At 31.3% G+C, this 65351-nt stretch overlaps 6 protein-coding genes across 7 annotated transcripts; 3 read left to right on the top strand and 3 right to left on the bottom strand.

Moving 5' to 3' along the window:
- Positions 1–861: 861 nt before the first annotated feature.
- Positions 862–3775, bottom strand: LOC105133181 (heat shock protein 83-like). 2 transcript variants are annotated; one of them, XM_011037044.1, is made up of 4 exons: positions 3533–3775; positions 3303–3444; positions 2783–3063; positions 862–2656 (listed from the first exon to the last, which is right to left on the bottom strand). In XM_011037044.1, the coding sequence occupies exons 1-4, from the start codon at positions 3668–3670 to the stop codon at positions 1106–1108; spliced, it is 2112 nt and encodes a 703-aa protein (XP_011035346.1). In that variant the 5' UTR covers positions 3671–3775; the 3' UTR covers positions 862–1105. The 2 variants fall into 2 exon arrangements, with proteins under 2 accessions (XP_011035346.1, XP_011035347.1); XM_011037045.1 differs by lacking the exon at positions 3533–3775 and having other exon boundaries at positions 2783–3080; positions 3303–3377.
- A 7627-nt stretch (positions 3776–11402) lies between these two features.
- Positions 11403–17983, top strand: LOC105133179 (glutaminyl-peptide cyclotransferase-like). Its single transcript, XM_011037041.1, has 10 exons — positions 11403–12360; positions 12449–12534; positions 13374–13474; positions 14984–15040; positions 15562–15626; positions 15722–15785; positions 16651–16748; positions 16894–17063; positions 17202–17245; positions 17929–17983. Exons 2-7 carry the CDS (start codon positions 12486–12488, stop codon positions 16708–16710), a joined length of 396 nt encoding a protein of 131 aa, XP_011035343.1. The 5' UTR covers positions 11403–12360; positions 12449–12485; the 3' UTR covers positions 16711–16748; positions 16894–17063; positions 17202–17245; positions 17929–17983.
- Positions 17984–22217: 4234 nt separating this feature from the next.
- LOC105133180 (glutaminyl-peptide cyclotransferase-like) lies at positions 22218–26936 on the top strand. Its single transcript, XM_011037042.1, has 11 exons — positions 22218–22588; positions 23672–23728; positions 23835–23870; positions 24194–24258; positions 24470–24533; positions 24975–25092; positions 25399–25496; positions 25853–25923; positions 26059–26086; positions 26290–26344; positions 26618–26936. The coding sequence occupies exons 1-11, from the start codon at positions 22346–22348 to the stop codon at positions 26722–26724; spliced, it is 942 nt and encodes a 313-aa protein (XP_011035344.1). The 5' UTR covers positions 22218–22345; the 3' UTR covers positions 26725–26936.
- A 2754-nt stretch (positions 26937–29690) lies between these two features.
- LOC105133178 (probable polygalacturonase) lies at positions 29691–32961 on the bottom strand. The gene is made up of 6 exons (XM_011037040.1): positions 32849–32961; positions 32327–32656; positions 31835–31958; positions 31547–31724; positions 31364–31434; positions 29691–31268 (listed from the first exon to the last, which is right to left on the bottom strand). The coding sequence occupies exons 1-6, from the start codon at positions 32879–32881 to the stop codon at positions 30577–30579; spliced, it is 1428 nt and encodes a 475-aa protein (XP_011035342.1). The 5' UTR covers positions 32882–32961; the 3' UTR covers positions 29691–30576.
- Positions 32962–42009: 9048 nt separating this feature from the next.
- Positions 42010–44142, top strand: LOC105133177 (beta-carotene hydroxylase 2, chloroplastic-like). The gene is made up of 7 exons (XM_011037039.1): positions 42010–42500; positions 42608–42667; positions 42754–42825; positions 42961–43095; positions 43277–43402; positions 43531–43587; positions 43691–44142. The coding sequence occupies exons 1-7, from the start codon at positions 42099–42101 to the stop codon at positions 43766–43768; spliced, it is 930 nt and encodes a 309-aa protein (XP_011035341.1). The 5' UTR covers positions 42010–42098; the 3' UTR covers positions 43769–44142.
- Positions 44143–60134: 15992 nt separating this feature from the next.
- LOC105133176 (proteinaceous RNase P 1, chloroplastic/mitochondrial-like) lies at positions 60135–64705 on the bottom strand. The gene is made up of 6 exons (XM_011037038.1): positions 63062–64705; positions 62596–62685; positions 62314–62495; positions 61185–61305; positions 60578–60646; positions 60135–60478 (listed from the first exon to the last, which is right to left on the bottom strand). The coding sequence occupies exons 1-6, from the start codon at positions 64244–64246 to the stop codon at positions 60380–60382; spliced, it is 1746 nt and encodes a 581-aa protein (XP_011035340.1). The 5' UTR covers positions 64247–64705; the 3' UTR covers positions 60135–60379.
- Positions 64706–65351: the final 646 nt, after the last annotated feature.

Here is a 65351-nt window from a genome sequence, read left to right as displayed (position 1 = left end):
TTTTCTCTTACCGTGGGTATGAGTTACTAGTTTTATTTGCCAAAGGTACACAGAACAGAATAACTTAGGGGGTTATGTTACTGCATTTTTGGATGCAAAAACTCTGCTATCGCGTTTTTGTAAAACCAGTCGACCTGTTCCTCTGCTCTGGTGGTGTATTAAAAAACTCTGCTGTTCTCTTACCGTGGGTATGAGTTACTAGTTTTATTTGACATTGTAGGTTTTTTTTTTTTTTTTCCTGTTCTGAGATGGACCGTGGGTATGAGTTACTAGTTTTATTTGACATTGATTTCCTTGCTTACTATATGGTGGCTGTTCTCTTACCGTGGGTATGAGTTACTAGTTTTATTTGCCAAAGGTACACAGAACAGAATAACTTAGGGGGCCTTGTTTTGAACTTTCCCCCAAAAAACTCAACTTGACGGGTAGGTCTCTAATCAGATCCTTTGTTATATCTGCAGCATCATACAAGCATCTTCACTAGAATACTCATGCCAGCTGTATGCTAGTTGTATGCAAGGGCTTAATTACATTTGTATCTTTCGCCTAATCTGTGATGCTAATAACAGACCTATCAGGTGACCTGCTACCACCTGCATGCCAGTTGCGTACAAGGGCTTGATTGCATTTGTATCTTTCGCCTAATCTGTGATGCTAATGACCGACCCATCAGGTAGCCTTGACTCAAGAAAGGATTGTGCTATACGGGTTCCAGGCTAACCTCGTAACATGAAATTATGCTATACGAGTTCCAGGCTATCCTCGTAACATGAAATTGGTGGAACATATGCATGTCAATGGAGTACAACAGACTCGTACAATAATAAGACCTGCTGGGGTAGGCGTAGACAATTTAATAGATAAGAAGAATTTAAATAATAATATTTTTGGAAATCTATTCATGCTGTAACAACAGTACAGATTGGTAGAAACTACTTGCAGACATCCCATATGACCTCAAAACAGACACGATACTCTTAAGACGCTTACAAAGACACTAGAGGACCCTTTCTCTCAGTAAGGACACAGATGCATGCCTCGCATCTTCAACCAGACCCATCTAAAGGTATTGTCAACAGCGAGAATAAACCGCTGATTTAGGAGCTCAGTCCACTTCCTCCATCTTGCTCTCCTCAGCACCATCTTCCTCCAAAGCAGGCATGTCCGTATCCTCACCAGCAGCCTCATCCTCATCAATGCTAAGACCCAGTTTCAACATCCTGTGAATCCTAGCAGCGAAAGTGTTTGGATCATCCAGGCTGAAGCCAGAGGTTAACAAAGCAGTCTCAAACAGCAGCAGCACAAGATCCTTGACAGATTTGTCATTCTTGTCAGCTTCAGCTCGCTTTCTCAACTCCTCCATGATGCCATTGTCAGGATTGATTTCCATAGTCTTCTTGCTTGACATGTAAGAGCTCATGCTGTTGTCCCTTAATGCTTGAGCCTTCATGATCCTCTCCATGTTGGCTGTCCAGCCATACTCTCCAGTCACTAAACAGCATGGGGAGTCAACAATCCTGTCAGAGACAACCACCTTCTCTACTCTGTCTCCCAAAATGTCCTTGATAGTCTTGCAGAGGTTCTCGAAGGACTTCTTTTTCTCTTCCTTTTTCTTTTTCTCTTCTTCTGTCTCTTCGTCAAGTTTCAACCCTTCCTTTGTTGCAGAAACCAGCTTCTTTCCGTCATATTCCTTCAATTGGCCAACAGCATACTCATCAATGGCATCAACCATGAATAGCACTTCATAGCCCCTCTTCTTGAGCTTCTCGAGGAATGGAGAGTTCTCTACTGCCTTCTTGCTTTCACCAGTAATATAGTAAATGTCCTTCTGCCCCTCTTTCATTCTCGTGACATAGTCCTTCAAGCTTGTCATCTCATCACCACTCTTAGTTGAATGGTAGCGGAGCAAATCAGCCAATTTCGCTCTGTTCTGGCTGTCCTCATGGATACCCAATTTCAAGTTCTTTGAAAAAGCATCATAAAACTTCTGGTAATCCTCCTTGTTTTCTGCAATCTCGCTGAACATCTCAATGCACTTCTTCACAAGGTTCTTCCGGATAACCTTGAGAATCTTATTCTGTTGAAGCATCTCACGAGAGATGTTAAGTGGCAAATCATCAGAATCAACAACACCCTTGATAAATCCAAGGTATTCAGGGATAAGCTCCTCACAATTGTCCATAATGAAGACCCTCCTGACATAAAGCTTGATGTTGTTCATCTTCTTGCGAGTATCAAACAAATCGAATGGAGCTCTCTTCGGCACAAAGAGGATAGCCTTAAATTCAAGCTGACCCTCAACAGAGAAGTGCTTGACGGCCAAATGATCCTCCCAATCATTGGTCAAGCTCTTGTAGAAAGAGGCATACTCCTCCTTGGTGATCTCCTCTGGCTTGCGCAGCCAGATAGGTTTCTGCTTGTTAATGAGCTGCCACTCATGGGAAACCTCCTTAATCTTCTTCTTCTTCGATTTACTCTCCTTCTCCTCATCAACTTCCTCAATATCTCCCTCCTCTTCCTTCTTTGGTTCATCATCCTCATCATCACTAATCTCCTTCTCAGTCGTTTTCTCGGTCCACAAATAGATAGGATAGCTGATGAACTCAGAATGCTTCTTCACAAGATCCTTGATCCTCCTCTCCTCCAAGTACTCAAGCTACGAAAAACGTCATCACAAAAACAAAAAAGTCAGAACCCCACATCAAATCAAACACAAACAAGCCAACAACAGCATCAATCCACAAAAAAAATTTGATCAATTAAATTAGGATGCTTTGTTTACCTGATCCTCTTTAAGGAAGAGGATAATCTTAGTACCCCTACCAAGTTGCTCTCCATTAACATCCCTTGTAACAGTGAAAGAACCACCAGCTTGTGACTCCCAAACATATTGCTCATCATCATTATGTTTAGTAGTCACCACAACCCTCTCTGCAACAAGGTAAGCAGAATAGAACCCCACACCAAATTGTCCAATCATACTCACATCAGCCCCTGCCTGCAATGCCTCCATAAATTCTTTCGTCCCCGATCTTGCAATTGTTCCCAAATTATTCACCAAATCTACAGTATTTCACAAACTCAAAAAATAAGTCTCCCCAGTTCATATCAATCAAAATCAAATATCTCTAATACTACCACTAACCATACCAAGAAACCACATTTCACTCTTAATTCTAAATTTTAATCAACTTCAGAATCAAGTCCCAAAAATCATAATCAAAATCAAGAAACGGAATTTTCATTTGCCCAGATCATACTTTTCAAAGAAAGAACTTGGGTTAGAAGGATTTTATAGCTACCTGCTTTGGTCATGCCAACACCACTATCAATGATGGACAAAGTTTTGTTAACTTTATCAGGAACTAGCCTTATGAACAGCTCAGGTTGTGCATCAAGCTTGCTCTTGTCCGTCAAGCTCGCAAATCTAATCTTATCCAACGCCTACACAAACCCCGAATCACCACCATTAGTACCATCAAAATCAAGAAACCAAACCAAGAACTCCAAAAATGAAACAGAAAGAACGCACATCAGAGGCATTGCTGATAAGTTCACGAAGAAAGATTTCCTTGTTGGAATAGAACGTGTTGATAATCAAGCTCAAGAGCTGGTTGATCTCTGCTTGGAATGCAAAGGTCTCTGCTTCTCCCATTTTCACGTCTGCCATTATCTTCACACGCACACAAACAAGGCTAACAAGAAAGCAGTAAAGCCGGAAACGAAGCTAGACAAATATTTTTGATGATGGTATTTTCTCGACATTAGAGTGGCTCTTGGTTAGAGTTTTTATACTGGTTCATGGGGTTCTTCTAGGTTATTCTTCTTCTAACGTGGAAGCTGAAAGGGTCTAGATAGTTCTAGGAAACGACGGCGTAAAAGGAAGGATTAGATGGTTTTGGAGGGAATTGAGAAGGTTCTGGTTAGTTAAGTCTGGACCGGAAGGTTCTTTTTTCTTTTATTCACGCTTGTTAATCAGGCAAGGTTCGCAGGCGGTAACTTGTGATTTGAGGCTTGATAGCTGCAAAAGCGATTTTAGGGAAAAAAAAGAAGAAGAATATTTTTTTTTCTATTTTTTTTTGTTAATTTAGATTCTTTTTAGGAGTTAATATAAAAAATATTTTTAAAAAATATTATTTTAATAAATATTAAAATAAAAATATATTAAAAAACAACACTGTCACAACTGTGACACAATTTTTTTATGCTTTTCGGTATTTTAAAAAGTTTCTTTGATTTAAATAAAAATATTAAAGTGTAATCATTTTAATGTATTAATATAAAAAATAAAAAAAATATTTTTTAATATATTTTTAAATAAAAAATATTTTGTACTACAATTCCAAATATGTTTAGAACCTTACCTAAATTGAGTTCTAAATTAAAAAATTAACTTGATTAATTTTAATTTATTTTTACTACATTAATTTAGCTAAACATGATTAAAAAAAAGAAAAAAATTAATAAATAATTGAAGAAACATGGACTGCGAAACGTGAACCTATTCTTTTACTTAGGTATTTTTGGTACTCAATGTTTTGAGATGGCTTCTTTTTAGTTCTAGAATTTCTAAAATTTCAATAAATTGCTGATTTCATTAAAAAAAAATTAACTGAAAAAAAGAAAAACAAGATAATAATTTTGTTCCTAAAATATTTAATTTTTAATTTGAACCGACACTAGATTCTATAAACCAGATAGAAACTTGAAATTAGAACATTAAATAAAAATTTTAAAAGCATTGCTCTTGATAAAAAGTTTGTTTAAAAATATGGTTGTAATTGTTTTAAAATATATTAAAAAAATATTTTTATTTATTTTTAAATAATTATTTTTGAAATCAGCATATTAAAACAATCTAAAACATAAAAAAAAAAATTAATAAAAAAAATTAATTTTTTATAAAACACAATTTGCACCGTATTCCCAAATAATTAAGTGTATTTACCATTGCTGTTAAATTATTATTTCATGGGAAAAAATCTATTAAATTAAATTTTCATATATTTTTAAAAATTATTTTAATATATTAAAATTAAATATAAATTTTATATCATAAAAAATATTATTATAATATATTTTCAAATTAAAAACATTTTAACTTTCAAATATGCCCTAAAACTTTATAAATATACGTGGTCATTTGGGACCAGATGTCACTACAAATCTGGCCATACCATTTTAGTGCTAGCTGATGTCAAACTAACAAGAGTTTGTATTGTTTGCTACGTCTATTAGAAAATTTAAGGGAGCTTGGAAAACTTGATCAAGCCCATGCTTTTATTCTGTCCAGTCAAATCTGGTCATGTCTGTCTTGTTTAAGTAGACATTCTCTTGTTAGTATATATGTTGTATAGCTGATCGGTTGTAGGTATGCAATATTGACTTTATTTATATAAATATATTTAATTTATTAATAAAAATTTATTAAATTTATTAATTTAGATTAAATATAAAGTTTTTTTAAAAAAATATTTTACAAAAAAAATTATAAAATTATTATAATTATGAGATTCTTAATGCATCAAAACTTTTAAATGTTTTTGGGTAATGCTCTATTACTACAAGACTTTAATTAGAGTTACGAAGACTGATATATGTTATGTTATTTTTTTTATAAAAGGAAGTATTTGTTTTTATAAGCTAATATATGAGAGTTACCTAAAACTAATATATGGATGCTTATTAAAAAATATGTGTATTGAACTGATCCATATGAGAATTTCATATCGAGAGATTATATGTGTGTATGAAAATGCTCACGTGATAGTTATGTAAGTGATTCTTAGACTTGAAACCAATAAGTTATCTTATATAGAATTTTATGCATTGATTCTTCTAAATGTTGTCCTAATCAAGGAAAAGAAACAAACATATATTGAGTATAACAGAAATTATATGAAAGTATTTGAGTAATCAAGAGAAGATTCATCACTCAATTGAATTAGAAAAAATATTTTATCTACTCTAAAATATTATTGATTATAAATCTTTGCATAAAATAAAATGAGATTTAAAAAGAGTTTCAAATCTGATTGAAATAATCAATGATTATAATATTGAGAACAAATATAATTTGTAAAGTAAACACACTTCGTGCTATAATGTTTAAATCAAAATATTTTTTATGAAGGAATAATAATTACATTGAAAAATTAGTCACTGAAAGGTTAAGCCAAACGACTTATGACTTTTCTAATATTTAGATAATCATGAGAAGTTATTAGACATGGTATTGTATCTTCAAATATAAATTAATTAATTGTTAAGTTGATAACAAATTAATTTATTTAATCTTATTTTATTTAAGATTTGAACCAACTTATTAAGGAATCTAATGGCCATATACATAAAAGCAATTAGTCAAAAATTAAACTGTAATGATTTATTAAATATAACTTAATTGTAAATAACTTTTACAAATTAAGGACTAAAATGTAATTTATATATGAAATTACTATTCCGGATCTTAAAAAATCAAGTAGGAACTTAATTAAATAAATTTCTAAAATTATTCTGAAATAATATATGTTATATTTTTCAAAGGGCAAATTGATATTTTACCATTTGTAGTACAAAAACACAAAAACTATAAATAAAATATGATACCTTTTTTTTTTCCTTTTAAGTAGTACAAAAGCACAAAAACTATGTAAATTACAAAAAATCCCAGAAAATACACACAAAGAACATCTGATCTTCAAGTAATATTCGTATAAGATTTAAGATATTCATTACTAGTGGTTCATGTGAATTATTATTAGAGATCGAACACTTAAACATTTTATGATTTGTAATAACCCAGCCTTAAAATAATTATTCAAAACAAAAAAGAACATATGATCTTCAGGTAATATTTGCATAAACCCTAAATAATCTTAAATTTGTATAATAAGTTCTTAGAACTCTTAATTTTAATTTTTAAATTTATTGTTTTCTCTGCATATATGTGTTTTAGAAAACTTAACATTTCCATCAAGGTTGCCATTATATTATTATTTTTTATTCACTCAGGCTGTATGTATGTACTTGAATGAAGTCTATCAAAATTGAATTTGATAATGTTTGAGGCGAGGTTTGAAGCCTAATACATAAAATAACCCCAAGTCATGCAAGATTTAGAATCTAGTAAGGATCCAATAAGAAATTAGAGTTATTATTAGATAGTATACTGGTTACCATTACTATATATAATGCATGATATTTTGACTTTCTAATTTTAATATGACAATCACCACCACTATGAATTTTGATAAGATATCGTAATTACTTGATCACATTATACACCACATCCTCTCATTTCTTCCAACACAAGACGCGGTTCATCTTATGTCATCCAGGTTAGAATTTATAAAGTAGAGTTTGACAATAGGCTATTGAAGAAAATATACAAAGATAAGAGGCTACTATAATGCTACCATTCTCTAATTGCTTCTGCCAATGAAAATAGCTATTTTCTACTGTTAATAAAGGCAACTCTTTCTACTACGTGATTAGCTTGTTAGTTGTCCCCTTTTCTCTCTTTAAACCTCTTTATTTATAGCTGAAAATATAAGACACATTAGGCATAATTTCTACTAAGAATCTATCATAATTTCTATCATTGACATGTTGATTCCATGCTTTGTCAAAGGGCTTTTATATTATGGGTTTATTAGATAATAATATAACAATTATGATTTCAAATTTCACTATCTCTGTTATCTTTTTTAATTAAAATTAATTAACAATACAAGGTAATATGAGCTCATGCAAATTTCAAGCTTAAAGAATTTTTATTTAAGAGAGTATATTAGAAAATAATATAAACCAAATATTGGGGTCTTGCTTAATATCTTAAATTTTTAGATTGAGATAATTTTTTAATAAAATATATCCAAGACATAATATCATGTTTTCATTTCTTTTCTCGTATTTGGTTTCTATAAACCCTTCTTTGACACAAGAGCTTCTAACCAGAGATTTGGATTCGCTAACTTTGTTTCAACAATCTATGTAGAGAAGAAATATAATTGATTCAAGAGCTTTTGACTAGAGATTTAGATTCACTAACTTTTTCTACTCTTCTTTGCTTAGACAATCCTTACAAAGCAAAAGTATAACAAAGTTTAAGTTATCTCTTGTTGTAGAAAATTCTATCAATCCCCCTAGTTGCATCATGTGTATGTTAAGAATTGAGCAAGTTTGCTAGTTTAACAAAAGAAAGGCATGCCAAACAAAAATATATTGAAAGAAAACCTAAATTTCATACAAGTTTATATATAAACATAGAAAATAAAAGCATATGACAAATATGTTTTCAACACAAATATAATAATATAATTCTATCATGTATACTATGTATATATATTCAAACTTGCAATTGATATTAATTAACATTTTTAGCATGTAGACTAATAATAAAAATATTTATAGTTAAATCAAAACAAACGAGGGTACTTATTAAAGTACTTTAAATAAAAATATTAGTCAACCTTTAAACTAAGAATTGAACTTAAACATAGCATCCATAAATCTAAATTTTTTTCCTTGAAAACACTATTCAGGTTTTGCAAAAAAAGCACATAAAAGAGATAGTTAACATTCATAGATTGGAGTGAGCAAAACAATGGGCTAAAAATTCAAGGACCAAGCCAAAATCCAAGTCTTAGTTGATAAAAAATAATATGTTAGAGTCTTAAATATTTTTTTACAATAAATCCAAGCCTATGTCCAACTTGAAGCCCAAGCCGATACATGCATGTGTATCTATGTTTAAAGCCAAAGCTATAACAACCCGAAATTGTAGTGGTTTTTTTTTTGAATTATGATGTATAAGAAATTTAGAGGTAAATATTATTTTTTTATCATGAAGATGGTCTCCAGTTTACCATCCAATAGATTCATCCACAATTACATTGATATACATGTTAAAATACAAATATCATAAGGTTACAACACTTTTTGATGATATACATAAAAATTTATTTATAAACTTTTATCTGACATTACAAGTTCCTATTCATTATAAAAGGCTAGATATCTTGGTAACATTTTATTTCAGATTGAGTCATTTGAGAAAATATACTTGTAAAACAAATAGGTCACACAATTATTATACACAATTGTACCATCACAATTATTAATACTTTCCAAAACCAAAAAAGAGATCCTCACATCTTTAACATCTTATAAACATAATAGATATTTGATAACTTCTTAGTTTAATACATTTATTTTCTAATAAAAACATATAAACTCATTTTTTTTATTTTATATAATTATTGAACTATTATTGTACTACTTACAATACCACTTATTTAAAAATCCAATTCTTCACCCCTTTCAAACATTCATCGCTTATACTTAAAATTAATTGCATTTATTTTATCCTTACAATCATTCCCATTTATAATTTGATTTAACCTCCTTTATATAACTATGTCAATTATTCTTGGTTCAGAGTACAAACTAGTTTAGGCTTTATCAAATTATTCAACAATCAAATTTTGTTATGGATATCCATCATATTTAGTGTTTACAAATCCTACTTTAACTTATTTATAGGCTCATTAACTTAATTTCATACCTTAATTATACTTTATCTTAACTCTGGTTTACTAACTACATTTATATCTTTGAACACTTTTTACATTATTTTTAACCAACTAAACTTTAATTAATCTATTTTGACTCCTGGGGTCTCATTTACAACTCATCACTAGAAATATTCAACCTCAAACGTTAATCTTACCAAATATGACTCAATTGTTTTATTTTAAAATATCAAATATTTCTTAAGCCCATTATCGATCATATAAAATATCCATAATTTCCATTCCTTTTTAATTATACATAACTCATACTTCAAAATATAATACCACTCATTGAAATGGTCATATTAGCATTTAGTGTATTGGATCCACCATTACAAGCATTTTTTATTATTATTAAATCTTAGCATTGCAGACAACTCAATTTTTTCTTATTAAACTCTGTTATTGTAGACAAATTCAAGCTCATTTGATAAATTATGTTGTTATGGTCAATTTAATTTTATTTACTTTATTGATTTTTGACAACTCAATTTTAACACCCACACGCCCAACTATCCTTGGTTTGGTTCTCAAATGTCCAAATAAATTATAACAATAAATAATATATTTATTATAATCTAAACAATTGACTTAGACATTTATTTAGTTCAAGTCTCTATCCAACATAACCATCATATCTTATTATCTTTCATTTCATAAAATCATATCCTATTTTTCCATCTAAATCAAGTAATTCTTTTTTCCAAACATAATTTTACAATTAAATAAAACATCAATAGAAACATATTTTAAATTAAAAGAGTAAGGTATCATACACCTACTCGATTCCCTTGCTAACCAAGCTCCCTTCGTCTCAAAATACCCATGAGTTCATATTCATACTTTTATATATGAAATCTCATTTTTTTTCACAATTTGCTTCTTGCTTATTTATGTCCTTATTATATAAACAAATACAATTTCAACAACTTCCATATTAATAAACAACATGACAAAAATATATATTAAAACTTTCCTCTTTCAATGCAACCCAAAATAACTAATGACTTGGTCCCCAACAATTTAACATGCCACGCCAATTTTTCTCCAACGTATATACTTAATTTTCAACTTAATTATTCCTTTCATGTCATTATATTACCAGACATTTAGTTATTAACCTATGCACACATATATGGGCTGCTGTAATAACCCATTTTCCCGTGCATTTGGGCTGTCCTAACAATCAACTTATCCTTGCCATAGCTATCCCATTTGCTCAACTATCCTATATTATAAATCTTCATTTAAAGGCAAGTTCTCTCGTTCATATACCTCATTATTTAAACAATTTCACACTTGACATACACAATTTTGTAATATATTCCACACATGATTTCTTAACGGTGGACGCTAAACATATTCGAATCACACAATTTCACAATCGCATAATCAAAAACCAATTATAAAATTAATTCCTCGTAGAATTCCAATTTCAAAATGCATATAGAAATCAAATTACGCTAATTGAAACTAATTAAATCAATTCCAAATCATCATTAACACATCAACACATACCAAATACACATGATTGAACAAACATTAACTTTAATTCCCATGTCTCCAATTTTCCCAAAATGTCCGGCCACTAGCGATGGAAGATCACCCAATTTTCTTCTTTAATTGTTCATCCATTAAAGCTATTTTCATCGTATTACATCCCAATTGCAACAACTTAACACAATTTTACATTTCCTCAATTTTTATTCAAGAACTCTAATTCAAAATGTAAGAATTCATGCATAAGACTCATAAATCTTTGCTTAACTTGTATAATTGAGTTTATAACCTCATACCCGACATTTTAATGAGTTTTGAATACAGCCACTAAAAATTTTCTCCCCTCCTCTTCTTCCTTGTTGTTTTGTGTGAGTTTCTCTCTCCAATTCCCTTTCTCCCACTTGATTTTTCTCTCATATTTTTTGTTCGTTTTGCTTAATCACTCATCCTTTCAATTTCCATGTTTTTGCCTCTTGATTTTGGTGGAGAAAGCATAAAGAACCATGGCCTCATCTTCTTCTCCCTTGCTGTTTGCCTCCAACAATTGTTACATGGAGAAGAAGCTGGAATTCCAGCTATATTTTTTTCTTCAAAAATACCCTTAATGAGCCCATGAAAATTCCTCGGTATTTCAGTCCGACTGTTTGTCCATATTTGGAAGTGCTGTCATGATGCGAGTGCTCCCTTCCCTTTCTGAATCTAGAACTGCAGGAATTGGGTCATTTCCTTTAGTGGTTTTATCCTCTAAATGACAATCACTGGTGATCTCTGGTTGCTAATCGACTCTTTAGTGGATGTAAGCAATGGGATTCGTGAAGACTCTCTTCTCTTTCGAGCTTTTCTTCCAATCCATGCCAGAAGTGGGCCTTTCTACCTTAGCTTTGGCCGGGAGAAAGGTGTCAATGGGAGATAAGGCAAGATTGGCCTATGATTTCTATCAAGATACAGATAGAGAAATATCGGTTCCTCATTGAGGTTTATGCTACTAATGATAGGCGTCTTTTCTATTCATCAATGTCAATCTCAGGGCGAGATTTTTCATATTATTTTGTTAATTCTTGAAAGAAGTTCGGTGATTATTATCCGGAGGAGTAGGAGGATATCGTGGGTGGTGGTGGTGGTGGTGATTAATGGCAGAACAGCAGTGATATTGACATAAGAAGCACTCTATCTTCACTCCAGGCAAAGATCCTTCCCCAATCCTTATGCTAACGGTGTTGCATGCTACTAAATTATTCTAATTGTCTATTATTCTGATTAGCAAATGCCAAAGCTAATTGTCCAGGTGATTTTCTGCCTTGTTTAAGTGAACATGTTCGTCACGGTTGCCTATTATTCTTGGTAGTCATCAAATTCCATAGCTAATTCTACAGGTGATCATCTGTCTCGTTTAAGGGGTGCATTTCCATTATGTTTGCTCATAACTGTCCTACTCAGCACCCAGGCTGTGCTCTTGCAGGTAAATGGGTATGCATATTTCTCTTGAAGCAAGTAGTATATTTGTTAAACTCAGTTCAGTCTGATAGGTTGAGCTAACAAACCTGTGACTCGAGCTTAATCCCATTGGGGTTTCAATTTGAACAGGTTTTAATTTTACCGGGCCAAACTTGGCTGGGTCAAAACCAATGAATTTCTTTTAAAAGAATGAAATGATGTAATTTTAATAAACAAAAAAAAATTACTCCAGATTGATCTTACGCTCAATAATCCAGGCCCTTTATCGAGTCGGATTCCAGGCTACATTCAATAACTGTGCGCTTCAGGTGACTGTTATTACTTCATCCTGAAAAGTGAATACAAAAACCATTACCGGCAATATTTACAACATTTCTTTGCAAAACTCCAAAGGACAATTGTTAATGTTCAAAATGTTAATCATCAATTATGAGAAACAAAACATCGAAGTGTACAAAATATCCACCAGGAGAAAGTAAAACCAATGCAAAAACAAAACGGAAAGCATTAACACTTCAAAACGTCGGACAATTATCAAACACAAACAGAAAGCATCTGCCGTTTGAGAAACAGTTATGTAGCTGGCCTAACTACGAAACTTCAAAATTATTACAGTAGCCAAACCGGTTACTGTTAAAGCTTAGACTCATCAACCATAACCAAACAAACAAACAAACAGTCGGTCCCAATGAATTCACATTTCCATGGCTTCAAAATCAGAAATAGAACCTATATAAACCAACCAATTTCTATGCTCTCTCAATCTTTTTACTCGTTTTAGCTAGAAGAAAGTTTCAGTCTTTGTTTCTTCAGTCATGATTTTTGGAGTTACTTTTCTATTAGGCATTTCATCGAACATTATGAGTGGCGTTGCTTCTCTTCCAAAGTTACATGCAGTTCAAGTTATCAATGAGTTCACTCATGACCCCAGTGCCTTCACTGAGGTAAATCCTTTCCTGGGGTTTCTTTGTTTTTGCTTGATTTGGCTTCATTGTCTTTGATTTGATTGTTTGGTTTTTTTGTAAGTTTTGTAGCTTTCATTTTTTATTTTCTAGTTTAGTTCAGTTTTATAACGAGAGTTATGTGAAATTAACTGGATCAAACCCTGATAAATGAAGACAGAATTCTAGCATGCACGAGTTCATATTGAGCCTCCTCAAAATTAGATAGCCAATCGTAAGCATAACAAGACTCAACTCAACTCATTTGCAGTCCCACTGGCTCAGAAGAGCGATCACAAAAACTATGAAGAATGATGTTTTTTTTTGGTGCATATGAAGAATGATGTTAGAGATAACAAGATTTTTTTATACTTACTATTTTACTATTTGATGTGTCAAGATAGGTGCTATATAGCTAGTATTTGGAATAGAAGAGATAAGAGAAGTAAAGACAGAAATTATCTGTAAAGACATAAGAACCGGCTTATTTTTATGTTTATGTTTTTGTTTTTGTTTTTCCAGCTAAATACGTTTTCTGTTTTCACCATATTTTATCCTTTTCTTTTTCAAAAAATGCAACCAATTACTACATAATGTTGAACCTGGCAAAGAGAATCGTGGAAATAACTATATAGATTCTTTCTACCATATTTGGAGGTAGGTGGACTGCTTATTCCCTGTAAAAGAAATTATCATCGATCTTTGAGGATTCAACGTTTTATTGCTTAAAGAAATCAAAGATTTCATTTTTTTGGCCATCAATGTTTTTGGATTGAAAAGGGACCTAACAGCCTACTCAATATTTCATTCGTCTCTTCTTTGATCAAACTTTTAATTTTATCACCAAAAGTCTGTGCTTGTTAAGGCAGTCAGGGGTATAACTGTTATTTTAATCTTGGGAATTTCCTTGAAAAGATGGATCAGTTTTGCATCTGTTAGTCAATCTCCAGAAATCTATTCAGTTCAAGTACTCAATGAGTTCCTTCATGATCCTAAAGTTTTCTTGGGCCATTTCCTTGTTTCATAAAAGAGCAACGCTGTCCCTGATTTGATCATCTTGGTCTTTGTTGGAAATGTTTTGTTCTAGTTTAATTTAACCTTATGCTGGAGCGACCCCAAGCAAAACTGGAGACCAGTCATTCATTTTGAGTAAGGTCAAAACGATTTGTTCTAGTCATTGTTAGGCTAAACTCAGGTGGATTGCAGAGTCCAACACATGTTGGGATTCCAGTTATGATGGCACTACCAGAAGTTTTTGTTGACTGTTAACTTGTGAAATTTTCTGTGAATGGGTCGTCATTTCTTTTTAACTGGCATGAAAGAGTCGAAGCCATTCATATAGCTCTTGTTCGTTTGTTTCATTTCAGTTTCTGTTTTTGTTGTTCCCTTAAATCTAATTGAGATCCGTAAGTACACATCTCAGAAAGCCATTCCAATTTATCGAGACTTTTCTTCTTTGAGTATGAATTGCCAATGCTTTATTACTTTTGACTGCAACAATCTTTGTTTCAGGGTCTTCTTTATGCTGGAAATGGTACACTATATGAATCAACTGGCCTATATGGAAATGTAAATTTGCTCACTCTCATGTTTGCAATTGTGTATAATATTATTTTGTATATTAATCGAGATTTTTTATTCTCTGGCTTTCCTTCTCCATTTATGTTTTGTTCTGTCACTCCATGCCTTGCTTATGAGATTTACCCTGGTAGTTGTATGTCTTCGTGTTTCAGCATGATGTCTATACTCTTGTTGGTTCAGAAAACTGCATTTTTTTAAAAAATAGGCTGCATACTTTGCAGCGTCTTTGCTTTTCTTGTCAATTACACTTACGTTGCATGCAATTCACTAATCAATCTATTTAACTTTATCATATCAGTCATCCATTCGCAGAGTAGCTCTTCATACCAGGAAGGTGTGAGCTCTAATATAACTAGTGTTTTTTTTTTGTTTTTTTTTTATTTATTCTTTCTTTGAATGGTTGATCTAGAGGTAACCATGACATTTAATTCAACAAATGAGCGACATCTAAGTTACATAACAAGCCAGATATTTTAATTTAGGCCTTAAGCTGTATTTTTTATGTACAGGTTGAGGTTCTCCAGAAGATGGATGATTCTTATTTTGGTGAAGGCTTAACCCTGTTTGAGCAAAGGTTTGTGATTCAGTATGTATATGCATATGTATATTGTCAAATTTGAAAATATTATGCTAAATTGCTAATGTGCTTGTTTTTATTTTCTTCTGTAGGCTATTCCAACTAGTTTATCTGACGAAAACTGGTTTCATATATGGCAGAAACACTTCATGCAAAGTTTGTGCTTCACCATTTACTTTTGACATGTAAAGATTTCATTATTTATTAAGGTTACACATTTTAGTATAGGAATCTTTGAGATTTTTCTCTAGCTTTTCATTCGGGGATCACCAAACCACATCTTTGTGGTAATATGCTATAAAAATCTCCTGCTCTAAATCGGATTCTTAAAATTATTTGATTGTCAAAATGCCTGCAATCTTGGATATCTGTTGCTTTTAGAATTGTGATTAGTTACTGCACGTAAAACTGCTCTGCAGACCAAACTTTACCATGTAGTAAGACGATCACGCTACGTTTTCCTTGCTTGATTGCTTGATTGCTTGATTGCTTGTGCATTGCTTTTTTATTACAATTTTCTTTCCTGCTCATGTACTTTTATGGGGCGACCTAAAGGTTCTAGTTTAGGATATTTCGTAATTTTAGTTTTGGTTTATATTTATTGCGGATTGGGGAATTCACTCATGGGATGGAAGATGGTTGGGGACTGGCTACCACTGGAAAAGTTTCGTTCGGCAGTGATGGGACTTCATCATTATATCAGCTTGACCCTCAAACATTGAAAGGTTCTTGCATGAAACAGCTAGTGTCAGTTTCTGAAAATTATATGCTTTTTTGTTGTTCATCTTTTTTCCTTCTTCTTTTGAACAATTTTCAAGGGTTTTTCCCCCAAGATTATCAATGTTCATGTACACTTCAATTTTGCAGTTGCTCATAATAGCATCCTGTTTCTTTTCCCATCTTAGTTTTGCAATTTTTCCATAGTGTGGCTGGTGCTAACTCCTATTTCAAAGCACGAACACAATTTTTTTCCCTTTTAGACTTTGCATTGTTGATGATTTTTTTTACTTTTCTATTGCAGTCATTGGAAAACAAACTGTCAGAAATAATGGACATGAAGTACACAATCTCAATGAACTAGAATTCGTGAATGAAGAAGTTTGGGCTAATGTCTGGCAGGTGTGTTCGTGGATCTTCATTATATTCATTTGGTTACAGATTGGATAATTTCCCATTAATAGTTTTTGGGCATAAGTTTAGTGATTGAGCTACAGGATAGCAAATAACTTTTCTCCTTCCCTTATATCCCTTTAAACTAGTGCAGGGCATTTGTATCTTAAACAAATGTTAAAGAATTCACCAAGCAAGCTAGGGAAGACTCTCCTTCCAAATGCTGCCAATACCTTTTATTCTCAATGTGCAGACAGATTGCATTGCAAGAATCTCATAGAAAGATGGTTCTGTGCTTGGATGGATTCTCCTTCCAAACTTAAGGTTTTGTTTTTCATTTCCTTTCCTTATGTATAGTTTATTAGTTTCTGATATGTGTTCTAATCTGATCACGAGATAATCAATTCCCTGTGATGTTGCTAAAAGGTTTCAGAATCATTCATTTTCTTTTCTGTTTTTCAGGGAAGGCTTGATAGCAGCTGGACATCATGTAAGCATTATAACAAGTAATTTATGAAAGCAGATTGTGATATATTTCACTCTCTGTTTGTTTCCTATTATTGCCCCTTCCTCTCTCATTTTTCTTGTTCAGACTGAGGGTTTGCAGAATTATCACGAGTGATGTTGTCCTGTCCTGCTGGAATTTCCCATCTTGCTTGCTTCTTCTATTAAAAATCTCTCTTTCTGCTCTGGGACTTCTGAATATCACACACAATGTTCTAGTCTAGAACATTCGTCCTACTCTACCCCTAAGCTGAAGAATCTATACAAACTCTAAGGCTCATTTGGTCGCGGGATAGGGTAGGCCCGCTTTCATGCACAAGCACAAGCACAAAGCAGGGCGGGCCATGAACTCCGGAGCTCAGGCTTGGCAGCCCATCTCCTTGTCATGAGGGTCGAGACCAGACCCTGCATGACTTGAACCTGTCACAGGACCACACAGGCTGCATTCCTTAGTTTTAGAATGGTTTGCAGTTCCCATAGTAATCCCACTCCAAGTGGGAGGCATGCACACCCTGAGTCGGTGTGCTCAGCGGTCCCTTCCAGATTTGAGGCACCAAACCCCCTTTTGGGGTGTGCATTTTCAATTACTTTCTCATCCTCTCTCGTTTTTCTTGTATAGATTGTGTGTTCACAGAAGTCTTTTCTTTTCCTAATTCATGTGACTGGATTTTTCACTGCATTATAGGGCATTGATGTTTTAAATGGCATAGCATGGGATGGCAATCACAACCGCCTTTTTGGTAAGCTGCTGCAGATGGTTTCTCTCTTCTGATTTCCACAAGAAATCATATTGTAGCAGATTTCTTGTTTTATGACACAACTTTTATTTTCTATCTTCAATTTTCTTTGCAGTCACTGGAAAATTTTGGCCATTGCTCTACGAAATCAAGATGTATCCAGCGAAGAAACCTTTTGATATTGGAGTGCCTGAGAAGCTTTGCATCCCACCAAGATCATGACATGTCACGCTGGGAGCCCAGCTTGCTAATTTTTGGCGAGAGATTTAACACGTCCAAACCCTTGTTATTAAATTTTATTTCGTTTTATTATTGTATTTTAATTTATGTTTTTTCATTGAAATTTTATTATTTAGTGGGTTATAAGTTTAAATTAATTTTAAAAAATAAAAAAATGACATCATCAACAAGCCAGCCAAATACAACACCAGGTCACATGTATTAAATCAATAATATTTTGTGTGATCCAAGTGGTTTATTGCCATCACTAAGTATCTTGATTGATAAATCACTCAACTCTTCAGTTTATTGAATTTTAATTCTTCAGTATTGCATTTGTTATTGAAATTATCATTCATAATATCTTATTTGCTAAAAAAAAATCATATTGCATTACATTCTTATATTTTTACCATTCAGATTTAATTATTAGTCATTTTTATTATTTGTGAAGCTTATTGAAAATGATAGAATATTGTGATTTTTATTTGATTAATTGTTTACACTTAAAAGATCTACATTACAAGCTTGAAATTTTCTTAGTACATTCTAATTAACTTTCACATAAAAATAGCTTTATTTTTTTTATTATATTTTTACTTGCAAGAATTGTGATCTCAATTATATCTCTTTACACTCATTTGCTTCATTTGCATGGTGATCCTATAATAACCAATTCTAAGTTTACAATTACCATAAACCCTATTATTAAATACTTTTAAAGTCATTCAAAGAAAAATACACCCTATTATTAAATACTTTTAGAGTCATTTAAAGAAAAATACAGCTTATATGAACCTAGACGATTAATTTATCTAAAAGAGTTGAATTATTAGAGATTTTTCAAACAAGATATCTTAATACAAGTAAATATTATAACAATAATCATTATATGTAAGTTCATCATGAGCACCATCAATATAATTAATATTTGAGTTAGTTTAACTATGATTACTCTGATGACTGAATTATGAGTCCTAATAAAATAAAGATTTCTACTTTTAATGGTCACATGAGCTTTGGATTTGTACTATGTTTTATATGTGATATTAATCACTTTTTTTTTTAATTTGTACAACTTATCATAAAATAAAAAGGTAAGATTTGTGAAAATAAAACTTAGTGGTGCCCTCTTACTACTAACTAGATTGAGATGATGCAAGAGTTACAAGAGAAGTACTTACCCCAATATTATAGAACAAATCTTTTAGATCAATAGAATAATCTTGGACAAGAGAACAAGTCTATTCGTGAATATATAGTTTGATTTAATGAGAACAAAATGAAATGTTTTGTTAAAGAGGAAGAGACCACGACTCTAATAGGTTTTGTAAATGTTTGAATAGACAAAACATCAAGACCTTATAGTACCCTGTGTAGATCTTAGTTTGGAAATATTAGTTCTTTGTTAAGTGTTTCACTTGATAGACTCAATTCTAATAGTGCCCAACTTCATAAAGAAGATAGTAATAAACGAGTGATTGATGAAGTGTCTAGGCTGAGTCAAAAGATTTAGTGTGCTAAATGTCAAGGTTTTAATTATATTGCACCTAATTGTACCACTAAAACCATTGTCATCAAGGAACATAAATATATAGGTGGAGAGAAAGATTATAGTGACCAAATATATGAATCCAATCCTGATGATTTTAATAACATAGATAAAGATGACGTGAAAAAAGATAGACTTGGAACAATAAGTTCAAATGAGTTTGTAAAGGAGATTAATGAATGGTATATTATGTATGTTTTAGTTGTAGAGAAAGTTTTAGAAAATTCTCTAGTAGAATTGCTTGAAAAGGTAAGTGTAGTGTTAGAAATTTTTTTAGATATTTTTATCTTATATGCTTGACATATATAACCTAATAGATTATATGCAACATATTGAGTTCATTAATCCATTACTCTTTACACATTACGAGAAAGATGAATATAATTATAATTTTCAAAGTTATATCCAATTATTATCAAATTAGGTTTTTGATAGTATTTGTTTCATTCCACCTTCTTAATCATTTAATGTTCATATTTACAAATCTAGGAAGCATGTAGATCTCTTTCCCATATCTTTTCACAATAGAATGTTTGATTCATATGAGCTTTTTTGTATGTTGAGTTCATAATTTACATGTTTAAATCATAAAATAAAGTCAAGCAAGTAAATAATAATATAAGTTTCAAATTGATTTACATAAGTGTCCTGACATGTTTAATATTGAAAATTATTTTATGATATATATTAGACTTGAATGATATTGTAAAATCGAGATAACTTTATACAAAAGAAATTGAATAAAACAATGAAAGGAAAATTTTAAAAAAATTAATTAAAAAAATATAAAAAAATTCAGGTCAATCTAGGTAAACTCGACTAACTCACAACCTGAAATATGAGTTTGGGATAATGTCATAGAAATAAAAGTGACAAGAATCACATAATTGAAAGCTTAATAACCTAATATCGAAGGATGAAAATGAAAAAAAATCAATTTTTTTAAATCTAAAAAAACTAATGTCAAATTGAGTTAATTTTCAAAACTCATAACTCCCATCACGAGATTAGGTTACCCTATAGGATTTAAAAAATATATGAAAACAATGAGAGATGAGATTAAAAAATAAATAAAAATAAAAAATGATCAAAATAAATAATAATTAAAAGAATGAGGACCAAATCTAGTAAAAATTAAATGAAATAAACAAATGAGGAATAAAACTAATAAAATAAAATAAATCAAGATAAATATTAAAAAATATAGTAATTGAAAAAATAAGGACCAAATATGATAAATAAATAAAATTGAAAAATGATAAAATTGAAAAACATTTTGAATTTGATAAATTATTTTAAATAAAATAAATAATAATAAACAGATTAAGGATGAAATTTGAAGGGTAAAAACATTAAAGGATTACTTTGAAAAATTATAGAGGAGAGTGTGAAAATTGATGAGGAAGAGAAAATAAAACAAAATAAAATAATAATTCATCTTAATCTGATCGTCCGTTAATCACACATCATCTTGTGATGAGGGGATAGTAAGATGGTTTAAAAGCTGTTAACGAGACAACTTTTTAGCTTCAAAAACAATCTTTGTACATTATCTTAACCTAGATGTTGACTCGTATAATACATGTATTAATTATTTTTTTAAAATAATATTTATTTTTATTTAATTACTAAAATATTTCTAATCAACTTGTTTATTACTAAAACAAACTAGAAAGAAAAGACACAAAAGCTCATGAATGTCAGTTAAAAACAATGTTTTTAAAGGTAATTGAATAGTTAAAGATGTTTTTAAAACAAAAATATTAAAAAAACCCCTAAAGCGAAGTAAAAATAAAAAATAAAAATAATCGAGTGATTTTACTTTTATGAAAATAAATATGGAAAGGTCTCCATGCACATTCAATTCAAAAACGACGTTTAGGCTATAAGAAAAAGATTGCCATACCCTTAATAGAAGGCTTAATAATTTTTTTGGAACAAAGTAATCATTTCATTGTTTTAGTCCACCATTATTTTAGTGAGGGTATAATTTACATGTTTTTGTCAATAGTGGATGGACATTAAGGAAATTTTTTATTTTATTTATTTCATTTTATTTTTATAACTGAATAATAAGTCTGTCGTCTTCAGCAGCACATTCGATGAAAATGGATGGCTTCGGGGAACGAAGATAACGGGCTCTATGTCCATGTCCTTCTGAAGAAATCAAAAGCAGAAACAGCCAAAACCATCAGTAAATGAGGCAATGAGCTTTCGAATCAAGCTCGAGCACACCAATGGCTCAAGTGGGCTTTATTAGCAACCCTCCTAGCTTCCATGAAGAGCACTCGTATAAATTTAACAAAACAGCTATCCAGAAAGATAATAAGCCAAGGAAAATAGAATTTATAAGTAAATGAATTGAAAATGAAAACATTTGATAAACTATAGGCACCATAATGTACTTTATCAATCATACAATCAACCCCCGCAAAGAAAGAATCTGCCATGTGAGGAACAGTCAGCTACTTGGCCTAACTATGAACTTCAAAATTGTTACCGTCAAAGCGAAGACTCACCAACTCTATAACCAAACCAAACGCATTTTTCTAGCGTAAAACTCCTCTTGGTCGGCCCCATGAATTCACCTTTCCATGGCTTCAAAATCTCGTAGAAAGAAACCATATAAAAAGCCCAACAATATTTCCATGCCTTCTCCGTCTTTTACTTTTATTTACAAGAAAGTTTCAGTCTTTGTTTCATTAGTCATGATTTTTGGTGTTATTTTTCTGTTGGGCATTTCATCGAACATTTTGAGTGGCATTGCTGCTGTTCCTAAATTATACTCGGTTCAGATTATCAATGAGTTCCCTCATGATCCCAGTGCCTTCACTCAGGTAAGTACTGTTATGGCTTGAAGAAATCAAAGATTTCATTTATTTTTGCCATCAATATTTTTGGAATGAGAAGGGAGCTAACAACCTACTCAATATTTCTGTTATTTGAGTCTGTCTGTTCAGGCAGTCATGTGTATAGCTGTTATTTTTATCCTGGGGATTTCCTTGAACATATTGATCAGTTTTTCATGTGTTGATCACTCTCCAAAAATCTATTCAATTCATGTACTCAATGAGTTCCCTCATGATCCAAAAGCTTTCACTGAGGTGACTCTTTCTTGGGCCGTCTCTTTGTTTCATAAAAGAGCAACGGAGTCCCTGATTTGATCATCTTGATCTTCGTTTGAAATGTTTTATCTCTTCGCCCCGTTTGGTATTGCGATACAAATGAGGTGCCGGAAAATTTTGAATTTTTTTTATTTAAAATTAATTTTTTATATATTTTTAGATTATTTTGATATATTAATTTTAAAAATAATTTTAAAGGATTAAAAAAATATTTTTTAATATATTTTTAAATAAAAAAATATTTTAAAAAATAATAACTATCGTAATTCCAACACAGTTTAATTTAAATTTATGCCGGAGCTACATCAAGCAAAATTGGAGACCAGTCATTCATTTTTGATTGAGGTATTAAGGATTTGTTTTTGTCATTATTAGACCGGAATTAGGTGGATTGCAGGATCCAACACATGTTGGGATTCCAGTTGGTGATGGCACTACCATAAGTTTTTGTTGACTGTTAACTTGTTGGACTTTCTGTGAATGTGCTGTCATTTGGGATTCCAGTTGGTGATGGCACTACCAGAAGTTTTTGTTGACTGTTAACTTGTTGGACTTTCTGTGAATGTGCTGTCATTTCTATGTACTTGGCATGAAAGAGTTGAGCAATTCATGTAGCAAAGTCTTGTTCATGCGTTTCATCTCATTTTTTATTTTTTTGTTCCCTTAACAATTCGATTGAGATCCCTAACCACACATTTCAGAAAGCCATTCCAAATTATTGAGTCTTTTCTTCTTTGAGTATGAATTGCCTGTGCTATATTACCAGGTTATTGACTGCATCAATCCTGGTTTCAGGGTCTTCTTTATGCTGGAAATGGTACACTGTATGAATCAACTGGCCTTTATGGGAAGGTAAATATGCTGCATACTTTGCACGGTGTCTTTTCTTTTCTTGTCAATTACACTTATGTTAGATGCAATTCACTACTGATCAGTCTATTTAACTCTATCATTTCAGTCGTCCGTACGCAGAGTAGCTCTTCATACTGGAAAGGTACAAGCTCTAATATTTGGTTTCTCATTTATTGTCAGATGTTTTCACAATCATTTTCCATGGCTTTTCATTTTAAACTGAAATTGCAGAACATATATGCCTGCGTTAGAAGAGAGTTAATTGTTTGAAGTTAGCTATTAGTGCTGCTGGTGGACTGATAAATTGTATTTAACAAGAGAAAAAATACTGGTGATTTTTTATTCTTTGTATGAATAGTTGGCAGAGGTAACTGTGACATTTAATTCAACAAATAAGCAATACCTAAATTATATAACAAGGCATATATTTTAATGTAGGCCTTAAGCTTTATTTTTTGTGTACAGGTTGAGGCTCTCCAGAAGATGGGTGATTCTTATTTTGGGGAAGGTTTAACCTATTTTGAGCAAAGGTTTGTGATTCAGCTGCAATTTGTTTCTTGTTGATTCAACAAATATATATTTGAATTAAAATATGCCAAAGGTTGGCTTTTTCACTTGCATTCATAATGACGATACATGCTTAGCCTCCCATTTAATTTATTTGCATATTCATTTCTATGTAGTCAAATTAAAAAATATTATTCTAAATTGCTAATACACTTATTTTATTTTCTTTTGTAGGCTGTTCCAAGTAACTTGGTTGACGAAAACCGGTTTCATATATGACCCAAATAATTTAAGAAAAGTTTGTACTTCACTGTTTACTTTTGATATGTACAAATTTATTTATTAAGGTTGATAGGTACTTTTACACATTTAAGTATTGGAATCTTTGGATTTTTCTCTAGTATTTCATTTGGGTATCACCAAACCACATTTTTATGGTAATATGCTGTAGAAATCTCCTGCTCAAAATTTTGATTCTTAAAATTATTTGCTTGTCAAAATGCCTCCAATCTTGGGTTGTTGTTGCTTTTACAATTGTGATTAGTTACTGCACGTAAAACTGCTCTGCAGACCAAACTACTCCTTGTAGTAAAACGATCATGCTGCATTTTCCATACTTGATTGCTTGTGCATTATTTTGCTTATAATTTTCTTTCCTGCTCACGTGCATCCTTTTTTTGGGGTGACTTGAAGGTTGTAGTTTTGGATATTTCGTAATTTTAGTTTTTATTTAGTGCAGATTGGGAAATTCACTCATGGGATGGAAGATGGTTGGGGACTGGCTACCAATGGAAAAGTTTTGTTCGGCAGTGATGGGACTTCAGCATTATATCAGCTTGACCCTCAAACATTGAAAGGTTCTTGCATAAAACAGTGTTTCAGTTTCTGAAAATTATATGTTTTTTTGTTGTTCCGTTTCTTTTTTCCTTCTTCTTTTGAACAATTTTCAACGGTGTTTCCCCCCAAGAGTATCAATATTCATATAAACCTCAATTGTTGTAGTTGCTCATAATAGTGTCCCTTTTCTTTTCCTATCTTAGCTGCGCCATTTTTCCTTGGTATGCTTTGTGCTAACTCCAATTCTGATGTATGAACTTGATTTTTAAGTTCCTTTTAAATTTCACATTATTTATCACTGATTTTTTTTGGCTTGTCTATTGCAGTCATTGGCAAACAAATTGTCAGATATAATGGACACGAAGTACACTATCTCAATGAACTAGAGTTCGTCAATGATGAAATTTGGGCTAATGTTTGGCAGGTGTGTTCTTGGATCTTCATTGTGTTCGTTTGGTTACTGATTGGATAATTTCCCATTAATAGTTACTCTCTGGCATTTCAGTGAGGGCATTGATATTGTAGTTCCCCTATGGAGGGATTTACTGCTTTACTAAACATACGTGATTTAAGATTTAAATGGTTCTTTTTTTTATTTGGATATCTTCTATCCCAACCCCCCTGTTTTTGGGCTTAAGTTTAGTGATTGAGCTACAGGATAGCAAAGAACTTTTCAAATGCAGGCATTTGTATCTTAAACAAATGGCAAAGACTTTACCAAGCAAGCTAGTGAAGACTCTCCTTCCAATGTTGCCTCAATCTTTTCTTCTCTATGTGCAGACCGATTGCATTGCAAGAATCTCACTGAAAGATGGTGCAGTGCTTGGATGGATTCTCCTTCCAAATTTAAGGTTCTTTTTCAATTTGCTTTCCTTAGTATAGTTTGTTAGCTTCTGATATTTGTTCTAATCGATCATGAGATAATTAATACCCTGTGATGTTGCTCAACGGTTTCAGAATCATTCATTTTCGTTTCTGTTTTACAGGAAAGGCTTGATAGCAGCTGGACACAATGTAAGCAATAGTCAAATAATTTCTAACATCAGTTTGTGACAATAAAGCACTCTCTGTTTGTTTCCTTACTAAATGGAAAGGAAGAAATACTTAAAAGGAACTGCATTTCCAATTATTTTCTCTTACTTTTTCTTGTATAGATTGTGGGTTCACAGAGTCTTTTCATTTCCTAATCATGTATTGGATTTTTCACTGGATTATAGGGCATTGATGTTTTAAATGGAATAGCTTGGGATGACAATGACAACCGCCTTTTTGGTAAGCTGCTGCAGATGTTTTTTCTCCTGTTCCACTTGAAATCCCATTAACATGTTTTATGTGGTCCATATTTTTAACACAGAAATCCTGTAGCTAACTGCTGGAGTTAACTACTGAAGTGTGCATTTCCAAATGCAATTTTATGCCTTTTTTCTGCATGTCATATATTACCTTCATCATGTTGAATCATGTTTTCCACAAGAAATCATATTTTAGCAGATTTATTGTTTTATAATGTAACTTTTATTTTCCATGTTCAAAACTTCTTTGCAGTTACTGGAAAATTATGGCCAAAGCTCTACGAAATCAAGTTGCATCCAGTAAAGAAACATTTTGGTACTGGAGTGATTGAGCAGCTTTGCATCCCACCAAGATCATAACATTTCAGACAATAATACTGAATTGGATGTGCTCATAAAGCATACTTTTAAACTTTTGGTATGATTATTGAAAGGAAAAGGAACTTCAGGGTCAAAATAAAGTTTGGCTGACACACAGGAAATACACACAAATTGGAGAATAACACTTCTGCTTCCTGGGATTTTTTATGAAATTGTTTTGAATTATATCATTTGAGTTACCCTAAGAGCTACACGGTATGGTGCATATAAGTCTGTAAGTTTACATGAAGCCATTAATTTCCAAATGAGGGAATTGGAGGCAGAGTGGGATGGGATATTATTGGATGTGGAAAATTAGTGCTCACCACGGTCCTTGGAGGTTGGATTGCCACAACACCTTTATATATATATATAGAGAGAGAGAGGATTAACAAATTTTTGTTATTGTTATTAATCCCTGTTTAATATGTGAATCGTGGAACTTTTTTATTTGATTTATGATTTAAGTTTAAAATCAAATTATATTAAAATTACTCTGTAATGATTCATTCTACTTAATTGATCTAAAAAAAAATTAATTGTTTGGTAAAAAAATTGATGATAAAATTTTAAAAAATAAAGTCTACATAAAAAAATTTATCCAGTTAAATACATAATTTTAAAGATGACATGTAAAATATATGACAGGGGAGTTAGGGGTGGAGTGTTGGAATATTTTTACTAATAGAAAATTACTTATCTATATTATATAAAAAAATATACAATGAAACCAATTACAATATATATATATATATAGGATTAAGAAATTTTGGTTATTGTTATTAATCCCGGTTTAATATGTGAATCTTGGAACTTTTTTATTTGATTTTTTATATGATTTAAGTTTAAAATTAAATTATATAAAAAATTACTCTGTAATGATTTATTCTACTTAATTGATCTAAAAACAATTTAATTGTTTGGTAAAAAAATTTGACGATGAAATTTTAAAAAATAAAGTTCACATAAAAAAAATTTATCAGTTAAATCAATAAATTTAAAAACGACATGTAAAATATATGACGGGGAGTTAGGGATGGAGTGTTGGAATATTTCTACTAATCGAAAATTACTTATCTATATTATATAAAAAATATACAATGAAACCAATTTCTTGATTTGGTACAAGTCAAAAGCGGTGAAAAAAAAAAAAACCTTCACTATTCATTCATATGAATTATTCATATAAGCACCATAAAAAATGCTATGATAAAATAAATAAATCATAACCATGCTCCAAGTCCTTCATTTAATTTTAAGATTTTCAACTCTATTCACCAAATGATCTCTCAAATTAATTATTATAGTATAGATGACTTGTTTAATATTATCCTGGCATTAAATGAAAAATGAAGATTTTCTTTGAAGTGGCAAGTTTAATTTGAAAGTCAGCTATTCAATTTATTTATTTTTGATTAGTTGATCAAATATATTTCAAAGATTTGAAATACAATTTCATGTAGCTAATCTCAAACTCCTACATCATCTTTGTGTTTTTGTTCTTTTTTAATTTTAATCTTAATTTTTGGTCCTAAAAATATCAAAAACAAGAACAGCTTCTTTTCTATTTGCATGGACTTCACTCTTTAGCTTCACTCTCCATCTCTAATCAAGGCATACAACACATCATCTGTTTAACAACAAGATATCAAAGCACGCCTCATATTTTGGCATAAGATTATGGATTCTAATACTTGCTTTGATTGTTGTCTTTACTCTTCTCTTTTTGATCATCATCGATGCTTGGATCATTTATCACTGTTGCCGAAAATCCAAACCTTTCAAGCCCCATTTTCGCCTATCGAACCCCCTTTCGATGAAAGATTTTGAAAATTCTTGCACTACTCCTTCCATGGATAAAAGGTTTTTGTCGCATCGAATTTCGGAGGTTTAAATGAACAATGCTAAGTTAGACCGTCAACTGGTGATGTCATCTGAACACTGGTCTAATATGAGTAGTGCATGCGATCACAACTCAATGGAGTGGTAATGTAGCTTATTTGAAGTCTGTTATTAGTCACTCTTCTGTGGTTCCTGATACATGAAGGGGAGATCAGATTGCTTCGAAGGAGATTGAGGTTGTTGCGGATGGTTTTGCTGATAAGAATCTGATTGGAAGTGGAAATTGTGGTGTTGTGTATCGCGGCGTGATGATGGATACTACCAGAGTGGCTGTAAAAAGGTTACTGAGTAACAGGTGCTCAATTTTGAGTCTCTGTTAGAAGATATATGATTTATTGATTACATCAAATCATGCATGCTGGATGACTGAAAACAAAGAAATTGTGCATTTCAGAATTTTGAGTAGTTAGTTGATGAACTAATGATTAATCATCAGTTGCCAAGCTGAGGACTTCACAGCAAGGGTGGAAATGATAGGGAATGTCAGGCACAAGAATTTGGTCAAAGTTCTTGGATACTGTATGGAAGAGGGTTACAGGTAAATTTCTTTTTTCCCTAATAAGTTCCTTTTTTTCCTAATAAGTTCCTTTTCAGAATCTATACTAAATTGTTATTTGTCTCAATCTTCTGCTTGTTTCTCCCTTCTATTAGAATTCTTGTGAGTGAGTATGTTGATAATGGCAATCCGCATCATTGGCTTTATGGATTTTCTGAACAAAGACCTCTAACATGGGCTATACGGATGAACATCGTCCGAGGAATAGCTAAAGGGTAAGTTCTGTGATCTTCAGATATTTATACTTTTCTATTAGTTCATGCTCATAATATGTACTTTTGCTTCTGAAGATTAGCCTACCTTCCCTGAGATATCGAGCCAAAGATTATTCATCAGAACCTAAAATCTAGCAACATACTGCTTGATCACCAGTGGAATCCTAAGATAAATGATTTTGGGATCACTGACAATTCACTGAATGGAAACATCTGGGTGAGTTTCTTCTAATCAGCTTGCTTACCACATAGGAATCTTGCCCTGGTTACTGCAAGTGAACTTGATAATCACAATCAGCCTCAAGAACAGATTTCTTATCTTCAAGATACTAGTTTTACTTTACTCTCCGTATATAAAAAAATGTTTTGTTGATCATAGAAATTATTCATTCATTGCAGGTGTATTTGGTTGACTGGTTAACTTCCATGATTGCAAATCATCAAATTGCGCTTGTGGTGGATCCTAAATTGCCAGATATGCCACCTTCCAAGGAACTAAAACGAATGCTTTTGCTCGCTCTTCGCTGTGTGTTGATCGTGATATAAAGCAGAGGCCTGCAATGGGAGATGTGATCCACATGCTTGAGCCTCGCGACTTATTGCTTGATGATGTAAGAACTACGAATATTGTCTTCTTAAAACTTCAGAACACGTTGGGTTTATTAGTCCGATTATATGATGCAGGATCGTCGAAAAGGAGAGATGGCAAAAACGCAGCAAGAGAGTCGCACTGTTGACAAATTTGGTGAAGGTGATTTTAGTACACATGAGAAAGAAAGACAGAAAGAAAGAAAGATTAATATCCACCAGACAATCACGCCGGTGTAAGAAGATTTTGTTCCTAACAGATCATGGATAATCTGACTTCTGAGAGGTTGTAGACATCTTTTATTCATCTGTAGAGATGAAGCTATGAACTTTCTGTTCATCTGTAGTCACTTTGATCATGAGTTAAATCAATAATTTTGTCCATTCAATCCATCCTTCTTGATCAATCAAATATATTAAGCTGATGAACTAAAACAGAAAAAGCTGCAAGTCTTTTTTTATTTGATTTACACATTTCTCTTATCTGGGCTTACAAAACACAAACAATATTCTGCAATTCGTTAATGTCTAGGAACCTCAACCTATTTTATTCATCTCTAGGAGAACCGCAATGGCTGGATGGGGCATGATCTAGCTAGTGGCAGAACAAGTTTGGAGCCTAACTTTCTCAATCGGAAGTTGGTCTTCTGGAAAGGGACAATCCATGCTTTTCTTTGGCAACGCAGCACATGGCATGGGAGTCACATTGCTTGAAACTCCCGATACATCAGTGCAGTTCCATGCTGGTTCTTTATGTTTCTCAGCCAAGGTCATTGTTACATTAGAAATGCAAATCCCTGTAAAAGGATTTCCCTCGCCGAGTCCTTCTAGTTTCCCCGGAATCGTTACATTGTCAGCTACTATATCTCTGAAATTTATATTTGTGATCTCAGGCAGTGCTTTTGGATCATATCCCTCATCAGCGTGTGACGAATAAGAGCCTATCATCCAAAAGACATACTTCATTGTCTTTAGGGTCATTCTTCTCACAAAAATGTCTTTTACATAACCTCCTCTTCCAACAGCGGTTTTGACTCGAACAGCTGATTCAGTGTTAATGGCTGTGATATCTTCAACTCTAACATCCTCGATTCCACCGGACATTTCACTTCCAAGAGCAATGGCAGCACTCTTAGGGGAAATGCATGTTATCCTTCTTATGACTAGTTGCTTCATAGGCATCCCAACTTTGATTCCATATTGATCCAGTCCACTCTTAACTGCGATGCAGTCATCCCCAGATACGATGTAGCAATCTTCGATTATAACATTAGTGCATGAATCTAAAACAAAACGAGAGAAGCCATCATCGATAAATCCGAAAGATTACATCAAACATCAAGTAAAATCTATGTTGCTATACGAAAATAGCACACACCTGGGTTAATCCCATCTGTATTGGGAACATCAACCGGTGCCAGAATAGTCACCCCCTGAATCCACAGATTGCTGCATTTTTCAAAAACATTAAACCACACAATTAGATGCAATCTCCTTTCATAATATGCTTCTCAACTATCGTAACTTCTACACAAGGTTTAGCACGTTAAAATGGTCAAACCTGCTATAAATAGGATGAACATGCCATTGCGGAGAGTTAATCAAGGTTATATTCGATATTTGAACCTGATCAGAGTACATGATCTCGATCAGATAAGGCCTCTCCAGCTTTTTCAGTTTTTTCTCTGTGAACTTTTCCCACCATACTGCACCCTGGCCATCAACCGTGCCATTGTTGCCTAACATGAACGGTACATGAGAACCCATTGTTTAGAGGAAAAAAATAAACAAAATTATGCATAATATTTCATAATTTATCTAAAACCAATGCCTTAAGAATATTGATTACCAGTAATTATGACGTCGGTTACGTTTGAAGCAAAAATGAGACCACCAGGCCTTCCAAAAGCAGCGTTTTCTCTTACTCCCCCGTAAGAGGGCAATGGGGTGAGCAGTGGCCATTCATCCTCATCCTGCCAATATGATCATGTGAATATACAAAAATGTAGTGATTTATAGTTACAAAGAATTAATCATATTACAGGAGAGAAATGCTTTAACAGCTGTGATGGAAATGAACATGGAATCGCAGCCATTCACGTTCGACAAGAACACAAGTGAATGTACAGGCTAACATGTTCATAGCTTGACTTTGCAAAGCATTCCTCCCTGTAAATATGAGATCAATATTATATTGCTCTATAGAGAACACATTTAGATGTTAGGTTTGCCGGAGCCTCGCTAAATTATGTGGGATCCATCACTTTTATGAGCAAGGAGTCATGGTAGTAGGCCTCATGCAATAAATTCTTTTTGAAAATTAAATAGGAAAGATCCATACCTGAGAAGCAAGAAGAACAGCATCCTTATGAAGAAAAAGAGTGAAATGGCTGGTGAGATTAAAACTCCCAGTTAACCATTTTCCTGCGGGTACGATAAGTTGTGCTCCACCATCTGGTGCATACTTGCTTAGTTTCTTAATTGCTTCTTCAAAAGCCTTTGTGTTGGATGTTTTTCCATCGCCAACTGCTCCAAAATCTGTCAAAACTGCACTATGCTTTCGACAATTTATCGCTTTGTACTCTACCGTATTTTGGTGGTATTCTGCGAGTGTTGAACCAGCTAGTGATGATCCCAATATGAAAACGGTTGAGATAATAATCTGCAAAACCTGTAAATCATCAAGGTAATAAAATTCTATAATTTCCTTTCCCAACAAGGGACAAAAATTGTGTATCACAATTTGATAATCGCTGCATTAAACCAGATCCGAGGTAATAGATGTTACATATCATACAATAAAATGGAAAGAAAAAGAGGAGAGGAGAGGAGAAAATGTTGTCTCTAGCTTCAGACAAACTACCTGGTACTTTCTGTACTTAGAAAAAAACCCCATTACGTGTATGTAAGTGAGAGATCGGATTCATCTTTCAGTACAAAAATGGAGAGAATTTATAGAGATCCTTTGGAAGAATGTTCAGGATAATAATTACCCCGAGAATTTCTGGGATATTTGAGGATGACAGTAATCAAGATGGAATTGCCTTTTTTAATCCTTGAAGATGCCACATAGAGCAGTAACATCTCATTTTTCGTCATACGGTTATGGAATATTAACATTAACAAGGAAAAACAAAAAAACTAAATGGCATGGTGAAAACATCGTGGCCTGTCTCCCGTAGGATGGCAACAAATTTTTATTTTTTCCAGGTCTGGTGTGGAAATGGAGGCAATGAGAGAGAAGAGATGGAAGAAAAGAACGGGAAAAAAAATTGCCACCGGAATGGACTCTCCGTCGACATGCGCCATCCTGGAGCGAGCTCCCGAGTCGATTTCAATGACATCAAAGAAGATTATTGTAGCTCGGAAGAAGCAGCATGTACCACTAAAATAAGGCGAGCTTCCTCACTTGATTAATTATTTTTATTTGATACTTGATAATTTGATAACTCTGCAATTGTTTAATTAATATGATACCTGATTCTTTGAACTATTTTCGATTTCATAGCGCAGACACCAGGGCTTGAACTAGTGGCTCTAAACTCTTAATGCATGCTTTGATTGCCTCCTAGCTATTCTCATTCTTAGACGAAAATTTATTTACAAACTAGTTTTTTTACATTAAGATACAAAAATTTCATACAAATTGATTTGTCAATTGATAATTAAGTGGTGAAGTATGGATCCCATGAACTGAATGATAAACGGTTCATCCTCCATATTGAAAAATATTTAGTGTCATGTGTGTTTGTGTGAGCAGTTTATTCGTATAGCATTACTCTTACTTTCAGAATATTTAAATTACGAATCAGTTGTCAAATTACATAATATCAGCAAATATAAATAAAAATATCAATTGATTTTTTTCTGTGAGTAATTGTAGTAATATTTACCAACCAAATTTTTTATTACTAAATCCATCAATAACTATTAACAAAAATATGTCCTCAGTGTATACTAAAGAAATCCTAGTCAGAATAAAAAAATATCAAATGACATATAAATTTTTATAAACACGGTTACTGATGGTCCAATTCAATCGTGAATATACCGTTGGATTGAAATGTGTAAAAAAAAATTTAGCACCCATAATTTGTCTACAAGATTATGGGTAAAATTATTAACAACAAACTTATCAACTAATCAAAAATCACTGATAAATATTTTTCAAACGGATAGTTTTTATTTGTAATTTTGTTAGTAAAATAATCAGAGATGGAATATTAATATAAATACTAATAAAAAAATTATCAATAAAACTATTAGTAATTATTAAATATGATAGTATTAAAATTTAAAATGAATTTTTCAAAAGTTAGACCATCAGGAGGTGTTAACTGACCAATGCAGTGTTGCTGTGTTGGTTTAGCTGATTTGGGGTCTCTTGCTAAGTACTCTTCTGTGGTTCCTGATACGTGAGGCGAATCAGATTACAGTGTTGATCATCGCAGCAGCTAGCACGCTGGTGAATACTTACCAGAGAGATTGTAGAGAGGCTATTGAGTCATAGCTACATAATTTTGAATCATTGGTTTTGCTTTACAATCAATTTGCTTCTTGCACTTTAATTTATGGATTTAAAACAATCATTTAAAGCAGTAGGTAAATGAATGGAAAAAAGAAAGAAAGAAAATTTTCACCAATCAACCTCTTCTTTGTGACTTGTGGTAGCTAAAGAATTCTATGCTAAATCCATGTCTACGGTGTAGGATCATCAGCCTGTTATACTTGTTACTCGAAGAGAAATATCATCATCATGGCTTGATGGTGGTATATTTTAAGCTACTAACCGAACAAGTTCTGAGCTGAACATCCTCAAATGGCAGTCCATCTTCAGGGAAAGACACTCGGTACCTTTCTCCGGAAATGCAGCGCATGGCTGAGGAGTTACTTTGCTAGAAACTCCCTGTATGTCAGTACAGTTCCATTGTAGTTCCTTAGGTTTCTCAGTCAAAATTATTCTTACATTAGAGATGCAAGTTCCTGTAAAAGGATCATTCTGAATTCCTTCAGGTCTTGCCGAATAGGTGACATTGTCAGCCACTATATCTTTGTAATTTATTCCTTTGATCTCAGGCAGTGCTTTCGGATCATACCCCTCGTCAGGATGTGACCCATATGAACCTGTCATCCAAAAGGCATACTTCATTAATATAATGTTTAAAAATTATTAATTCGTTGAGAAACTTGGTTGCACAATGGTGGAGGAATATATACGTCGTGGTTGATACTTGTATTTAGAGATACTTCATTGATAATGAATGCCGGGTGTTTAGAAATATAATGATGATTGTTTTTTAAAGTTTTTTAAATATATTAATTTTAAAAAAAATTAAAGTATTTTTGATATTATCACATCAAAATAATATAAAAATATTAAAAAAATAAATAAAATTTTTTTTAGAAGTGATGCATCAGACAACTATTAAATGCAAATTGATGTCATTAAATTAAATAAAAAATTCGTATGGGTTTTTTCTTTCAAAAAGAAAATAATGATTTTTAAAAACATATTAGTGATAAGGGTTTTGTAGTGGAACAAACTCCAAGAATACGCTTGAAGATTAAGGTTAATGAGCATTCGAGATAGCATTTAGAAGGATTTTTCTTTTAGATATAATAAATCTATATTAAAAGTATGTTTTTAAAATCATTTAGAGAATGCAAATAAATGAGAAAAAAAAAACATATAGAAGAAGTGTTCGTTGACAATGATATTACAGATATATCAGTCATTGCGCCTTTACTTTTGTTGAGGTCTTTATATGCGACTTATAGCATAGCATTGTATTGGCTCGACGCTAAAAAAAGTTGTGAAACGAATTATTAACATAAAAAAACCCAAGAAATGTGCATTAAGCTTTCGTTATGAAATTGGGATGGGAGTCTTTGGGCTAGAGTACTGCTACGTGATAAATATATCAGAACTCAACAAAGTATTAATTCCTACCGTTCGAGCAAAAGGAACGAACTCCCCCTTATGGAAATCTACTTGCAGAGTGTGGCCTGAAATTGTGGAAGGTACAGGTTGGTCAACAGGAAATGGGGCACACAGGTGAGTACTTCCTGGAAAGACAAATGGTTAGATGGTTTCGGGCCTTTATTAGAGCATCTCCGATCCAACTATTTTGAAAAGCTAAATTGATAAAATAGCATTTTCAATTGTATAAATATAGCTTATCTTATCATATCTATTCTAATGGAAAAAAGCTATTTGAAGAGCTATTTATATTGGAGTGAAAAAAATAAGTGTTTTATTATTTCTTAATATTGTTTAATGTTATTTTTTTCCACATGTCTACATTTAATTAGTCTATTTTTTTAGTGGTCCCACTTTGTTGGTTTTGGCTCTTTAAAGAGATATATAGAAATAGCATTTGTGGGAGAAAAAAGGCATTTTAGCATTTTGTTTGGCTTCTCCTTGGAATATGCAAAACAAATAAAGAAAAGTCAAAATATTAATTTTTTATTTTTGGCTATTCATTTGGCTTCTCCTTTGGAGATGCTCTTAGATCATGCAGTGTTAGACGTTCCGGGGCTAGCATTTGATGAGTGTTTCTGTAGCGAACATGGTGGACGATGAACAGTGGAAATGGGATATATTTGCCCACCTACTTCCAATGCAGGCGGTTATGGTCTTGGCAAGTTTCCCTCCCCCGTCTAATATGACTTTTATGGACTGATCAGTCTACTGGATTAACTCACAGTCTGCCTATGATATGCAGGAGCATACAGTGAGGAGCCGAAGCACCTCAAATCCTTTCTGGAGGATATTATGGAGGTGGAAAGGTACTCCGGAGAGGATACGTTGTTTCCTTTGGTTAATTGCCCATGATAGCTTGTAGACTAGGGCCAACAGAGCTAGTAGATCCGTCACTAAGGATCCATGTTGTCCGAATTGTCCACCGGCAATGGAATCAACGTTACAAGTCCTAAGGAGTTGCCCACTTGCATGAGATCTTATATTGTAATCTAGGCTGTGTTTATTTTATTTTTTTAAATAGTTTTTAAAAAATTATTTACTGGATTAACTCACAGTCTGCCTATGATATGCAGGAGCATACAGTGAGGAGCCGAAGCACCTCAAATCCTTTCTGGAGGATATTATGGAGGTGGAAAGGTACTCCGGAGAGGATACGTTGTTTCCTTTGGTTAATTGCCCATGATATGCAGGAGCATACAGTGACGAGCCAAAGCACCTCCAATCCTTTATGGAGGACATTGTGGAGGTGGAAAGGTACTCCGGAGAGGATACGGTGTTTCCTTTGGTTAATTGCCCATGATAGCTTGTAGACTAGGGCCAACAGAGCTAGTAGATCCGTCACTAAGGATCCATGTTGTCCGAATTGTCCACCGGCAATGGAATCAACGTTACAAGTCCTAAGGAGTTGCCCACTTGCATGAGATCTTATATTATAATCTAGGCTGTGTTTATATTTATTTTTCGTTAGAAAAATTGATTAATAAAAAATATTTTACAGTAAAAAAAAAATTTGACCTGATTTTTAAAAAAATATTTTTTTAAAAAAATTTCAAATTTGATCCTTAAACTTTTGGTTATTATATATATTTTATTTTGAATATTTATTTTTTAATTTTATCTCTTAAAATTTAATTTTTATATTAACTTTAATCTTTATTTTTATAATTATTATTTTCTTTTTTCTTATCAATTTTTTATTAAAATTTTTAATCTATTAAATTTGGTTCTCATTCTTTTGATTGTTACTTATTTTATTTGAAATAATTTATGAAATGTTAATTATTATTATTTTAATTTCTACATCTTTTTTTTTTAAAATTTATTCTTAATTATTTTTATTATTATTTATTTTATTTGAGATAATTTATAAATTTTTTTTTTAATTTTATTCTCATTCAACTTTTTAATTTGTAAGATTTATTCCTTATTATTTTAAAAATCTTGAAAAAAATAAAATATTAATAAGTTATTTTCCAGCTTATTTTTCATGACATAACTAAATACTGAAAAGTATTTTCTAACTTATTTTTTATTACATTATTAAATATCAAAAAATAATTTATTTTTTTCAAATTTATATTTTAAAAAAAACTACTTTCCAGATTCCAGCAAACAAACAGCCCTAACAATATTCACTTTTCCACCTTCAATTTAAGTTTTTGGACGATAAGCCCCTATTTCAATAAATAAATAAACAGTAAAATGGGAACCATTATAAAGAATTACGTAGACAACCATCATAGCTCTTTTTATTCTAAGAAAATTATTATTAGAAACTTGTCAGCGTATCCATTGCAATGTGATCTCATTTTAATCATCCTTTTATTTATAAATTTGATTTGATTAAAATAATATTTAATCCATGTATGATGCTAATTAACACAACTTTTCATTTGATTATGTATGATAATTCATGTAATTAACTTTATTTGTATTATTCTTAGTATTATTGGTAAGAAGAATGAAATTACATCCAATACCTATAAAAACATATTTACTAAAACCTCTATACAATTAAAATATAATTTCAAAACTATTAAAACCTTTTTATGATTTGAAGTATTTATTTATGACAACCAAAAAATTATTAAGTGACAAGGCCAACCCACTTTCTTCTTTATATTTTTAATTTGTTCTTTTGTGTAAATAATTCTATTCATGACGTTCCTATTTTTTTCAATTAAAAACAATGATTAAAATAAAATAGCTATATTTTATTTTATTTTTTTCCTGGCTTTTTAAGAGATCCGCTGCATCTTCGAACTCCATGCTCCACAAGTTTTTTTCTTTCTTTCTTTCCTTGGTTTGTCACGGTGGAATTAGAATTATATCCATGAAATCTTAATAAGCCACGATCAAGAAATTAAATTAATTTCCAAGTAAATTCAAAAGAATGCAAAATTATAATTATCGGTATACATAATAATTATGGACCGAGTAATGACTTATGAATTAATGAGATTTTAAATTGTGTTTAGTTGATATTTCAGGATTAAAAAAATAAATATAAAAGAAGCAAAAACAAATTTGATTGAAAAAATAGAAACAGAAATATAAATTAATTTTTTTATAACAATTTTAATATAAATTTTTATACTTTTGAAATAAAATATAAAAAAATTATTCCTTTTATTTCCAATATCTTTATTTATTTTTTATCTTGAAATGGCAATAAAGGCTATCTTTAATAATCAAGGAATGGGCAAAATTATGGGACACTGGCCTGTGCTCCTTGTAACTGGTTTGGCCACCTAAAGCTATTGCTATCAATTACTCCACAGGCATAATATATAAGAATCTTTACAGAAAGAAAAGGTTATTTTATATTTATGATCAAATAGTGTAGAGATTGCATCAAAAAGTTTAATGTTATTTGATTATGGCCAATTTTATCTTATAGGCTTTGAAGGTTGGATACTATACTCGAATAAAATTATTAATGTTCTAATTTTGACAATTTAATTCACTTTTTCATACTGAAGATATAGTGAAGATGCAGGTAGATTATTGTTATTACCTGCAAAAACTCATTTTTATCTATTTAGAAATTATTCGACAATTAAATTAGTATTGGTTTAGAGAAATCGATTGTAATTTTTAGAAAAGATTTAAGATTCATCAATTCAGTTTAAAGAAATCGATTGTAATTTTTAAAAAAGATTTAAGATTCATCAATTCTTGTAACCAGAGAAAAAAACTAAACCTGACACAATCATCTTAAACCTGAAGCAATTATCTTTGTTTCCTCCTTGTATGGCCTTTGGGTCCTTCTCTTTTTTATAGGGAAAAGATTAACTTGTCTGATCAAAATAAAATATCTCAGATTTATGATCTTATTATAATAAAATATCTCTGATCCATCAAGGAATGTCTAGACTCAACGTTTAATTGTATTCACGAACGATAGGCCTAGAAGCTCGCTAGAACCACAGGCGTTTAGGTTTAATGTTTGGTTGAACCTAGAAATGATAGGTGTAACAACTCGCCAAACTCACAAATATCTAGGCTTAATGCTTGGCTGAGCTAAAAAAATAACGGGTTTAACAGCTCGTCTAACTTATAAAATTTCAGCTCAACACTTGAGTAAGTCCAAGTATAAAAGATCTTAACCTTCTCATAGTTAACTCTTTAAATAACACTTTCAAATAAATAAACAAAAAAAAATATTGATTTATTGATATCCTTGAAATCTTTAGATATTATATGCAAAGATTTTGATTATCATAGATGAGATACTTTTTATATTTTCCATCAAGTCTTAATCCATCCCTCTTTATATTGTTAAAATCTTCAAGTTGATATAGTTTTTTTTTTACGATAAAACAACAACTAACACTCCATCGAGTCTATAAATAGCCTTTTTAATATATATAATGACATAAAAAGTTTTTATTCAACAGTACTAATGTAGAATTTTTCTTAAACCTAGTTATTTTTACCTTTATTTTTTTTTACTGAGTTTGTTATCATGACATATAATGTATACTATTCTTTTAAAAAAACACATTAACAACCACCATCTAGATTTAAAAAAATATATATTTAAAAAGATCTCGCTCCAATCATAACACATCATAATGCGAGCAATTATCAGGTTATGTCGAAGATAAAATGCCAGGTTTCAAGTTTCAACAACAAACGACTAGAAAATGAACATGTGTATGTAAAAGTATCCAATTGAAACTTGCCAAGTAGCAGACAAGAGCATCCCATAAAGGGGGTGGCGGTTAGGGATGAAACTGGATGCTACGTGGCAGAATACGAAAGCGAGCGAAGTCCAATATAAGTCCCCTCTGATTCGCTGTCGCTTCCTAGACAATCCAGAGGCGGTTCAAGGACCTCGTATTCTCCTGTTCGATTCCGACATCTGTCATCGTCCTCCTGTCCACATATTAACCTCCACTTCCTTATCATTTACCCTTTTCTTTCTGTCGAAATTACGTTTCATATTTTTAGCTTTCATTTTAATTTTTTTTTTCTTATCAGTGCGTGCGTGCGTGTATATATATTAAATAATTGTTATTTTATATAATTATATTTTTATGTTTTCATAAAGAATTTATAAAAAAGCAAAATGGAGACAGATTTAGTATATAGTAGACCAATTGATATTTTTACACTTGGAAGAAATATACTTGTAGAAAATAGCAAAGTGAACTAGTCATTACATAAACCTTGAGTTAATAAGCGCAGTAAAATAAATTATCAAATACAAAGAAATTTCTTTTTATCCATATTAAAATCCTTTTGATCATGTTTAAATTCAAATACTCTAGATATTTTATTTAAATTGTTATCCTCTTGTATTTTAATCTGTATATTTTATTATATATATTAAAACAAATTAAATGTATATGATTTAGTGTTCAATAAAAATATAATAATAATGATTTAATTAATTATTATTTTAATTTTTTCCCATGGTTAAAATGAGTTTGAAATTAATAATAAAACTTGAAACATGAATAGTACAAAAAAACATCTAATTAGTTAGTACAAAAATGGTAGCAAATCAAAAAATAGTGCAAGTAAGGTTCTAGTCCCGTGGTGAGAGGGGCTTGTCTCCTTCCTCCGCATCTGGATTTGAGCTTTATCATGCACATTTGTCATCCCACGATACTTTACCTACTTACTGGGCTTGTAAGATATTCAATGAACCGTGAAAATTAGTCGTGATGCACGTAAACTAGCCCACACATCCTACATAAATAAAATAAAAAAACAAAAACAAATAAAAATGGTAGCAAATTAAAAAATAGTGCAAGTAAGGTTCTAGCCCGTGGTGGGAGGAGGGGCTTGTTTCTTTTCTTCGTACCTGGGTTTGAGCCTTATCATGCACATCTGTCACCCCACGATACTTTACCTGTTTACTGGACTTGTAGGATATTCAGTGGACCGTGAAAATTAGTCGTGATGTATATAAGTTAGCCCACACATCCCACATAAATAAAATAAAAAAACAAAAACAAAAATGGTAACAAATCTAACCTTGTAGATGTTTTTTTAATAAAAAAAACACAAATAGTTGTTTATGGTCTTCCATTTAAACCCCATTTCCAGCTTCGTTAGCCCACCAACAATCCCCTTCTTCCTCCCCCTCTCCAAACCTTGACTTCACCAGCCACCAATTATGGCGTCAGGAATCACCGCTGCCACCGTATCCAAACCCTCCGGGTGCATCTTCACCTCTCATCTCCTTCAAAAACCAATGATAACAACCTCGCTTTCCCTTCCTTTTATTCGACACCAAAACCTTCTACACTATGGATTCAAAGTTCCAAGAAAAACAAGCTTCGCTGTTTGTTTTGTTGTTGAAGATCAAACGAAACCAATTAGTGCCCATCTCGAGAATCAACAAGAAGAAGAGCCTAAAGATGTTAACAAGAACCAGATCTTGACGCCTCGCGTGGCTGAAAGATTGGCACGAAAGCAAAGAGAAAGAGATACTTATTTGATTGCAGCTGTTATGTCTAGTTTGGGGATTACTTCCACGGCCGTCTTGGCTGTTTATTATAGGTTTTATTGGCTTGAGGTACTTTCTTTTTTCTCCTTGTTCTCTCGTTTCAAATCCTGTATTATCCTTAGACCGTCTTTCGTATATGTCCATAGACTCTAGAACTTGTTCGTGTGTGGTGACAGGGAGGAAAAGCGTCTTGGCCTGAAATGTTTGGTACATTTGCTCTTTCAGTGGGTGCTGCTGTGAGTATCAATTTCTTTTCTCAATTATTTACTGGGTTTCCTTCTTGTTTTTTGAGGATCAATTTGAGGTTTTTTGTTATTTTTAGGTGGGGATGGAATTTTGGGCAAGATGGGCTCATAAAGAACTTTGGCATGCTTCTTTGTGGAACATGCATGAGGTAATGCTAAAGCCATCCAACTCCTAGCCAGTCTCGTCTCCATGAAAATGCAATAAAGATCAGTTTTCTTAATACAAGAAACAACAAGGTTCAGTTCCTTTTCTGAATGATTTGTTTTTTTATGTTATCTTGCAGTCTCACCATAGACCAAGAGATGGGCCATTTGAGCTAAACGATGTATTTGCCATTATCAATGCAGTCCCGGCAATTTCCCTTGCCGCTTATGGTTTCTTTAACAAGGGCCTTGTACCTGGTCTTTGTTTCGGTGCCGTAAGTCTCACTGTCTTTCCTTCCTCCAATCTTCCTTGGTCTGCTACATTATCATTAATTTATTTCCATTCCTTCCTAACGAATGGACCTAACTAATTATCTAATTGTATGACTATTGACTAGAAATTCAACTTCCTAATTCTCAAATTTACCCTTTATTTCTGTTGACTTTGTTGATCAGGGTCTTGGAATTACAGTTTTTGGCATGGCCTATATGTTTGTCCATGATGGTCTTGTTCACAAGAGATTTCCAGTAGGGCCCATTGCAGACGTCCCATATTTCACCAGGGTAGCAGCAGCTCACCAGGTAAATTTATAATTTGCACACCGGTCACTCTTATTTGATTATCATATGGTGCCATACTTTGATTGACGTGTTCCCAAAATTTGACCATCATGATACCTGTTTTTTTGTGATTTTGACGTTGGGTTTAGATCCACCACTCAGACAAATTCAATGGCGTCCCATATGGGTTGTTTCTAGGGCATAAGGTGAGTTTCTAGGACCCTCAGCTAGGTTTAGGCTTTGTTTTGTATTGCTGTGTACCCCCAATAATCATGAAAAATTGGAACTTTTTTGTTGTGTGTGGAGCAGGAAATTGAGGCAGTTGGAGGCCAGGAAGAATTGGAAAGGGAGATCAATAGGAGAACCAAATCATCCAAGGGGTTATGATTAGTTAAATCTGCCAAATTGGGAACAATTTTGGATCAATTCTCAATGTTAGAGCCACAGCCAAGTCAATGATATGAGAAAATATTTTCAGTTTGATTGCTAGTTTCATACCCCACAGGAAGAAATTAGATATGTAGGATGATGATTCTATTCCATATGGGGGGCTATATACTAAAAAAGGAAAAGGAAAAAAAAAAAACATTGCAAGGAGTGCATATCTCGTACTGTTATGACACCCCTCAGATGTTTGAACCTAAAATGATTTTGAGCATTGCTGCTTACATATCTTAAGCTTGTAATTGTGTGTAATTTGTACAAATATCCTATATTGTAATGAAATAAACGAGAGAATAGCTCCTGTTGTCCTTAATTTATAGTACCCAGTCTTGTCCTTGCCACTGTTGTTCTTTGTTCAAGTAGCAGTGAAAGGAACTCAAAGATCAATTCCTAATTCTCCTAAAAAAATTAAAAAAATCTACCATTCAATTCCATCTTTAACAAATACTGTACCTGCAGCTCTATCTTGACTAAAATGATGACAAATTATGAAGATAGGGTGCTAGGAAGTATAATTATAGTTATTTTTTAAAATATTTTTATATTAAAATTTACTAAAATGATTTTATTTTATTTTTAAAAAATTATTTTTAAAATTAATATATCAAACAATTCAAAACATATAAAAAAATATTTTTTGATAAAAAATATTTTTTGAATTTTAAAAAAATATAAATTGGTTTATATTTTCAAACGCTTATTCTGTTATCATTTTTAGTTGTATTATGAAATTTATCCTTAGTGGCGGAGCCACACTGATTTAAAAAAGAGCAATTGCTCTTTTAAATTTTTTATATTTTTATATTAAAATATTAACATGTTAAACTCATATGTTAATATATGATATTATAGCTCATTGCCCTAATTTTCTCTATTTTTCTATTTTTTATCTTTATCTTTCCTTGTTTGATATTGTTCACTTGTCGTTTCTTGTTTCTTGCTTTGCTCATTAATTAATTTTTCTTGTCTTTTATTTTATGTTTTAGGCAAAAAAAAATTATTTTTTTAATTTATTTTATTAACTAATTTTTTTTATTTTTTATAATTAGTTATTAAAAATATTAGGATTTATGATAATTTAGGGGTTTTGATATGAATGTGTTCAAATATATTTAAAATAAATGTATAAATTTATTAATTTAATCAATTAAATGTTTCTTTTCTTATTATAAAAAAATAAATTACTATTCATACAAAACTATTATTTTTGGCATCTCTTGAATTGACAAAATAATTTATTAAAATTTAATATTTTTATATGATTTGTTTGTAAGTAAAATAATAAATAAAAAATATATATTTTTAGCATTGTTTACACATACAGTATTGTTCTTCAATTAAATATCTAAAAATAATTAAATAATTAAGCATAATTTAATTAACATACTTGTTATATACATATAGATATAGATATGAATTGAAATAATTTTTTATTTTGATGAATTGATATTTATTTTTAAATTAATTTTACTTGATATAAATTAATATATATATTTTGAATTGATTTTTAATGTATACCTATATAATATAGTATTTGTTAATAATTTATCTTTTTATTTAAAAAACTCTAGCTCCGCTACCGTTACCCCTTATATATATATTGAATAAAATTCTAAAATGCTGAATGCTTATCCAACCCTAAAAAGTGAATCGAGTGATTAAAATTGTTAGTTCAAATATAGGAGTAATTATACCGAAGAATTTATTAAACTCTCATGAATGCATTAGCTTGATATGATATATGTATTTTTAATGGATATTTGTTTATGCGGTAATTTTAGTTTTTAAAATAAACCGTGCAAACTAAGTGTTTGGTAACCTAAGAAAAGCAGTTTTTTATTTGGTGGCTCCATAATTTTTTCCATCAAACCAGGGTTTTGCAAAAGCAGCTGGGAGCTGCTTCTCTCTATTTACCTGGCATTCACCTGGCACTATTCATGCAAACAGTGTTAGGTGAATTTTTTTTGCACTAACCGTGTCCGACCTTGTAAAAAAATTTTTTTTAAAAAAAAATTATGTTTTATTCAAAAAATTAATGTTTAATATTATTTAATAACACAATATAAATTAAAAGAACATCGCATGATGATGTAGTATTTGTGAAATTTAATCGCAATTCTAATTGTTTTTGATGATATTTTACCTAATTTTATTGCACGCTTAAAAAACCATGGAACCTATAATCCTTATCGGATGAATTTTGTAGGTAATGGAATTATAAATAGTTTAATAGAATAATAAATAATATTTTATATAAAGTATTATTTATTTTATGTTGTAATAAAAGTAATTAATTTTACAATATTTAAATTTAAAATTATCAATATTAATATATATTTTTTAAAATTATTTTATAATTTTAATTTTAAAATCATTTTTAACCAAACACATTAAACTATTTTTTCTTTAACTTTAATTTCAACCACAGTTTTAACCAAATATCTATTTTTTCAAATCAACTTCAACTAAAAATACTTTTTATAAAATAATTTTTTTCAAATTACAATTACAGTAATTATCACAATAACAAACACACTTTTAAAACTATTTAAAAAAAACTTAATCTCAATTAATATACAAATAATTAAAAAATATAATTCTTATCATCAAATAAAAAACAATTGCACGTCACGACCGCCCTCCTTTTTTGGTGTTATCAATGCTTAGAAAAACTCAAGGAAAAGGTGTCCATCACCGTATAATTGAGTTAAGGCTCTTGTCCGACTCGTTCACTCACATCTGGTGTTAGCTATGGGCGTGGTCGGGTGTCTGTGGCTATTGGAGTGATTATTTAAAAAAGAATTGTATATTAAAATAATATGTTTTTGAAAAAAATTATTTTTAATATTAAAAAATAAAAACGTTTGGAAAACGGCAACTTCATAAAAAGAAAAGGGGTAGGGTAGGTCCAATGGCACCTCCCTTAGACTCTCATTCGTCCACCTTCGACATGAAAAAAAAAATAGAAAAATTAGGGTTTGACCTAGCAGTGAAATGAATTTGTCTCCTTTCACTGTACCTGGGTTCGAGCCCTGGCGTGTACGCCTGTCACCTCCGCGGTGCCTTACATGCCTACTGGGTTTGCAGGGTATTCAATGGGCCGTAGGGATTAGTCGTGGTGCGCGCAAGCTGGCCCGGACACTCCACGTAAAAAAAATAGAAAAATCAGTGTGCACAATTGTAGACGAGAATGGTTCACTATCAAATCTTTGACCTAACAGAGTAATTACTAATTAGTTACAAGAACACAGATAAACTTTCTTGAACTATTTACATTATAAAAGATGATGTCTTGTCGCATTATTTTTCCCTTCTGCTTCTTCTTTTTTTTTTTTTTTTAATTTGGTCTTAAAAGAGGAAAGTGAACGATGACACATGTCCAAAAATAGCGTAAAGGGATTTCCCCATGGGGCATGAGTGTTTGTTTGTGGAGGAGACACAACTCCATTATTGATCTCAATATTCTCAGGTGTCAGCGGCTAGAGATTTTTAGGGTCACGAACTACTGCAAGAAATTCATATCTAGGATCTAGGTAGACATTATATACTTAGAACACATATTGTAAAAATAATAAAGATATTTATACCGGTTTGTTTCTATATTTTAAATGTATTTTTAATAAAAATGTAAAATGTTTTTATTTTTTTCTTTATTTAATTTTTTTTTGTATTTTTATATTGTTTAAATATATATTTTTAATCAAAAAAATATTTTAAAAAACAATAATTAAAATATCGAAACCATGGACTCGAATTGGATTGCGGTATTGCGCGGTGTACCCCCAATAATCATGAAAAATTGAAACTTTTTGTTGTGTGTGGAGCAGGAAATTGAGGACGTTGGAGGCCAGGAAGAATTGGAAAGGGAGATCAATAGGAGAACCAAATCATCCAAGGGGTTATGATTAGTTAAATCTGCCAAATTGGGAACAATTTTGGATCAATTCTCAATGTTAGAGCCACAGCCAAGTCAATGATATGAGAAAATATTTTCAGTTTGATTGCTAGTTTCATACCCCACAGGAAGAAATTAGATATGTAGGATGATGACTCTATCCAAGGCGGGGGACTATATACTAAAAAAGGAAAAGAAAAGAAAAAAACATTGCAAAGAGTGCATATCTCGTACTGTTATAACACCCCTCAGATGTTTGAACCTAAAATGATTTTGAGCATTGCTGCTTACATATCTTAAGCTTGTAATTGTGTGTAATTTGTACAAATATCCTATATTGTAATGAAATAAACGAGAGAATAGCTCCTGTTGTCCTTAATTTATAGTACCCAGTCTTGTCCTTGCCACTGTTGTTCTTTGTTCAAGTAGCAGTGAAAGGAACTCAAAGATCAATTCCTAATTCTCCTAAAAAAATTAAAAAAATCTACCATTCAATTCCATCTTTAACAAATACTGTACCTGCAGCTCTATCTTGACTAAAATGATGACAAATTATGAAGTTAGGGTGTTAGGAACTATAATTATAGTTATTTTTTAAAATATTTTTTATATTAAAATTTATTAAAATGATTTTATTTTATTTTTTAAAAATTATTTTTAAAATTAATATATCAAACAATCCAAAATATATAAAAAATTATTTTTTAATAAAAAATGTTTTTTGAATTTTTTAAAAATATAAATTGGTTTATATTTTCAATCGCTTGCTTTGTTATCATTTTTAGTTTCATTATGATCTTTATCCTCAGTGGAGTAGCCACACTGGATAGAAAAGGACAATTGCTTTCTTAATTTTTTTATATTAAAATATTAATATATTAAACTCATATGTTAATATATAATATTATAGTTCATTGCCCTAATTTTCTTTCTTTTTTCTTTTTTTATCTTTATCTTTCCCTGTTGGATATTGTTCACTTGTTGTTAGTTGTTTCTTGCTTTACTCATCAATTAATTTTTATTGTCTTTTATTTTATGTTTTAGGTAAAAAAAAATTATTTTTTCTATTTATTTTATTATCTAATTTTATTTTTATTTTTTATAATTAGTTATTAAGAATATTAGGGTTTGTGATAATTTAGAGGTTTTGATATGAATGTATTCAAATATATTCAAAATAAATATTTAAATCTGTTAATTTAATCAATTAAATATTTCTTTTTTTATTGTAAAAAAATAAATTATTATTCATGGAAAACTACTATTTTTAGCATCTCTTGAATTGATAGAATAGTTTATTAAAATTTAATATTTTTATATGATTTATTTGTAAGTAAAAAACATATTTTTTGAGCATTGTTCTTTTTACACGTACAGGTATTGTTTCTCAATTAAATATCTAAAAATAATTAAGTATAATTTAATCAACATATTTATTATATATAGATATAGATATGAATTAAAATAATTTTTAATTTTAATAAATTGATGTTTATTTTTAAATTAATTTTACTTGATATAAATTATTACATATGTTTTGAATTGATTTTTAATATATATCTATATAATATATAATATAGTATTCATTAATAATTTATCTTCTTATTTAAAAAACTTCAGCTTCGTTACTGTTACCTCCTCTCTTTCTTTCTGTGTGTGTGTATTGAATAAAGTTCTTTTAAAATGCTGAATGCTTATCTAACCCTAAAAAGTGGATCGAATGATTAAAATTGTTAGTTCAAATATAGGATAAATTATACCAAAGAATTTATTAAACTCTCATAAATGCATTAGCTTGATATGATATATGTATTCTTAAAACCGTTTAAAGAAAACTTAATCTCAATTAATATACAAATGATTAAAAAATATAATTCTTATCATCAAACAAAAAACAATTGCATGTTACAACCGCCCTCCTTTTTTGGTGTTATCAATGCCTAGAGAAACTCAAGGAAGAGGTGCCCATCACCGTATAATTGAGTTAAGGTTCTTGTCCGACTCGTTCACTCACATCTGGTGTTAGCTATGGGCGTGGTCGGGGGTGTCTGTGGCTATTGGAGTGATTATTTTTAAAAATAATATATCAAAATAATATTTTTTATTTTAAAAAATTATTTGTAATATTAAAAATTAAAAACGTTTGGAAAACAGCAAACTCCATAAAAAGAAGAAGAAGGGATAGGGTAGGCCCAATGGCACCTCCCTTAGACTCTCATTCGTCCACCTTCAACATGAACAAAAACTAGAAAAATCAGTGTGCACAATTGTAGACGAGAATGGTTCACTATCAAATCTTTGACCTAACAGAGTAATTACTAATTAGTTACAAGAACACAGATAAACTTTCTTGAACTATTTACATTATAAAAGATGATGTCTTGTCGCATTATTTTTCCCTTCTGCTTCTTCTTTTTTTTTTTTTTTTAATTTGGTCTTAAAAGAGGAAAGTGAACGATGACATATGTCCAAAAATAGCGTAAAGGGATTTCCCCATGGGGCATGAGTGTTTGTTTGTGGAGGAGACACAACTCCATTATTGATCTCAATATTCTCAGGTGTCAGCGGCTAGAGATTTTTAGGGTCACGAACTACTGCAAGAAATTCATATCTAGGATCTAGGTAGACATTATATACTTAGAACACATATAGTATATTTGTTTCTATATTTTAAATGTATTTTTAATAAAAATTAAAATGTTTTTATTTTTCTATTTTTGTTGGTATTTCCAAATTGTTTAGGTATATATTTTCAATCAAAATTTTTTTAAAAAAAAATAACCAAAAACACTCTCAACACTTGAAAATATCAAAACCATGGACTCGAATTGAAAGTTGATTCTTTTGATTTTGTGCATGCTTTTGTGTTTGGAGAGCGAAACAATCTTGGTTTCTCAATTATTTGTATATAATCAATGTTGATTATTTGATTATATTATTATCATAATTGTATTTATTATAATTATATTTATTTGTATTGTTTTTCTTACATTTAAACAAGAATACCAATTGATTTCATCTCCATTAAAAATGCTTAGCCCAAATCTTAGACGATTTTTATAGTATTTTTTATTTTTCTTTTAACTTGTATCAATGTTTAATTTTTCTTATTAATTGAAGTTGAATTTAAAATATTTCTATCCTATAAAACATTTCAAAACCAAGAACTCAGTAGCTATAATCTTCTAAACCACGGGGTTAAACACGACAATTAATAAATCAAAAAAATAATCCAACAAAGTCATTGATAACTGTCATTAACGGCTTGCATAATAATAAATAGATGATATCCAATCACTTTTTCAAAAAAAAAAAAAAACTTTTGAATCCGTTCATGTCAATCTAAAAAGAAGAAGGAAGCAAACAATGGCTTGAATCCAAGACTAGTGTAAAGTAATTGCCCCACAAAGCTTTGGTGCGGCGATGACTCAACCCCTCCATTGTTGATTATTGTATGACCTTTCTTCTCCAATAATGGGGTTCCAAAGCTACGTGTTAACTCTGTAATAGCACACGCCATTGCCCCATCTTGCAAACCCTACATTTCCAGCCAATATCTATACGAAAAATGTAATCTTAGTTAGTGGCCCATGCAGTGCTTCACTTTGTAGCTAGTGGAGACTCGTAAATTTTTCTATGCATCGACGACAGCATCATCTTATACCTGTCAAGTGTTTGTGAGGATTAGCATCACAGGTAGCTACAATCTCATTAATTTAATCATAAGGGTTAGAAAAAAGAACAATATCTTCTTTGGATGAAATCTTAAGCAGTTTGATTAGCAATTTAATTATAAATTATTTGGAATTCCGACATCAAAGTTAATTCCGACATCAAAGTTGATTAGTTTACCCCAGTCGATATCCCTTTTTTTCTACTTTTACTTTGATTTTTGACCTTAGCCTAAAAAGATGCACCTAAAGATGGTGCCCAACAATGAGCCTCCAATTTGATCAATCATGTTGCTCTCTAAACATTAGTATGTTATAGTTGGATATTGTGGTATACGAGTGATTTTTAATTATAAATGGTATTAAAATAATATTTTTTTAAAATATTAATATATTAAAATCATTCAAAAACTTTCAAAATGGTATCAATATGATATTTTTTATCATACCCCCCTCACCGTCCATTGTCTTCCATTTCATATGTTTAATTTTAATTTTGGGCCAGTAAAAAAATTACATTAAAAAAAAAAAATTTAATTTCATCCTAAAATTATTTTTATCAGTTAATTAAGTTGTTTTTAAATTAACCAAGTTGATTGAATTATGTAAAGATAAATTTTATATATTTAATTTTAAATTCGAGTCAGATAAAGATAAAGAGATAAAGAGTCTTATAATATTTGTACTCTTGCCTTTTGTTTTATTAATTTCATTCTCTTGCTCTTTTTAATTTAATGGTTATCTAGATTAGTTAAGTAGATTGAATTATGTTAAAATAATTATTATATTATTTAATTTAAAATTATATTATATAAAAATTTAGATTAAAAGATTTCAATATGCACAAGGTGTAATGACAACACTAAATCATTCTCTGCAACTTAAATATTTATTTTTTACCTTTAAATTTCTTTTATCCGAACTATAATCTGTGCAGGGCTGTAAACTAGAATTAATCTAGGAAAGATTAATTGGTTTGCTCTTTTTTTTTTCTTTTTCTTTTTTTGAGAAAGTTGTCGATGCCAAAAGACTTTGTCGAGGCGTGTTGGATATTTGCATGAACAGAAAGGCAATGAATTGATGGGGATTGGAAATTATGATGCTGGTTGACTCCTTGAACGAAATTTGGATGGTTGCAAAGCAAGAATATTGTCTCCCATAAATATTTGTCGCATCCACTTACATGGAAAATCTCCTAAATCCATCCTTACTCGTAATCTTCAGCAGAAGTCATGATATTTATGGATTGATATCCTCTCATGTCATATCGAACATAATACATCATTTTATTTTGATTTGAGTATTCCAAAATAGGTTAAAATTGGCTAAACCATAGTCCCCTTGTGTTTTCTTCAATTCATCGATATAGTTTTTATATCAGTAATTGAATCCACTAAATCCTATATTATATGATTGCAATTGAATAGATTGGAAACTGTCTACTTGCCCATCTTCTATTTTTTTTTTTTATCAAACATATCTATTGATATCTTAGATGTAATATTGACGGGAAGTTGTTTTGTAAAAAAGTTTTACTAATTTATTTATTGGTATAGTTATAAATTAAAACAATGTGTTTGTATTATGTTAATTAATAAAAGAAACTTTCATGTCTTTTTTTGAAATAAAAGAAATAGAAATATTTTAATTTTTTTTGGTGTTTGTGATTTAAAAAAAAACTTTAATTTAGTTTGAATACTAGATTGGCGGCCTGTGCGATACCATAGGTCGGACCATTTTTTTAACTTGAAAATAACATTTCAGGAGATAATTATATTTTAAAAAAATAAGAAAAATTTTATAATAGGTTTAAATCTTAATTAATTTGATAATATGATAAAAAAAAAGGCAACAAAAAAATTATTCAGAAAAAAAAAGAAGAAATATTGCCCTAAAAAAAGTTGGGTTAACATGCAAAATCTGTGACCTAACACATGAAATTGAGATAACTCTATGAAAATATATTACAATAAAAAATCATTTATAAAAGAAGATCTAAAAAAACAATGTTGAACAATAATATCAAAAATAAAAATAAAGCAGAAAAAGAGTTAATCACTGTTAGCTTTTCAAATCTTTGAACTGTGTCATCAGACCAGAAGTATTATATATGAAAAAATCATGAAATTCAATTACTGAAAAATAAAACATTGAATGATAAAATCTAAAAAAATAAAAATAAAAAATAACAATTAAAATAATTATAGTTAAAAATCAAAATAAAAAATAAATAAAAGAACAACAACAAATTTTTAATTTGAGATTTAAATTGAAAACAATAAAAACATTAACAAAAAGGTAAAAAATTAAAAACAAATGAGGACTGAACATATATATATATATATATATAAAATTCACAGTAAACTTAGATTGAATTATAAAATTAAAAACAATAAATTTTTATAAAAGAGTCAATGAAATTTTTTTAAAAAATAAGGATCAAATTAAGAACAATAATACATGATAACAAAAATTGAACATGTAGAATTTTTCAAAAAAAAATTTAAAATAAAAAATTTCTAAATATAAATTAAAAAATATATGCACGTATTTAATTAAATAAATAAAAAACCATTGTATAAAGAAATTCATTAACAAGAGATAAAAAAAAATTGTAAAAACCAAGAGACAAATATAGATCATAATATTTAATATCTCAACACGAAGTTATTTACATGGTTATATTTAACAAATTTATTTATTAAAATCAATTTGTAATTTAAATTTATATACACTTAAGATTTATTGAATAAAATAAAAGGAAAAGAAAATACTATGCACTATTATAAAAAAAATATTTCTTATTTTAAAAAATAAATTTAATCTATATAAAATATAAAACAATATAAATAAATCATACTAACCACTTAAAAAATTCAACACGTCCAATATAATTAAGAAATATTCACTATTTTAAAAAGACTAAAAAGAAAATAAAATGATGTAAAATACAAACTTAAAAGTTGTTTTAAAAAGTCTTAATTAAAAAAATCAAAATAAAAAGAAAAGAATGTTGGCCGCTATAATTTATTTTGAAAATAGTACACAACATGTCGTTTAGAACTCCCTAAATTCCAGCAATTATAATAGCTAGAAAAACAAGGTTGCTGTTTTTTTCTTCTAAAAATCCACCCAAAATACTTAGAAAATATTGAGTCTTGTTAAATTAATCTATAACATCTAAAAATACAAAAAAACTCCCTTAAATCCTAAAATAAACTTGAAATTAAAAATCTTCACAAGCTCATATACATTTTTTAAAGCATGTTCAAGATTTAAAAAAAATACTTAATTTGAATTGTTCTTATTATATAGAATTAGTTAGTATAAAAATCAACCATTTTGATATTTGTAATTATTGCAACAACAATGTTTTTTCTCTTTATAGGGAATCCGGCAAACGCCTTTCTCTCCTCCCACATGAAAATAAAAATGAATGAGAGATAAGAAAAATAAAACTTGATATCAATTTTTTTTTTCCTTATGAAATTAAGTGGACATGTCGCCTAATAGCTAAAAAAATATGGGGGTAGAAAAATGATTTTTTTCAAGCAATGGAAATTCCTATTCATAAACGAGTAGCTTCTTAGCTTCTTCCAACTCATAACACCTTTGGGTTTTGGGACTTGAAGCCAAGTAAAGGCAGCTTGCTGTTGAGTTATAGTCTTTTCTTTACTTTAAGATATGAGACTTAGGCGAGGCGGAGAACCTCAGTTAAACAAACTAGTAATCTAATCAGTCATCTAATCTTAGGCTTCGTTACTTGACTTATCAGCCAGCAAGTAAACTACCTTAATCCCCTGAAGTAAGGATTTGGCAGGAGCAAGAGTAACTGTAGTTGCTACGGCCAGGGGAGCTAGTCTCGTAACTGCGGGCAGGACGAGGTCTTTACAAGACAGATGGGAACTGTAGCTAACAAGTGTGCCCTGAGGGGAATCCTATTTATACTCTTTCTACTATATTATATTGGCAGGACGGGTGCCAAGTTTTTAGTAGCTAGACAGCTAAGCCAGTAGTAGTTCAGTTCAGGTCAGGGCATGAAGCTACAGGTTTTATTTGCGGTCGTGAGACGGAGAGGTCAGAGGCAACTTGTTATATAGATAGTCGTGCGTCTTAATAGATCTTTTTTTTTTATTATTAATATGGGTGTGCGGGCTAACTTGCGCGCACCATGACTAATCCCACGGCTCACTGAACATCCTGCAAGCCTAGTGAACAAGTAAGGCACCGCGGGGTGACAAGCGTACCATACAGAAAAGACCCAGTAGAGACACGAAGGAAATCACTTTCCAGCCCCACTACCACTAGAACTCGAACCGAAGTTCGAAAGGTAGCTAGACAGCTAAGCCAGTAGTAGTTCAGTTCAGGTCAGGGCATGAAGCTACAGGTTTTATTTGCGGTCGTGAGACGGAGAGGTCAGAGGCAACTTGTTATATAGGTAGTCGTGCGTCTTAGATCTTTTTTATTTTTTATTAACGTGGGTGTCCGAGTTAGTTTGCGCGTACCACGACTAATTCCACGGCTTACTGAATATCCTGCAAGCCCAGTAAACAAGTAAGGCACCGCGGGGTGACAGACGTACCATACAGAGAGGACCCAGTAGAGACACGAAGGAAACCACTCTTCAGCCCCACTGCCACTAGAACTCGAACCGAAATTCGAAAGAAGAAAAACAACACCTACACCACAACCTGCATGGTCGTCTTAATAGATCTTCTTCCATACTAGTAGTAGCAGTAATGGGTGAAATAGTTTCTATACTATTTATGTTAGCCATTTTTAACACTCCAATCCTCTACTTTTCAACTTAACTCTTCCTCCCAAAAAATAATATAATTTGATATTAATTTAAGTTTAAAATAGCTTAATTATGCAAAATAAAAATCAAAAATTAAATTAAATTTTTTTAAAAAAAATTACTGCTTTAATTCTGTATGATTTGTGAGACAATGAACAGTAATTATGCTACAATAAAAGCACGAGTTCATTTAGTTTCCTTTAATGTGATGAACATAAAATTATTAAATATCAAAATATAAATACTATAACTTGCAATTGCCTTCAACACCATCAAGCACGATTCTAGGCAGTTACAAGACAACTTGAGGCGTGATGTGCATGGTAAAGGACAGGACCAAAATCATAAATTACCAAAAAACCAAAGCTAGAAGGGAAACTACTCTACCTCTAGGAACATATCACTATTAATTAGAATAGTGATTTAATGAAATTGTCCTTGGCCCGTATTCATTAAATTATATAGTACTAGATTGGTTATTTTATATTTTATTTTACAGTAAAATTACTAATATAATTCTAAAATAAAAATAATATAATGCCTATAACCTAGCGGTGTTTTGATCTTTTTATTTTTTTAAATAATATAATTACTTTGATCGATGATTTTAAAGACAAAATCAATAGAATTCTCTTACTAGGATTTTTTTTTCATTTTTCATTGGTTTATTTTAATTTGAAGGTTATTTAAGGATATTATTATAATTGACATGTATAAAATATTATTAAAAAAATTAAGGGCGCGTGTCATTGACTCCTGCGTTGTTTAGACAATGCATACATGATCATCCGATCACCAATTGCTATCTTCTGAGGCAGTATTTGGAAGATCTCGATACCCTTTATGCGATTGGGTGACATATGGACAAGACGAGCTCTAATTTGGCTTCAATGGCCATTTTATTTTCTTTTTCTTTTTCTTTTTCTCTCTGTCCTACTTGAATTTAGTATCGGCCTCTTTAAAATTTCAGATCAGCCTCATCAATTTTTTTTCCTACATAGTTGGTCCATTTCCTTCTAATCACTTTTTTGAATGACCTATAAAATTGCAAATGTTTTTCCATTTCACTATTCTTTTATCTTTCTTAATCTTTCAAATTTAATCTTCATTTTATTTATTGCTATTTATATTTTTGGATCATTTTGTTTTTTTTTTATATAATTTCATCATTTATGGGATTTTTTCTATCAAATTTTATTTTCATTCTTTTTATTGCTATCACTTTTACTTTAACAAATTTTTTAAATTGATATTTTTTCATGATTTTATCTTTGAAAATTAAATTGATTGGGGTTTAAACTTCTTGATAGAACTTAAGTCCAGGATTTCACAATTTGCAAACTTTAGAGATTAGACTTGATTTAGAAGGTTTTCCTGGATTTGCTTGATTTTTGTCTTTTTTAAAAAAAAATTTATATTTTTTTTAAAAAAATAAATTTTTTTTTTTTTTTTTTTATGGTTTGCCTTCTATAGGATTAGTTTTGGGTTCATGACTAGAATTACTAGCTTCAAAGGTTAACGTGGATTGACTTCTTTTTTTCAAGTTCTTTTTTTTTTTTAAAAATTGATTTATTTCAATTTTATCTTTCAACATTTAATTTATTAGAAATCGGTCTTCCTCCCTTTATTTTTTCTTTAATTTCTATTGGGTTATCATGATCCTATACCCATGGTTGTAAAATTTGTGAGTTAATCGGGATTGACTCATATTTTTTTCCGTTGTTTTTTTAATTAATTTTTTTTTTCTTTCAGTATTGTTTAATAATTGAGCTTAATGATTTTATTCAATTTACCAATACCCTTTATGCGATTAGGTGACATATGAACAAGACGAGCTCTAATTTGGCTTTAATGACCATTTTATTTTCTTTTTCTTTTTCTTTTTCTCTCTGTCCTACTTGAATTTAGTATCGGCCTCTTTAAAATTTCAGATCAGCCTCATCAATTTTTTTTCCTACATAGTTGGTCCATTTCCTTCTAATCACTTTTTTGAATGACCTATAAAATTGCAAATGTTTTTCCATTTCACTATTCTTTTATCTTTCTTAATCTTTCAAATTTAATCTTCATTTTATTTATTGCTATTTATATTTTTGGATCATTTTGTATTTTTTTTTTACAATTTCATCATTTATGGGCTTTTTTCTATCAAATTTTATTTTCATTCTTTTTATTGCTATCACTTTTACTTTAACAAATTTTTTAAATTGATATTTTTTCATGATTTTATCTTTGAAAATTAAATTGATTGGGGTTTAAACTTCTTAATAGAACTTAAGTCCAGGATTTCACAATTTGCAAGCTTTAGAGATTAGACTTGATTTAGAAGGTTTTCCTGGATTTGCTTGATTTTTTTTTTCTTTAGAGTTTTGCTTTTTTTTTTTTTTATGGTATGCTTGATTAGTTTTGGGTTCATGACTAGAGTTACTAGCTTCAAAGGTTAACGTGGATTGACTTTTTTTTTTTCAAGTTCTTTTTTTTTTAAAAAAAATTGATTTATTTCAATTTTATCTTTCAACATTTAATTTATTAGAAATTGGTCTTCCTCCCTTTATTTTTTCTTTAATTTCTATTGGGTTATCATGATCCTATACCCATGGTTGTAAAATTTGTGAGTTAATCGGGATTGACTCATATTTTTTTCCGTTGTTTTTTTAAATTAAATTTCTTTTTTTTCTTTCAGTATTGTTTAATGATTGAGCTTAATGATTTTATTCAATTTACTTTTGAACATAATCACCCTTGTATCATGACTAAATCAGAGATTTTGCATCTTGACTAGTGCAGGCTCGGTCGAATTTTTTTAACTTTTTTTTAATCATATTGTTTTTATAATTCAACATTTTATTTATTAGAGATTGGGCTAAAAATTTTGTTTTTTTTATTATGAATTTATCATATTCTCATTTAATTTATTGTGAATTAGTTTTTGAACTTTTTTCCTGTGTTTTTTTCTATGAAATTATCTCAATCTAATATTTATGGTCGTGAAGGTCGCAAGTTAACTCAGTTTAACTAGGTTTTTTGGTTGTCATATTTTATGAAATTATCTCAATCTAATATTTATCGCAAGTTAACTTAGTTTAACTAGGTTTTTTGGTTGTCATATTTTTTTTTTTGTTAGTTTATATATTGTTATTGTATTTTTTTAGTCATATTATTTAAATTACTAATTAAACCAATTATTTGATTCTTTTTTAGTCATATTATTTAAATTATTTTTTTCCTTGACATTCCTTTTTTACATCTAAATTTTTTTTGATCAGCCCAAATTTTTTTTGATCAGCCAACAACAGAGTGCAGGCCACAAATCTATTACAGACTATAACAAAAAAAGGAAAATTAACAATCAACACTCAAATTTGCGAACTACACCATCTTTCGGAGCTATTTCTCTCAAATCAAGCTTGCTAGAGAATAATTTAACAGTAACATCAGAGGCTGATAGATAGATTTAGAGGCTGTTAGTTTGGTTATTTGGTTCTACTTTATAATCCAATTAGCATCTGTAAGCTCTAAATGATCCTCTTGTACTAAATTTCTGCGTAAAAATCACATTTGGAGGGAGAGTCTAAGGTTGTAAAATTTTTCATTAGTAAATGCTTGCTCTCTTTTTAGTTGCAATCTTACTTTCATCATTTTGTCTTTGTTTGATTCTAAAATTAGTAATACTAATGTGTGTGTGTGTTTTAATTGCAACATAGCCCGTAAAGTATAGATTAGTAGTTTAAAATATTATCATTATTAATAACTCATCTTGCAGCTGGTCTGAGCAAACTGCAGACTCCAGGAAGGGTTTGCAAGTTACTTTAAATTCATTTATTATAAAATAAAGCACGACATCTACTTGCATTGCTTTCACACTCTCCCATGGAAGAGCCGACATCTGGATTCAACAAAGCAGAGCGAAAAACGTCCAGAACCGATTTGACTACCGGATGCTCATCGTCCAACCATTGTCTCTTATTTCCTCACTATTAAACGGAGGGAACATAACATTCATAAATAAAACGGCAAGAAGCAAAGTATCTTACTGATTCCACATGGTATATATAATGATCGAAAAATTCAGAGTGAAAATGTATGATATAAATCTCTCAATCCCTCTCTCTGATGCGAATACATGCTCGTTCATGCAAAAATACTTGCCAGGAATGGAACCCGTCCCTGCTGATGAGCATAATCATGAATCATCTTTTGACAGGTCGGGTGGCACACAACCACTGTCTTGGAGTCTCAAGATCATCGCCTGTGGTTGTTGGGACATGCCAACCACCATTTTCTGATTCCTGCATTAACAAAACCATCATATACCAAAATCTCTTAGAAATTCCGTGTTTTGATACAAAAGATTACCGAAATTGCACACTGCAGGTTGAACATCTCACCTGAATAACAATTGAATACGGGGGAGGCATGTGCAGAGCAATTCCAGATCGCGATACCGAGAGCCGAACCTGCAAAATTTTCAAAGAAAGATGAGTTTCTATAATGCATGGCATTATCAATTCTACTACCAATTATAGTAGAACATGTTTTTATTGATGAACTTCAATCAGTCACAGTCCTGGGTGGGTTCAAACTGGACACTCAGAACTCCAAGTAAACTTCAGTACAATCTGTAATGTCTTTTACGGAACACATGTATTAGTTTATATTAATTTCAGTATCCGTCTTAAGAAATGTGAGGGGAAAATGCTGAAAATATGAGGAATACTTGTATCCCCACAAGAAGCCGAATGCAATGGACCAACCGATCAAGCAACACAAGACTGTATAAAATAAATGGATCCAGAGGAAAACTTGGAAGCCAAACATGCACAACATCGTGGGTTTATCACCAGAAGGTACCTAGTTTAGGAAAAAAACATATAAGCTGAAATGAAGAGGTTTCCCCCACTTGTCAGTCAGATCAAAGCTAGTTTGGCAAATCCATGAACCAGCACAGCATAAAAGGTACATGCATGTCACATGCATCTAAGAGAGTTGAAGTACCTGATGCTTTTCCTTCCATCTTGGAAAAAAGGAAGTCCCTAGCAACTGGAACAAGTGGTCCCTCATTTCATCATTTGTCACCAGTAAACACTTGCAACTAACAGCAGCATATAACCAGTACCTGTAAATAAACATGGCACAAATTCAGCAAAGGAACTACAAAGGAGATAATGCCAAACAAATTGTTAGGATGCACCGTGGCACTTGGTTGTGATACTTTATAAAGTTCTATCCGATGACATTTGGTAAGAAAGATGATGGTTTTTAAAGATTCTACCCTGAATCCTCAAATATCAAATAATAGAAAACATTGCATACTCAACAAGTTGTTATCTTTCCTACTCCCAAAACCTATGGCATGCAGCAGAAATAGCAGTTCCGCTTGTTAGGACAGACCCAAACCCCACCTCTAGACAGAATGAATTAATGTAAAATTTGATCCTTTGATACTCCAATCAATAAAAATAATTACCTAGCATAAAATCCTAGATTCAAGTTTAGATTTCCAATAAAAGAGGATGAAAAATAATTCATCTAGTATGCAGTGTTGAGAGAAGAATTTTCTTGGATTTCCACACATCCAAGGCAAAATTATTGGGATTGGATACGTTTCTTGCTTCTTTGTCCTGTAACTTGAGGGGCATTTCATTGGCTATTATTCAGAAAGATTGAAGCGTTCTTCTGGTTCAGCTTCACTTCTTCTTTTTCCAGCAACCAAATATATTCACTAAGAGGTTATAGTGCATTCTTTTTGTGGCTAATAAAGTTGTCAGAGAGAGAGAGAGAGAGAGAGAGATTGGACGTCCAACACTCATGCTAACAGGTTGTGATTTGTTGAGAGTTTTGAAAGAGGAAATAATTGCAAGAACTTCTGGTACTGTGCCATATATGCAGTCTTTTGGTGTTTCCAGACAGAGAGTTACGCAAAACTTTTAAATAATTACACAGCATGAGACATGTATGATTTTGTGGAAGCTTTAATTGCTGATGTTTACAGGGACTGGAGTGCACTTATTTTATGATTTTGGTTCTTAGTTTGTCTTCAATGCAGACTTCATAGCAAAGAACATGCAAAACAAGGCAAGTACATAAGAATATAAATCATACGGTTCATAAAATGCACTCTCACCAATCATCATTGGAACCAGCTGGAGTAGCATAAAGTGCTCCAGAATTTTTCCATCTCTCTAGCAATTTCTTGTTATAAGGACTCTGAGCTGGACCCCCATTTAAACGACTTTTGTGCAAAATAACTAGTGGAAATTTCTTGGATGGACTCATATCATGTAATCGATTTACAACATTATTAAGCTACAAAACAAAAGAAGCATTCAGCATCCCAACAGCATACCCTTCTCTGAAGAACAATAAGAGATGTAATCTCATAAAACTTGCTCAACATGCCACTTACCTGGGAAAAGTTGAAAGTCTGTTGATTGATAAGACTCACATTAGCTCCATCTACAACTGCATCAAAGGGACCATGCTGCTGCAGCCACTCCTGAATCAATTCACTGCGTACATCAGTTATAGCTTGTTGGCAATTATTTTAAAGTATTGTTATCCTTAAGAATAAACATACAAAGTGAGCATCCATCATTTTCTATTCTTAAAAAAATCCAATAACCCCAACAAGTTACGTATTATGTTAACATTTTGATATGGGAAGAAGAATCTATTCATAAACAAACTAGTGATATAAGAGTGATCACATAGACCCATAGAGCCAATTCTTGTAATATGAAGCAAATTTTGATTAAAGTTCTCATATACAAACTCTTTTTTGTGCACAAGCGGTGGCAATGTGGAAACCAAAAGCATTAAATTGATCAATCATTCACTGAACCTTTTGTTAGAGACAACGAGTGGTGTCATACCTGGAACCGAATGAAATCAGCCTTAACCTCTCTTCCAAAAGCCAACTTGGATAATGAGATAGCAAAGTTTTCTGTCTCTCTTGGGTCGATATCAATACAAGCAAGTCTCTCACCACAAGAACCACAAACACCCTTCTTGTCCATTTGAGTCCTGACCACTCTCCACTGTCCATGCCCTAACCATCCTTGTCCATGCCAACCTCCCCCTCCCCTTACAACTCCTTCCTTCACCTTGTTCACATCCCAATCCCCCTTCCCAATTTTTGCAGCATGCTCAGACTTAAACCAATCTTCAATAACCTCTACAGTTGACTCCATAACCTGCCTCACAGAGGTTCGCAACCGATGCATCAATTCATACATCTTGTCAGCATTGTTTACATCAGCACTAATTTTCAAAAGAGATGAAAGTTCAGTTTCTTCAGCCACAACCCCAGATTCAATCATATGTGCATCAACTTCATAAGCTTTATCAACCATCCCTTTCTTACAAAATCCAAACAAAGGTGGACCATAAGACCTCAGCTTCGGCATAATACCAAAACCCTTCATTTGCTTTACCAAATCAAAAGCCATTTCTGGATCTTCCATTACAGAAGCCAACCTCGCTGCATTTGTAAATGTAGCTTCGTTAGGAGGAACTTTATCAATAATCATCTGCTGAAATATCTCGAAACCCCTTTTACAAGCCAACTTCAAATCACTTCCATTTTCACCTCTATTTTGAGAGCATAAATAAAGCATCACATTATAATGGTGTTGATTAAGCTCAACCCCATTCCTCCTTGCCTCATCATACAACCTAAGCCCTTCAACAACATCTCCAACTTTCGAACACATATCTAGCTTAAACCTAAGCACTCCCTCTGGTGCATCTCGCCGCGCTTTCTTTTTCAACCTTTTAGAAACTACATTCCCACCCACAGCTTTCTCATCACTCTGCGATGTCGCAGAGATTGCCGAGTTGCAAAATGTGGCCTTTTTCTTCATGAACAAATTATGGGCTCCAATAAAGTTTGAATCTTTTATGTGTTTTGCAAATAAATGACTATGATTACAGCAGATGGGGCTATTCTTAAAGAATGAAAGAAAATGAGTTTTCTTAGTGAAGTAAGAGCAAAGATTTTGAGAGGTTTTTGCATTAAAAGAAGGTGCAAAAAAAGTACTGCTTCTACACAGCAGCATTACAGACAGATATTGATAATTTCCTCTTTCAAATTATTGTGTTTCTACCAAGCAACAATCATTAAAACTAAATTAGCAACCATAGACTACAAGAAATTAACCAAAAATAATTATTTTTGGGAGACAAAGTTTCTTCATTTTTTAGCAGAAGAAAACATTAAAGTTTCAATTTTGATGCAATACAGAATCAGAAAATCAGTTGCTTGAGAGAAAGAGAAAACCTTGAGGTTCTGGGATTCTTTGAAATCCATGAATTAGGACTGTCATAGCCAAAAACCCTAGGATTTAGGATTTGTGGAGAAGAAGAAGGTGCTGCGTCAGCTGTTTGATAAAACCGGATCCTAAAGGACAAGTAATGTGGGTTGAGTGTTTCGAGCCAGATAATCTCTGAGCACTATGGTGACTGGGTAATGTATCTGTTCCTTTCCATTTTAACCCCTTTTTTTTCTAGAGATTTCATAGGCAAGGATAATCCTTTTGCCTTTGGATTTTATACATGCTGCTGTAACTCAATTTTAACCGTTAGTTTTTAATTTAATTTTAAAATGTAAAATTAAAAATTTATTTTAATAAAAAGAATGATTTATCAGCTTATAAAAATTAGAGAATATAATATATTTTTATCATTTTATCTTTATCATTAAAATAAGATTAATTATCCACTTTCAAATTTAATTTTTGATTAAATTTAAATTTAAAAAAAAAATTTAGAATTTTATTTTACACGGTGGAACTCTTTCATACTAGATACATATCTTAATATATAAATACATAGGAGGCAATTAAAAAAAAAAACAGGGGAGGAAACAAAATACAAAAATATATATATATATAGGGAGACATTGCAAAAAAGGAAAAAAAAAGAAGAAAAACATTACCTAAAACAGAAAGCGGGGGGCGGCGAAACCTATACTAGACGCCGCCACCCCGCCCCCCCAATCAGCCCTTCCATATTTTTTTCTTCTCTTCTTCCCCGGCGCCTCCAGATCCTTCACAGAACCTGCCCACTCCTCAAGTTTTATTCCTCTCGAGACAAGATGTTGCACAAGCAGTACATATTATTCCATGTCATGGGGACGTTGAGACCGGTGTTGCTGCAGCAGGA

This window comes from Populus euphratica, unplaced genomic scaffold, assembly GCF_000495115.2.
Source record: "Populus euphratica unplaced genomic scaffold, PopEup_1.0 scaffold110.1, whole genome shotgun sequence".
NCBI lineage: Eukaryota > Viridiplantae > Streptophyta > Magnoliopsida > Malpighiales > Salicaceae > Populus > Populus euphratica.
This window is presented reverse-complemented; position numbering and strand designations above follow the sequence as displayed.

Bases quoted from the DNA above. Each gene is read 5' to 3' on its own strand.
- LOC105133181 (XM_011037044.1), bottom strand. From the start codon at position 3,670: ATGGCAGACGTGAAAATGGGAGAAGCAGAGACCTTTGCATTCCAAGCA. The intron at 3,445-3,532 runs GTGCGTTCTTTC...GGGTTTGTGTAG, and splicing joins TTATCAGCAATGCCTCTGAT to GCGTTGGATAAGATTAGATT. The intron at 2,657-2,782 runs GTAAACAAAGCA...CGTTTTTCGTAG, and splicing joins TCTTCCTTAAAGAGGATCAG to CTTGAGTACTTGGAGGAGAG.
- LOC105133179 (XM_011037041.1), top strand. From the start codon at position 12,486: ATGTTTGCTCATAACTGTCCTACTCAGCACCCAGGCTGTGCTCTTGCA. The intron at 12,535-13,373 runs GTAAATGGGTAT...CTTTTCTATTAG, and splicing joins CCCAGGCTGTGCTCTTGCAG to GCATTTCATCGAACATTATG. The intron at 15,041-15,561 runs GTAAATTTGCTC...TTTTATGTACAG, and splicing joins CAACTGGCCTATATGGAAAT to GTTGAGGTTCTCCAGAAGAT.
- LOC105133180 (XM_011037042.1), top strand. From the start codon at position 22,346: ATGGCTTCAAAATCTCGTAGAAAGAAACCATATAAAAAGCCCAACAAT. The intron at 24,259-24,469 runs GTTTGTGATTCA...TTTCTTTTGTAG, and splicing joins TTAACCTATTTTGAGCAAAG to GCTGTTCCAAGTAACTTGGT. The intron at 26,087-26,289 runs GTAAGCAATAGT...ACTGGATTATAG, and splicing joins TGATAGCAGCTGGACACAAT to GGCATTGATGTTTTAAATGG.
- LOC105133178 (XM_011037040.1), bottom strand. From the start codon at position 32,881: ATGGGGTTTTTTTCTAAGTACAGAAAGTACCAG. The intron at 31,725-31,834 runs GTAATCAATATT...CGTTCATGTTAG, and splicing joins AACCGACGTCATAATTACTG to GCAACAATGGCACGGTTGAT. The intron at 31,269-31,363 runs GTGTGTGCTATT...GTTTTGTTTTAG, and splicing joins TACAGATGGGATTAACCCAG to ATTCATGCACTAATGTTATA.
- LOC105133177 (XM_011037039.1), top strand. From the start codon at position 42,099: ATGGCGTCAGGAATCACCGCTGCCACCGTATCCAAACCCTCCGGGTGC. The intron at 42,501-42,607 runs GTACTTTCTTTT...GTGTGGTGACAG, and splicing joins ATAGGTTTTATTGGCTTGAG to GGAGGAAAAGCGTCTTGGCC. The intron at 43,096-43,276 runs GTAAGTCTCACT...TTTGTTGATCAG, and splicing joins CTGGTCTTTGTTTCGGTGCC to GGTCTTGGAATTACAGTTTT.
- LOC105133176 (XM_011037038.1), bottom strand. From the start codon at position 64,246: ATGCTGCTGTGTAGAAGCAGTACTTTTTTTGCACCTTCTTTTAATGCA. The intron at 62,496-62,595 runs GTAAGTGGCATG...TTTGTTTTGTAG, and splicing joins AGACTTTCAACTTTTCCCAG to CTTAATAATGTTGTAAATCG. The intron at 60,647-61,184 runs GTACTTCAACTC...AAAATTTTGCAG, and splicing joins GATGGAAGGAAAAGCATCAG to GTTCGGCTCTCGGTATCGCG.